Source organism: Aquarana catesbeiana, linkage group LG06, assembly GCF_042186555.1.
Source record: "Aquarana catesbeiana isolate 2022-GZ linkage group LG06, ASM4218655v1, whole genome shotgun sequence".
NCBI lineage: Eukaryota > Metazoa > Chordata > Amphibia > Anura > Ranidae > Aquarana > Aquarana catesbeiana.
In genome coordinates this window covers 75,537,017-75,609,105 of record NC_133329.1, presented here as the reverse complement: position 1 = coordinate 75,609,105, position 72,089 = coordinate 75,537,017, and the positions used below count along the sequence as shown (strand labels likewise).

The window sequence follows — 72,089 nt, the reverse complement described above, 5'->3', positions numbered from 1 at the left end:
GCTTGCCCCCTTCTCGGTGTATCGTTACTGCGAAGGAGTGTGTGGTGTAGCAAGATGGCGGCGATGGAACGTCACTTCCGTTACCAATTCTGAGGGTTCGCCATATCTGACGGAACACCGGCATACCGGGAATGTAACTGTTTTTTTTGCAGCTGTTAAATCGATGGGTTTAGTTCCGCTTTAATAAAGCTTTCCCTAAGAATAAGTTATTATTTGTTACAAAGAAAAATTAAAGACAGACAGCCTGTTATAGAACTCTGGAAGTTGTGTCTAACAAAGGCAGACAGAGGGTAAAGCACTGTAGAGGCAGGGCCCTGCCTTAAAAATAGTATTTTTAAACTAATTTAAAAATAATTATTAAAGCGATTGTAAGGCTTCATTTTTTTTTTATTTTAAAATAACAAACATATCATACTTACCTCCACTGTGCAGCTTGTTCTGCACAGAGTGGCCCCGAACCTCATCTTCTGGGGTCCCCCTTTCGGCTCCTCCCCACATCTGATAATCCCCTTAAAGAAGCTCTTCCCCGAGGGGGTTACCTTGCGGGCACGCTCCCGAGTCCAGCATTCGCCGTCCATAGCCGCCGAATGTATGACTCGGCCCCGCATCATTGGATTTGATTGACAGCAGCGGGAGCCAATGGTTGTGCTGCTATCAATCTATCCAATCAAGAGCCGAGATCCCCCGGGCAGAGAGACAGCGCGTCCTCGGCGGGTCGAGTTCTAGGGCTCAGGTAAGTAGAACGGGGGGCTGGGGGGGCGGTCACTGCCAGGCGTTTTTTCACCTTAATGCATAGGCATTAAGGTGAAAAAATATGAAGGTTTACAACCCCTTTAACTTCTAAAAGCTTTTCTTTTATGTTTTTGTTTCTACTAATTTCTCCTGTATGAAATGCCTGCTATACTCTGAACAAGACAAAAGTCCCCAAATTTACTTATTTTGGAGGGAAACAAATAAGCATCAAGGGGCGGTAAAAACAGACAGTTGAGCCATGGTTAACCCACCCCTCCTGACTGGCCATAACATACAGCCAGAGGGGTTGCTACATATGCCAAGGCCATAAAGCTTTGCTTCACAGACAGAGAAAATGTAATTTAGCTTGTTAGGTTTCATAGGCATCACCTCCTGTCAAATTTACTCTATGGTTACACGCTGCATATTTTCTTCCTTATGTGAGTACCCATCGGTTTCTTTTTAAGTAATAAACTTTGTTGGACTGAATTGTGATATGAGTCTGCCCTCTTCCATGGATAATCCCTGATTATACTAGGGAGATGTGAGGTGGTGGTTCTTCTGGTGGCTGTCCTTTTTTCGGCTGATTTTGGTTTTGGTGTATGAGCACTGGAGTGACCTTGTGTGAAATTATAAAACCATATAACCCATGACCACCGAGGAGGGCCCCAGCAGTGGCTGGCCAAGGGTTAGGGCCCAGTCCACATTCAAATCTCAATAAACTGAGGAGCACAAGAAATGGACTGGGTGATTCATACGGAGCCATGATCTCAACAAAACGGACCGCTGAAAATATTGGCGTGCTCCCACCAGCAGGATGAACCATGCTGCCCAAAATGGTAAAATTGTATTTCTGTATTTTCTCCCATTTTATTTCATGGGGTATTGCTGAAACTTTCTATGAATTTTGTCTTTGTTTTTTCGTGGTTTTGTAAATTTCATTTTTGTACTTATTTTTACACACTTTGAGATTTTAAATTTTTTAACATAAATAAGCAAAGACACTCATTGGGGTTGATTTACTAAAGGCAAATCCACTTTGCACTCCAAGTGCACTTGGAAGTGTACTTGTTGTAGATCTGAAGGGGACATGCGAGGAAAATAAAAAACAGCAAAAAACAGCAACTCACCATAATGCAGAATCAGTGGGAGCCCTGAGCGTGTCACCTGCCACCAGATGCCATCAGGTATCCCCAGCGGAGTTCATCCTTACATCAGGTGTCCCCAGCGGAGTCCGTCCTTACATTAGGTGCCCCCAGAGGAGACCGTCCTTACATCAGGTGCCCCCAGCGGAGTCCGTCCTTACATCAGGTGCCCCCAGCGGAGTCCATCCTTACATCAGGTGCCCCCAGTGGAGTCTGTCCTTACATCAGGTGCCCCCCAGCGGAATCCGTCCTTACATCAGGTGCCCCCAGCGGAGTCCCTCCTTACATCAGGTACCCCCAGCGGAGTCCGTCCTTACATCAGGTGCCCCCAGTGGAGTCCGTCCTTACATCAGGTGCCCTCATCGGAATCCGTCCTTACATTAGTTACCCCCAGCTTAATCTGTCCTTACATCAGGTGCCCCCAGCGGAGTCCCTCCTTACATCAGGTGCCCCCAGCAGAGTCCCTCCTTACATCAGGTGCCCCCAGCAGAGTCCCTCCTTACATCAGGTGCCCCAGCAGAGTCCCTCCTTACATCAGTGTCCCCAGCAGAGTCATTCCTTGCATCTGTGTCCCCATCAGTGGAGTCCCTCCTTACATCAGTGTCTCTAGCGGAGTCCCTCCTTATATCAGTGTCCCTAGCGGAGTCCCTCCTTATATCAGTGTCCCTAGCGGAGTCCCTCCTTACATCTGTGTCCCCAGCCGAGTCCCTCCTTACATCAGTGTCCCCATCAGCGGAGCCCCTCCTTACATCTGTGTCCCCAGTGGAGTCCCTTTTTACATCAGTGTCCCGAACGGAGCCCCTCCTTACATCAGTGTCCCCATCAGCGGAGTCCCTCCTTACATCTGTGTCCCCAGCGGAGCCCCTCCTTACATCTGTATCCCCAGCGGAGCCCCTCCTTACATCTGAATCCCCAGAGGAGCCCTTCCTTACATCTGCGTCCCCAGCGGAGCCCCACCTTACATCAGTGTCCCTAGCGGAGCCCCTCCATACATCTGTGTCCCCATCAGTCCTCCTTACATGTGGTGTCCTCATCAGTCCTCCTTACATGTGTGTCCCCAGCAGCACAGCCCTCCTTCATATCGCATCTGTCTCTCTCTCCCCTTCAGCTACTTCCTGTCTTTCTCGGTGTGTTTAGTGGAGAGAGGAGGGGCCTCCACTGAACATTAGGGGATTAGGCGGCGGCCATCTTTTTGCCACCTTTTTTTACATCAATGCCCCCATCAGCAAAGTCCCTCCTTACATCTGTGTCCCCAGCCGAGTCCCTCCTTACATCAGTGTCCCCATCAGCGGAGCCCCTCCTTACATCTGTGTCCCCAGCGGAGCCCCTCCATACATCTGTGTCCGCAGTGGAGCCCCTCCTTACATCTGTGTCCCCAGCCGAGTCCCTCCTTACATCAGTGTCCCCATCAGCGGAGCCCCTCCTTACATCTGTGTCCCCAATGGAGTCCCTCCTTACATCAGTGTCCCGAGTGGAGCCCCTCCTTACATCTGTGTCCCCAGCGGAGCCCCTCCTCACATCTGTGTCCGCAGTGGAGCCCCTCCTTACATCTGTGTCCCCAGCGGAGTCCCTCCTTACATCAGTGTCCCCAGCGGAGCCCCTCCTTACATCTGTGTCCCCAGCGGAGCCCCTCCTTACATTTGTGTCCCCAGCGGAGCCCCTCCTTACATCTGTGTCCCCAGCGGAGTCCCTCCTTACATCTGTGTCCCCATCAGTACTCCTTGCATGTGGTGTCCCCATCAGTCCTCCTTACATGTGTGTCCCCAGCAGCACAGCCCTCCTTCATATCGCGTCTGTCTCTCTCTCCCCTTCAGCTACTTCCTGTCACGTATCTGGTTGGAGACTGAAATGACGAGGTCGGCCTCTCTTGTATCTCCAGTCCAGGTTCCGCTGGAAGTGGAACAGCGGGAGCCGAGGACCAGGAGGGACACGAGTGCCTGCAGCTGCGGACCCAGAGACTGGTGGCGGAGGATGCGATCTTGGATGAGCAGAGACACCGTCAGATCAGGATAAGTGGTTCTGTGCCAAGGATCAGCTGGGCTTAAGGAGACACTCCGCAGGAACTGTAGTGCTGGAACGTCAGGTGATGTAAAGTCCCTGGAATACTTGCAGCAGGAAGTCGCCACAGGTTGCAGGACTGTGATTGCAGGCACTTGCAGGATAACAAGGAAAAACACCAGAGGCAGGAGCAGAGTCTCAAGGGTAGCCAGGTTCGGTAACAAGCGGGCAGCAAGGTACAAGGCAGCAGGCAGAAGCGAAGTCACATGGATAGCCGGGTCTGGTAACAGGCGAGCAGCGCAGTGCAAGGCAGCAGGCATAAACAGAGTCCAATGGGAAGCCAGGATCAGAAACCGGTAGTCAAGGTAGAAACAGGATCCAGAAGCAGGGTCAAGGCAAGCCAGGTTCATTAACAGGTAATCAAGCAAGTGATAGCAGGGTTCAGGTATCAGGGTACAGCTGAAGACCAGTCAGCACCGGTCTGAGGGCAGAGCTCTTCCTTAAATAGGCCGGCTGGTGCCAACTGGCGTTAGGGGCGCGCTCCTGCGCGTGCACGCCGTCCGTCGCGCACGCACATTGGCATCTGCATCCGATCGTGTGCACGTGCATGCGCGCGAGTGCGCACCGAACGGAAACTAATAGTTCTCTTACACTTCCTATCTTTCTCGGTGTGTTTAGTGGAGAGAGGAGGAGCCTCCACTGAACATTAGGGGAACAAAGCACCCTGCTGGGCGCTGGGCGGATGCTGCTTGGCACAAGGGATCGTGTCACAAAGCAGCTCCAAACCCCGCCAATGAAGCACCGCATCTGCAATCTCGTGATTGCATTGATGTGGCGCTTTCCATAGTGCACTGTGGCCGGCGCCCGAACACAGTGCACTTAAGGACTTTTTTTTTCTTAAAGGGCCATGTTTTAAAAAAATTATTATTTTTTATTTTAATTTTTTTTTTTTTTGTGACTGTCCCTTAGTGACGACAGCTTCCCCACAAGCTCGGACCACAACTGATTCCCTGTCCGGCTGAACCTTCTCAACTTGGTTGGACTCCAGTCCTGCAGTCCCAACCCTACGCTGCTTCTCCTGTTCCTGGATAGGCCTCAGGCAGCCTAGCAGCCAGGTGTCCCTGGATAGGCCTCGGGCTCTAGCCTAATAGCCCGGGGCGACATAACACACGTCCACCTACATAGCCGTCCAGGTGACACAGAACCCCGATCACCTGACTCCACCCAAATAAATAGGCTCTCCCACCGGTCTAAGGGACTAAAGAAACCCCTGGCAATGGGCTGAGATACCCATCCATTCGTGATCTGACCTTGCTAAGACCTTACATAGTTGTCATTCTAATGTCACCAGCCATAGTGCCACCTAGTGACAGAAGAGAAGAGGTGCAGCAATTCCAGAGTTAGAGAGGAATCAATTGATCTTCTAACAATTAACCAGGAAAATGACCTCCTGGCAAACTAAATTTATTAGCAACCCTGCCTAAACACCAGGGTGCTACATCTGCATTAAAGGGGGGTCTCCAAAAAAGGACAGTTTACTGTACTTCAGAATTTAGAAGAGGCGGATTGTGGCCAGTGGGAGTAGAAAATGCCCCAGTATCATTGGGAGTAAACAATAACCTCAAGCTTGGTGGTGAGTGGGATTTAAAAAAATGTTAATTGTACCTCATTGTTGGTGTCAGTGGAAGGAATGGTGTGTACTCCTTGGTATCAGTATTAGTGGAAGGATTAGTCTGCCATCATTGGTGTCAGTAAGGGTAATAGTGTCCCATAGTTGGTATCAGTGGGAGGAATAATGTTCTACTGTTTATACAGTATCAGTGGGAGGAATAGTGCCCCATCGTTGGTGTCACTGGGAGGAATAGTGCCCCATCATTGGTATCAGTGGGAGGAATAGTGCCCCATCGTTGGTGTCACTAGGAGGAATAGTGCCCCATCATTGGTATCAGTGGGAGGAATAGTGCCCCATCGTTGGTGTCACTGGGAGGAATAGTGCCCCATCATTGGTGTCAGTAGGAGGAATCGCACCTCATCATTGGTGTCAGTGGAAAAAATATTGCCCCATCATTGGTGTCAAAGACAGGAATCATGCTCCATCATTGGTATTAGTGGGAGCAATATTGTTCTATTGTTTATATCAGTGGGAGGAATAATGCCCCATTGTTAGTGTCTTTGAGAGGAATAGTGCCCCATCACTGGTGTCAGTGGGAGAAATTGTGTCCCATCATTGGTTTCATTGAGAGGAATTTTTCCCACTCGGTGTCATTGGTAGGAATAGTGCCCCATCATTGGTGTTAGTGGGAGAAATATTGCCCTATAACCAGTGACAAATGGAGTAATCATGCTCCATCATTAGTATCAGTGGGAGGAATAATGTTCTGTTGTTTATATCAGTGGGAAAAATAGTGGCACTTCATTAGTGTCAGTGGAAGGAATGGTACCCTATCATTGGTCTCATTTGGAGGACTAGTGCCCCATTCATTGGTGTCATTGAGAGAAATAGTGTCCCATCATTGGTGTCAGAGGGAGGCATCGCGCCCCATCAGTGTGTGCCAGTGGGAGAAATTATGCCCCACTGTTAATGTCAAAGGAAGCAATGGTGTCTCATTGTTGTTGTCATTAGGAGGAATAGTGGCTCATATCAGTGGGATTAATAGTGTCTCATGATTGGTGTCACTGGGAGGAATAATGCCCCATCATAGGTGTCAGAGGGAGGAATCATGCCCCATCGTTGGTCATGCTTCATATGACCAGGTTGTAGATTGGAGACCTAAGCTGTCGAGTACACAGCTCCATTCACTGGAAACACCTGAACTCATTTGAAATAAAGCTCCACCTACTTTTTTCATATCAGCATCTCTGATGGTTAGGTGTTCACAAACCTTTGGCCATATAATGTATGCTTTTTTTGTTGTTATGACCATGATTAAAAAATAAAATGTAAAAAAATTTGGGGTTTTTTTTTGTCAGGTAAACGTGAAACAATACATATGAATATTTCCTATTTGCACTACCAGCCAGAAAATGGCTGTCATGTGCTTGGTCTGGAGTCTGCAATGACAAGGACTGCCTCTCTTGTACCTCCAACCTAGAGGCCATTAGTTGTGATGAGAGATGGCAGAAAGGCATGGAGCGGCACAAGTACCTGTGGCATGACCCTGACTTGCTGGAGCTTAACCCCTTCCCACCCACTCCTGGTGGTCCTTTAACTGGGTCCTAAGGTCGGAAGGCAGAACCGACTTCCTAAATATGTGATCACTGTGATTGGCTGTCACAGTGATCACATGATCGGGAGCCCAGCATTGACCCTGGAGTTGGACTTTAACAAGCATTGAAGTCTTGCAGTGTCGGGGGGGGGGGGGGGGGGACCCACTGCCATGGGTACATTTTACCTATTAACCTGAGTTTAGCGTTAAGACAGCAGTTAATGTTTTTCGGAGTCCCCCCATAACATAGTTATATTATCTGTTGAACTGACCAGTAGATCCATTATTTTTCCACTTCTTTTAAATTCAGCATAACACTGACAGGGGTCCTCACAATGGAAAGCTTTTTTTTCATATGGCTTAAACATTTTTCTTCCAAAAGAACAAAAACTTTTGCTGTGACTTTTATAAAATGGTTAGCTGGGGTTGGACTTTGATTATTTTGGCTCTTATCTAAAGTCCACTTAAAACATGTCCATCTAAGATTACTCTGTCCACAGGGTGACAACCCTTCTGTGCAACTGCACTGCAGAATGAACAGCATTGTCCCTTCTTATAGGAAGTGTATAAATAATGGATCTCCTGGCAGGATCAATAGGTAATACAACTATGTTATGAGGGGACTCGTATCATAAACGCTAGTTTTAAAGTTGTTCTAATTTCCAGCCTATCCATGGTGGGTCGGCTGGAAATTGGAGCGTGTGAGGTAGCTGTAGTATTTCTATAGAAAAATCGGGTTGGTTACACATCTAAACGTACATGGCTAAAATTTACTTTATTCCAGAAGGCCTCGGCAGAGACGGAATATTGGCTGTAGGCTTTGGTACTGTGAATCCATTTCTCAGACACTGGTAGGTGGTTGTGGCAGCTGAGAATACCTTTTTCATTTGTCACCATTCTCATCTTTCTCTGCTACAACTCAATTTAAATTTACCTCTGCAGTATATTCATCTACTTGCATGCTTCTGCACTGTATTTAAACCCATTAGGTGGAGACGGAGATGACGAAGAGGCCTCTCTTGCACCTCCTGCCCAATACTTTGAAAATAACAACAGGGAATGTGAGGTCATGGAGTGGCACAAGTATCAGTGTTACAGCCAGATGTGTTGAGGCTGGCAGGTGCATGGACCAGGTGACTGTGGACTCCTGGACAGAAACCAGATGCAGGAACACCAAGGTTCAAGAGCAGGTGACAACAACGTGGACAGGATACAAGCTGATTTTGGTAAGCATTTAGGAGACGGAGTTGGGGATTGAAGCCGAGGTCAATAAGAGTAGGGAAGTGAAGGTACCAATTCAATAAGACAGAATCAGAGTTAAGGTCTAAAGTCAAGGTTGGTACCAGCTGGGAGTCAAGGACTGAAGTCAAGGTTGGTACCAGCCTGGAGTCGAGGACTGAAGTCAAGGTTGGTACCAGCTGGGAGTCGAGGACTGAAGTCAAGGTTGGTACCAGCTGGGAGTCGAGGACTGAAGTCAAGGTTGGTACCAGCTGGGAGTCGAGGACTGAAGTCAAGGTTGGTAACTGCTGGGAGTTGAGGACTGAAGTCAAGGTTGGTAACTGCTGGGAGTCGAGGACTGAAGTCAAGGTTGGTAACAGTTGGGCACTGAAGGTACCAATTCAGAAGACAGGATTGGAGTTAAGTGGTTCTAAAGGCAGAAGTTTTTTTTTTTATTACAATGCATTCTATGGATTGAGATAAAAAACTTTCTGTGTGCAGTAGCCCCCCTAATACCTGAGCCCCATTTTGATCCAGTGATGTTGCACGAGAGACACAGCAGTGAGCGCCATTGGCGCCCACTGCTGTCAATCAAAGTCAGAAAGCCAATGAGGAGCGAGAGGGGCGGGGCCGAGCCACGGCTCCGTGTCTGAATAGACACACAGAGCAGCAACTCGAAGACCGTATCTGAGCCAATAATTGAAGCAGAGGTTGGTAAAAATTTGGCAGTGTAATTACCTATATGGAAGTTTGGATCGGAGTTGAGGATTGAAGCAGAGATTGGTAAGAATTGGATAGTGATGGTAGCAATTCAGGAGACAGGATTGGAGTCAGGGAACCTGAGGTTGGTAACAGTAGGACAGTGAAGGGGTAAAACTAGGAGATGATACTGATCCCATCTGTCATAACCACATTGCCATCTTTGGTGCACTTCTAAGCTTGGAACCTTTTCTGTGGCCCTTGCCTTAAATGCATACTATAGCTGCATTGACAAAGGGTCTGCCATAGCAGGTCGCAGTTGGGATTTGTAGACCCACACACATACTAGGGCCACCTTTGAAATTAGCTAGTTAACCTTCAGCATGGCTTTGGAGTGTGGTAGGAAAAGGAGTTCCCAGAGGCACAGGGAGAACATGCAAATTCCATGGTGTCCTGGCTGAGATTTGAACCAAGGGCGGCAGTGCTGCGAGGAATGAGTGCTAACCACTAAGCCACTGTACAGCCCCGGGTGCTATCTTGAGTTTTCTTTATTCATGTGGCGAGGTGTGCCCAGCCCTGGGATCGGTCTTATCAGGACTCGCTCCCCACAGACAGCTGCTGGAAATCAGAACTAAACAAAGCGGTGAGATATGAAATGTGATGTAGTGGGAGGAGTTTTCAGATTTCTGTGTTGTTGTCACCCTTGTGAGTCTTCTATAATGGAGATATTTATCTTCTCATTTCCATCTCCACACAGGGCTTTGTAAGCATGTTTTCTATTTCAGAAAGTTATTTGGCTAGCATGAGATGTGTCAGACACACGAGCTGAGCCAACATGTGGTGTAACTACATATAGTGTGGAGTCTAAGCCATAGTTGCCAACATTGCAAAAAAAAAATTCGGGACACTTTTTGCATGTAGGCAGAGCCTTGCTATAATTAGGGGGCGTGGCATTCTTTTGTAGGCGGGGCATATCGTAACAGAAAAGTACATCGCCCAAGGCGCAACAAAAAATAGGCGTGGTTTGAGCGGGATAGTGGGCGTGTCTTAAATGGGTGTGGCTCGGAAGGGGTGTGGTATGAGATGAATGAGGGATGGAGGGAGAAATAAAGAGGGAGAGAAAGAAAAAGAAAGAGAGAAAGAAAAATAAAGAGAGAAAGAAAAAGAGAGAAAGAAAGAGGGATGGAGGGACAGCAGGCCCAGATCCTACACAACAGTAGAAATCTGTGTATTCCAGAAAGTTTAACAAATCAGCAGATAAAGATACTCCAAACACCTGGTGTTGGTGCTTCAATCATCCCGGCACCATGGGTGTTATGGTGTCAGGATGATTGAAGTGCATTATTTCTATTATTACATTGTAATATAGAATGAAATTATTTAACTCACCATAATGCAGAATCAGTGGAAGCCCTGAGTGTGTCACCTGCCACATCGCCTGCCACCAGATGCCATCAGGTGTCCCCAGCGGAGTCCCCCCTTACATCAGGCATTGCCAGCAGAGTCCCCCCTTACATCAGGCATTGCCAGCGGAGTCCCCCCTTACATCAGACATTGCCAGCGGAGTCCCCCCTTACATCAGGCATTGCCAGCGGAGTCCCCACTTACATCAGGCATTGCCAGAAGAGTCCCCCCTTACATCAGGCATTGCCAGCAGAGTCCCCCCTTACATCAGGCATTGACAGCGGAGTCCCCCCTTACATCAGGCATTGCCAGCGGCGTCCCCCCTTACATCAGGCATTGCCGCGGAGTCCTCCCTTACATCAGACATTGCCATCAGAGTCCCCCCTTACATCAGGCATTGCAGCGGAGTCCCCCTTACATCAGACATTGCCAGTGGAGTCCCCCCTTACATCAGACATTGCCAGCGGAGTCCTCGCTTACATCAGGCATTGCCAGCGGAGTCCCCCCTTACATCAGACATTGCCAGCGGAGTCCCCCTTACATCAGACATTGCAGGAGAGTCCCCCCTTACATCAGACATTGCAGCAGAGTCCCCCCTTACATCAGGCGTTGCCAGCAGAGTCCTCCCTTACATCAGACATTGTCAGCAGAGTTCCCCCTTACATCAGGCATTGCAGCGGAGTCCCCCTTACATCAGACATTGCCAGTGGAGTCCCCCCTTACATCAGACATTGCCAGCGGAGTCCCCCCTTACATCAGACATTGCCAGCGGAGTCCTCCCTTACATCAGGCATTGCCAGCAGAGTCCCCCCTTACATCAGGCATTGCCAGCAGAGTCCCCCCTTACATCAGACATTGCCAGCGGAGTCCCCCTTACATCAAACATTGCCAGCGGAGTCCCCCTTACATCAGACATTGCCAGTGGAGTCCTCCCTTACATCAGGCATTGCCAGTGGAGTCCCCCCTTACATCAGACATTGCCAGCAGAGTCCCCCCTTACATTAGGCATTGCCAGCAGAGTCCCCCCTTATATCAGACATTGCCAGCGGAGTCCCCCCTTACATCAGACATTGCCAGCGGAGTCCCCCCTTACATTAGGCATTGCCAGCAGAGTCCCCCCTTATATCAGACATTGCCAGCGGAGTCCCCCTTACATCAGACATTGCCAGCGGAGTCCCCCCTTACATCAGACATTGCCAGCGGAGTCCTCCCTTACATCAGGCATTGCCAGCAGAGTCCCCCCTTACATCAGGCATTGCCAGCAGAGTCCCCCCTTACATCAGACATTGCCAGCGGAGTCCCCCTTACATCAAACATTGCCAGCGGAGTCCCCCTTACATCAGACATTGCCAGTGGAGTCCTCCCTTACATCAGGCATTGCCAGTGGAGTCCCCCCTTACATCAGACATTGCCAGCAGAGTCCCCCCTTACATTAGGCATTGCCAGTAGAGTCCCCCCTTATATCAGACATTGCCAGCGGAGTCCCCCTTACATCAGGCATTGCCAGCGGAGTCCCCCCTTACATCAGGTGCTGGTTCAGCCACCTAAAAAAAATGATTTATTACAGTTAGTACAGAGCTTGTTCCTGCTGGCTATTTCAATAAAGGAAGAATACCATTTTGCATTTGTGTGCTGTGTTCTGAAATGATAAAATGACATTCAAAGTGACTTAGCCCCGGTTCACATTTCACACCGCATGTGATTAGCACCACAGTCCTGTGCAAATCATATGCGATTCTATGCGGTGCAGTTTGAGTCATTTATTTTGATCGCACCACATCCCCATGAAAAAGGCAGCTTTTCTTTCTTTTTTCCGGACTGGAATCAGATCCTATGAGTGATCACCCCTGTGATCGGATTCAGCATTTTTCAACCTGCTTTTGGGGTGTCCTCAACTTTTAATTACCACCTGCAGCAGATTGCATAAGAACAGTGTGATTGCTATGCGGTGTGGGAAATGCACAGGAATCGCTGCTTTTCCCACAATGCATCAGTGTGAACCAAAGATGAGGACAGACAGCAAACTTATATTTTTATTTTATTTTGGCCAGCAAGAGTGACCCCTCCATTATTTCTTATGTATAGAAGTTAGTGAGGATGTGATGGTGACACAGAATTCTATAACTTGTCACCGGCTCCAGTGTGACCGGCAAAATCCGACCTTTCAATCTGTTATCATGACAGCGCTGAAGGAGAAAAATTATCTTTTCTCACCATTCTTCTGCTGGTTTGTTTTTCTTTTTACTTCTGCCCATGTGTAATGAAGCAGCATGAGCTCCGCAAATTGCAAAGTTGCAAAAACACTTCTTATAGGAGTCAAGTATAGAAAAAATGATCTCCCCCCACATCTATATATAGAAATCTGACAAGTTTAAGCCCATCAACAAAAACTATATGTATATAAATATATTCACTGGTCACTTTATTAAGAAGTCTCTACACGGAGGGCTCTGTGCTCTCTTCCTCAGATGTGGGTCATCATTCTGCACCATTAGCAACACCAACCCCTCCCCCCTCCTTTATTATATTCCCAGATTTCTCTATTTTAACTCAGAGGCATGCACAGTTCGGCCTCTAATACGCTTACGTCGGATTCCCGTCAGACGCATGCGCAGAGCGGCCCGGGGATATCCGGCATCTACTGCGCATGCGTTGTATTCCCGGCCGACGCATGCGCACTGCGGCCCGGGGAAATTCGGCATCTACTACGCATGCGTCGGATTCCCGTCCGACGCATGCGCACTGTGGCCTGGGGAAATCCGGCATCTAATACGCATGCGTCGAATCTCCGCCCGACGCATGCGCAGTGCGGCCAGGGAGGATCCGGCATCTACTACGCATGCGTCGGATTCCCGCCCGACGCATGCGCACTGTAGCCCGGGGAAATTCGGCATCTACTACGCATGCGTCGGATTCCCGTCCGACGCATGCGCACTGCGGCCCGGGGAAGTCCGGCATCTACTACGCATGCGTCGGATCTCCGCCCGACGCATGCGCACTGCGGCCCGGGAAAATCCGGCATCTACTACACATGCGTCAGATTCCCGTCCGACGCATGCGCACTGCGGCCCGGGGAAATTCGGCATCTACTACGCATGCGTCGGATCTCCGCCCGACGCATGCGCAGTGCGGCCAGGGAGGATCCGGCATCTACTACGCATGCGTCAGATTCCCGTCCGACGCATGCGCACTGCGGCCCGGGGCGATCCGGCATCTACTACGCATGCGTCGAATTCCCGTCCGACGCATGCGCACTGCGGCCCGGGGAAGTCCGGCATTTACTACGCATGCGTCGGATTCCCGCCCGACGCATGCGCACTGTGGCCCGGGGAAATCCGGCATCTACTACGCATGCGTCGGATCTCCGCCTTACGCATGCGCACTGCGGCCCGGAAAAATCCGGCATCTACTACGCATGCGTCGGATTCCCGTCCGACGCATGCGCACTGCGGCCCGGGGCGATCCGGCATCTACTACGCATGCGTCGGATTCCCGCCCGACGCATGCGCACTGTGGCCCGGGGAAATCCGGCATCTACTACGCATGCGTCGGATCTCCGACCGACGCATGCGCACTGCGGCCCGGGAAAATCCTGCATCTACTGCGCATGCGTCGGATCTCCGCCGGACGCATGCGCACTGCGGCCCGGGGAAATCGGCATCTACTACGCATGCGTCGGATCTCCGCCTGACGCATGCGCACTGCGGCCCGGGAAAATCCGGTATCTACTGCGCATGCGTCGGATCTCCGCTCGACGCATGCGCACTGCGGCCCGGGGAACTCCAGCTTCTTCTGCGCATGCGTCGGATCTCCGCCCGACGCATGCGCACTGCGGCCCCGGAAAATCTGGCATCTACTACGCATGCGTCGGGTCTCCGCCCGACGCATGCGCACTGCGGCCCGGGGAAATCCAGCATCTACTACGCATGCGTCGGCTCTCCGCCTGACGCATGCGCACTGCGGCATCTACTGCGCTTGCGTCGGATTCCCTGCGAGGAGTGAGTGCTTTCCACTAATCCACCTAATCCCGGTGCTATCTTGACTTTTATTTATTCATATTGTGAAGTGTGTCCAGCCCTGGGATCGGCCTTATCAGGACTCGCCCCTCCCCCTCCCCCATATATTACTACTATATGTCTCCTTTCTCCCGGCCAGTCTGGCTGCTGGAAATCAGAACTAAACAAAGCGGTGAGATATGAAATGTGATGAAGTGGGAGGAGTTTTCAGATTTCTGTGTTGTTGTCACCCTTGTGAGTCTTCAGTAATGGAGATATTTATCTTCTCATTTCCATCTCCACACAGGGCTTTGTATGTTTTACATTTGTCTCTCTTCTCTTCTCCAGCACTAGAGATAGAACTATGGGGTTTGTGGTGTATTAGACTTCATATACAGAGGACGTTGTTCAATCTCTCCTGAAAAATGTAACTTGACAGCTGGAAACCGGGGGGGGGGGGGGCGTCCAAAAGTCACGTTTTTGCATCTAGAAGCGTTTGAAAAAACATTTTTTTTTCAAAATAGCCAAAAATGAAAAACACCTGTAAACGAAACATGGCTAAACGCGAGATGCCGCATTTAGTCGTGTTTGAAATGCCTCTAAACACAGCTTCTGAACGCATTTTTTTTTTTTTTGGGGGGTTCCAAAAAAAGCCTCTAAGGCCCCTTTCACACTGGGGCGGTGGGTGCGTCGGCGGTAAAGCCGCTATTCGGCCGCTAAATTGGCGCTTTTACCCCCCCGCTAGCGGCCGAGAAAGGCTTAGAACCACTGCAAAGCGCTGCTGCAGCAGCGCGATGCCGGTGGTATAGCCGCACTGCCCCATGGATTTCAATGGCACACACCGCTCCAAAGATGCTGCTAGCAGGACTTTTTTTAGCGTCCTGCCAGCGCACCGCTCCAGTGTGAAAGTCCTCGGGGCCCTCAGGACTTTCACATTGGAGAGACAGCAGCGGCTCTTTCAGGGCGCTTTGCAGGCGCTATTTTTAGCGATGTATCGCCTGCAAAGCGCCCCAGTGTGACAGGGGTCTAAACACAACTGCCTAGAAAGGACTATAAACACCCTCTGTACATGTACTGATCAGATAACAGAGGAGAGTTCAGGGGCAGCTGAAAAAAATGCCCAACTGATCCTAAACGTCCGTCTACCAGCAGAAGTGTCCATGAGGCCTAATCTCACCTGGAGTGACATGTGCAGCATCCCCAGGCTGTTCCCGCCCGACGCATGCGCAGTGCGGCCCCCATATATTCCTACTATACACCCCCCCATATATTCCTACTATACACCCCCCATATATTCCCACTATACACCCCCCATATATTCCCACTATACACCCCCCATATATTCCCACTATACACCCCCCATATATTCCTACTATACACCCCGCTATATATTCCCACTATACACCCCCCATATATTCCCACTATACACCCCCCCATATATTCCCACTATACACCCCCCATATATTCCCACTATACACCCCCCATATATTCCCACTATACACCCCCCCATATATTCCCACTATACACCCCGCTATATATTCCTACTATACACCCCCCCATATATTCCCACTATACACCCCCCATATATTCCCACTATACACCCCCCATATATTCCCACTATACACCCCCCCATATATTCCCACTATACACCCCCCCATATATTCCCACTATACACCCCGCTATATATTCCTACTATACACCCCCCCATATATTCCTACTATACACCCCCCATATATTCCCACTATACACCCCCCATATATTCCTACTATACACCCCCCCATATATTCCTACTATACACCCCCCCATATATTCCCACTATACACCCCCCATATATTCCCACTATACACCCCCCCCATATATTCCTACTATACACCCCCCCCATATATTCCCACTATACACCCCCCATATATTCCCACTATACACCCCGCTATATATTCCCACTATACACCCCCCATATATTCCTACTATACACCCCGCTATATATTCCTACTATACACCCCCCATATATTCCCACTATACACCCCCCCATATATTTCCACTATACACCCCCCCATATACTCCCACTATACACCTCCCATATATTCCTACTATACACCCCCCCATATATTCCCACTATACACCCCCCATATATTCCCACTATACACCCCCCATATATTCCTACTATACACCCCCCCATATATTCCCACTATACACCCCCCCATATATTCCTACTATACACCCCCCCATATATTCCTACTATACACCCCCCTATATATTCCCACTATACACCCCCCATATATTCCTACTATACACCCCGCCATATATTCCTACTATACACCCCCCCATATATTCCTACTATACACCCCCTATATATTCCTACTATACACCCCCCATATATTCCTACTATACACCCCCCCCCCCCATATATTCCCACTATACACCCCCATATATTCCCACTATACACCCCCATGTATTCCCACTATACACCCCCCCATATATTCCTACTATACACCCCCCCCATATATTCCCACTATACACCCCCCCATATATTCCTACTATACACCCCCCCCCATATATTCCCACTATACACCCCCATGTATTCCCACTATACACCCCCCCATATATTCCTACTATACACCCCCCCATATATTCCCACTATACACCCCCCCATATATTCCTACTATACACCCCCCCATATATTCCTACTATACACCCCCCCCATATATTCCTACTATACACCCCCCATATATTCCTACTATACACCCCCCCCATATATTCCTTCTATACACCCCCCAGCCCCCACTGTTTCTTCTCTCCCGGCCCCGTTATTTCCTTTCTACTGGCCCCACCGTTTCCTCTCTCCAAACTCCACTTTAATCTGTCCCGGCCTCCCTGTTTCCTCTCTCCCGGCCCCCCTGTTTCCTCTCTCCCGGCCCCCCTGTTTCCTCTCTCCCGGCTCCACTGTTTCTTCTCTTCCTGCTCCGCTGTTTCCTCTCTCTATACCCCACTTTGATCCCTCCCGGCCCCCCTTATTCCCCCAGCAGCTCTCTTGGCTTTCTTCCTCTCCTCTCCGGCTGCTGCTGGGAATCTGTCAGGATGTAGAGTGGCGAAGAGGCTGGCAAATATGTAATTTACTGGCCCCTTCCTTGTCTGAAATGACAGTCAGTGTTCAGTATTTATTTATTTTTTTTTTCATAACTGAGGTATAGCAAACTGTTTACTATGCTTCCGTTTATGAATGAACGGAAAGCTCTGTACAGAGTTATTCCTATTACCTTCCTGTTCCAACATGACTGTGCACCAGTGCACAAAGCAAGGTCCATAAAGACATGGATGAGCGAGTTTGCGGTGGAGGAAACTGACTGGTGTGCGCAGTCCTGACCTTAACCTGATAGAACACCTTTGGGATAAATTAGAGCAGAGACTGCGACCCAGGCCTTCTCATCCAACATCCATGCCTGACTTCACAAATGCGCTTCTGGAAGAATGGTCAAACATTCCCATAGACACACTCCTAAACCTTATGGACAGCCTTCCCAGAAGAGTTGGAGCTGTCATAGCTGCAAAGGGTGGGCCAACTCAATATTGAACCCTACGGACTAAGACTGGGATGTCATAAAAGTTCATGTGTGTGTGAAGGCAGGCGTCCCAATACTTTTGGTAATATAGTGTATTTTGATGAGCTCCAAAAACAACTAAGGCCCCATTCACACCTGAGCATAGAGTTTTCAGGCAGAAACTTGCCGATTTTGCCGCGATTTTCACAGCGTTTTTTTATGGCGTTTTGCCGTGATTTTGTCCAGGTCCAAAGGTCACCAATGTAAAAAGCAGAAAAAACACGCAAATCTGCCTAAAAAAAAAAAAAAAAAAAAAAGTTCCAGAGCTTGTTGGAGCTTCAGGCATTTTGGAGTGTAGATGTGACCCATCTCTATAGAGAATAATTGATTTTTTTTCCCCTCCGGCGTTTTGTAGCTTCAGGCTTCAATCTACAAAACGCTCAGGTGTGAATAAAGCCTTAGGGAACAGAATTTTAGCTCAAGGGATATCAGTCTAGATATAAATGCTCCATAAACCTCCACATACCGTATATACTCGAGTATAAGTCAAAATTTTCAGCCCTTTTTTTGGGCTGAAAGTGCCCCCCTCGACTTATACTCGAGTCACCGCCATCTGTCTGCATGATCAGCGTGTCACGCAGACAGACGCCGGCTGGCGTGTGATAGGTAATTAGTTCGTAGGCTATTCCAGCTTTCAAAAGCCGCGTCTCCTGCTCGTCTGTGATAGGCTGAACAGCTGTCAGTGTACAGCCTATCATGGACATTCTCTCATCCTTGCCCATGGCCTATCACAGACGAGGAGGAGGCGCGGCTTTTGAACAGTGGACACAGGGACACAGGACACATACACATGTACAAGACACAGGGACACAGGACACATGTACAGAACACAGGACACATGCACACAGGACACATACACATGTACAGGGCACATGTACAGGACACAGGGACACATACACATGTACAGGACACATGTACAAGACACAGGGACACAGGGCACATGTACAGAACACAGGACACATACACATGTACAGGACACAGGGACACATACACATGTACAGGACACATGTACAGGACACAGGGACACATACACATGTACAGGACACATACACATGTACAGGACACATACACAGGATACAGGTAGGCTGCACAGGACACAGGGACACATACACATGTACAGGACACAGGGACACATACACATGTACAGGACACATACACAGGGACACATACACATGTACAGGACATATGCACAGGATACAGGTAGGCTGCACAGGACACAGGGACACATACACATGTACAGGACACAGGGACACATACACATGTACAGGACACATGTACAGGACACAGGGACACATACACATGTACAGGACACAGGGACACATACACATGTACAGGACACATGTACAGGACACAGGGACACATACACATGTACAGGACACATGTAGAGGACACAGGGACACATACACATGTACAGGACACATGTAGAGGACACAGGGACACATACACATGTACAGGACACATGTACAGGACACAGGGACACATACACATGTACAGGACACAGGGACACATACACATGTACAGGACACATGTAGAGGACACAGGGACACATACACATGTACAGGACACATGTAGAGGACACAGGGACACATACACATGTACAGGACACAAGTACAGGACACAGGGACACATGTACAGGACACATGTACAGGACACATACACATGTACAGGACACATACACATGTACAGGACACATGTACAGGACACATACACATGTACAGGACACATACACATGTACAGGACACATACACATGTACAGGACACATGCACAGGACACAGGGAGGCATGCAGCTGCAGATGGGCATTGTTGACCCTCTTTTTCCACTTACAGTAGCTGTGCATTTCTCACCCTCGTCTTATACTCGGGTCAATACGTTTTTCCCAGTTGTTTGTGATAAATTAGGGCCTCGACTTATACTCGAGTATATACAGTACTGTACACACATATATGACCTGGCAGGGAAAATTCAGACACACTCAAGTGATAGTTAAAACACAATAAAAGAAAATGATTTGTTACATCCACAGATTCTAAATATGGAAATCTGCAAATGATTAATACTGAAGAACGATTTTATGCATATGTAGTATAAGACATTGAACAAATCAATAGCTTAAAGAGAAAGTATCACTTTTTTATTCAGATTCCAATGGGATAAACAACGTGTAGTACTTTGTCCCATCTTTCTAAGCACCCTGTGATGGTAGCTGTGATGTTGGACATGGAGGTCCACCTTACCGCAAGGCTGCCCAGAACAGCAGTTGACAAACCTTCCTTCCCTCTGCATTCCTTGTGCCGGCGCTTATCTCAGCTGGGAGTCAGAGACAGACGCTCGCTATCAAAGCAGATGTCTCCAAACAAAACTGACGTCCTTTTTTCCCCACAAATAGAGCTTTCTTTTGGTGGTATTTGCTCACCTCTGCGGTTTTTATTTTTTGCGCTATAAACAAAAAAAGAGCGACAATTTTGAAAAAAACGCATTGTTTTCTACTTTTTGCTATAATAAATATCCCCCAAAAATATATAAAAAAACATTTTTTTTCCTCAGTTTAGGCCGATATGTATTCTTCTACATATTTTTGGTAAAAAAAACCCGCAATAAGCGTATATTGATTGGTTTGCGCAAAAGTTATAGCGTCTACAAAATAGGGGATAGATTTATGGCATTTTTATTATTATCTTTTTTTTTTTTTTACTAGTAATGGCGGCGATCTGCGATTTTTATCAGGACTGCGACATTATGGCGGACACATCGGACACTTTTGACACATTTTTGGGACCATTGGCATTTATACAGCGATCGGTGCTATAAAAATGCACTGATTACTGTAAAAATGTCACTGGCAGGGAAGGGGTTACCACTAGGGGGAGATCAAGGGGTTAATTGTGTTCCCTGTGTGTGTTTCTAACTGAAGGGGGGAGGGGACTGTGTAGGGGAGATGACAGATCGCTGATCATACTCTGTATGAACAGACGATCTGTCTGTTCTCCCCTCAGAGAACTGGAAACTGTGTGTTTACACCCACAGATCCCGGTTCTCGGTGTGTCAGCAGCGATCGCGGGAGCCCGGCGGTGATCGTGACTGCCAGGCACTCGCATCGGCTCCAGGGGAAAGCAGCGGGCACGCGCCCCTAGTGGCCACAGGGCGAAGTGACGTAACATAACATCGTTTCGCCCAGCCGTGCCATTCTGCCGCAGTAAAACTGCGGCGGCTGGTCGGCAAGTGGTTAATAAGTGCATGGATGTGCAGAGATAGCTACCTGATTGATCATGAAAGCCCCCCTAGTAGCTCCTGGCACTCATCATCCCACCATCCGGTGTCAGGACTGAAATATGTCCAGCCTCCTTCATTTAGCTTTAGGGATGGTAAATAACCACAATGTATTGGTATGGGTTAGAAGAATGAATGGTGGTCTGGGCATAAATGAACACACAGAATGTAGGTTCCTCTAGACCAGTGATGGAGAACCTTGGCACCCCAGATGTTTTGGAACTACATTTCCCATGATGCTCATGCACTCAGCAGTGTAGTGGAGCATCATGGGAAATGTAGTTCCAAAACATCTGGGGTGCCAAGGTTCGCCATCACTGCTCTAGACAGTATAATCGCTATGCTAAGGTAACTAAGAATAGAGTTCTGTCCCACTAGACTGGGATTAGCTCATGAATCGGCAATAAACAGTGCATATAAAGTAATTATTAACTGCAATGTGAATAATAATACTATACCATAACTAGTCTAGAGTGCTTTCTAGAAGAATGGCTTGAATATAGAGCAATGTCCCCTGAAAGGTGCCTCTTATCATAAGCAATAGGTAAATGTCTCTGTGTAGCAGCTGCATAGGGACAGTCTTTAGTCCTACCTCTTCAGCCAGCTAGCGTCGGGGCCCAGTTGTACGGTTGGTGTACGTGAGAATAGCCCCAATCAAGCCTGCAAGCAGAAATAAGACTACTAGGTGGCTGTATTGTCAGTTCCTAAAGGGCTTAGTCTCTCTAGCAGCATATAGTAACTCCCCACCGCAGCAGCTAACCATCTGGCCACTGATGTAGTAATGATTACAGGGCTGTAATACATTGTATTTTTATATCTTCCTAGACTTAGATTTGGGATAAATAAATTCGCAAGTCCCAAGATATAGATAGATACACTATATTGTCAAAAGTGTTGGGACGCCTGCACTATACAATATAACTATAGTACACTATATTACCAAAAGTATTGTGACGCCTGCCTTTACACTCACATGAACTTTATTGGCATCCCAGTCTTAGTCCGTAGGGTTCAATATTGAGTTGGCCCACTCTTTGCAGCTATAACAGCTTCAACTCTTCTGGGAAGGCTGTCCACAAGGTTTAGGAGTGTGTCTATGGGAATGTTTGACCATTATTCCAGAATCGCATTTGTGAGGTCAGCCACTGATGTGGATGAGAAGGCTTGGCTCACAGTCTCTGCTCTAATTCACCCCAAAGGTGTTCTATCAGGTTGAGCTCAGGACTTTGTGCAGACCAGTCAAGCTCCTCCACCCCAAACTTGCTCATCCATGTCTTTATGGACCTTGCTTTGTGCACTGGTGCGTAGTTATCTTGGAACAGAAAGGGGCCATCCCCAAACTGTTCCCACAAAGTTGGGAGCATGAAATTGTCCAAAATGCTGACGCCTTAAGAGTTCCCTTCACTGGAACTAAGGGGCCAATCCCAACCCCTGAAAAACAACCCCACACCATAATCCCCCCTCCACCAAATGATTTGGACCACTGCACCCCAAACTCGCATGGATGAGCGAGTTTGGTGTGGAGGAACTTGACTAGACTGCACAGAGTCCTGACCTCAACCCGATAGAACCCATAGACACACTCCTAAACCTTGTGGACAGCCTTCCCAGAAGAGTTGAAGCTGTTATAGCTGCAAAGGGTGGGCCAACTCAATATTGAACCCTACGGACTAAGACTGGGATGCCTTTAAAGTTCATGTGCATGTAAAGGCAGGCGTCCCAATACTTTTGGTAACATAAGATAGATACTAATTATAATTGAATTAAAATGAAATATACTGTATATCATTTGATCATGAAGATTTAATACAAACTCCACCTTGCCACAGGTCTGTCCCCTCTTGTGCTTAACTATTCCAAAATTTTCGGTTGTTTTTTTGTTTATAGTGCAAAAAAATTAAAACCGTAGTGATTATATACCAACAAAAGAAGGCACTATTTGTGTGAAAAAAAATCGTATAAATGTAATTTGTGTACAGTGTTGCATGACCGTGCAATCGTCAGTTAAAGTAACTCAGCACCATATAGCGGGTACATTTTCCAGAGGTTTAAGTGGTTACACATGTAAGTCAACAGGCTGTCTTTATGTACATTTTAAGGTCACTATAAAGAATTCTGAGATGTCCCACAATTGGATTCACCTTTTTCTGTTCTCTGGAACTTGTAATAATGTTAAAGTAGAAAATCTATGTGGTTTCTTTAGGACATCTCATATATGACATGATATTGATTAGGTGTACATTTTAGGGTATGATTCTGATACAGCCAACTTTTGGCAAATTAAAAGCAGCATACAATGGTTCAGTGAAAGTGGCCTTGAATGTGTGGTGGTGTATAATGGGACCACACATCTGGTAGAAGGACAAACGTCCTGCATAGTAATCCAGATAAATCTCCACAGTTTTCACAAGAGAATCCAAAGAAATGGTTACATGTACATCATTATGACTAGCTATGAGCTCCCAGGCAAACTGTAAAGCCCATGACATGTCATTGAAACCAATGACCCGTGAATTGTCATTTGAATTCATAGCTTGTACAAAGCCACGTGAAACCACTTGAGTCCTCTAGGCGTTCCTCTCTCTATGTTATAGGCAGCTACCCCTATTCACTATTCCTTTGCTCCCCTCACATCCACCTCCCAGTAATGTTTTACTTCAGTAGCCTGTTAGGGGACATCCTATTCCAGTGATGGCGAACCTTGGCACCCCAGATGTTTTGGAACTACATTTCCCATGATGCTCACCTACACTGCAGAGTGCATGAGCATCATGAGAAATGTAGTTCAATAACATCTGGGGTGCCAAGGTTCGCCATCACTGTCCTATTCCCTTGAGCCTTGGTGTCATCAAGATTGGTGAGCAGACAGAAGCACACCCTGTGTACACCCTACAAAAGACACTGCATGTAGACACCTTTACCCCATCTCTTTACGTGAAAGCTTCTCACAGGAAACACTTTGCATATGCTCTTCACTATTGCTGGTCACCATTGTACAGCAATTTCTCTGGGCCCTTGTTGAGCTAGCTGAAGATTCTGAACATCTCCATCACAAGCACTTCTCTACGCTGCTCCCAGGCACAGTACTGGATCGAGATCAGGCTCAGGTAAGAATTTAAGGGAGCTGAACATGGAAAGTTTTTTTACCTTAATGCAGAGAATGCATTAAGGTAAGAAAAAAAAAACCTTCTGCCTTTACAACCACTTTAAAGTTGAAAATTAAAGGTGGTCACCTCATATTTGACATGATTAGTTATAAATTTTAGGGTATGATCCTGACACAGCCACTTTTGGGCAAAGTAAAAGCAGCGTATAGGGGTTCAGTGAAGGTGGCGGTGAAGGTGTGGAGATGTCTGATGGGGTCGCACAGCTGGTAGAAGGACAGGCGTCCCTCATCGTAATCCAGATAGATCCCCATAGTTTGCACAAGAGAATCCAAAACAATGGTTTTATGTACATCATTATGACTCGCTATAAGCTCGCTGAAAAACTGTAAAGACCATGACTTGTCATTGAAACCAATAGGCCAGCACTTTTCATTGATATCAAAAGGCATTTTAGGTCCCATGGCCTTCCTCTCTATGTTATAGGAAGCTATCCCTATTAGCCATTCCTCTGCTCCGCTCACATCCACCTCCCAGTAATGTTTTCCTGCCAAGAAGCTGCGTGTACTCAACACCTGAACACCACAAAGTATCTCTGGGCCAATGAGTTTCTTCTGGCAAGTCCCCATATAAGTAGCTGATCTTAAATCCTGTGATACAGTAATGAAACGATTGGCTGTATTTTGATCCAGGAGGACATCTGAATTTTTGGTCACTAAGAACTTCTGGTTTTTCTTCAGGTGCTTTACATTTTCTGTAAATAGGTGAAGTCCTCTGTTTAACACCAGTGAGATCATCACCTCATCCAGGCATCCAGCATCATTCACGTCACTGTTGATGTCACCACTAATACTTATGCCATCACTATTTAAATTTGTCTTCAAGAAAGTCATCTGATCTGTAATATCAAGGCACTCTTCGATGTCATAAACAGTCTTGCACAGCTTGTTCCTTTGTACCTCTATATCTTTGATCAAATTTGAGGTGGACAGTGAGATCTTCTCCTTTTGTCTGGAAACCTCAGTCAGGACTCTCTTCTCTTCAATGTGCAGATGTCTCCTGATGTCTCTAAACAGCTCAGAGACTCTCCCGGTGATTTCAGCTGCTTTTTTCTCTTCTTTTATGTAATGGTTTTCCAGATTTTTGATTCTCATCTCAATCTCCTGTCTGCAATGGGTCAGTTTCACGCTATCTTCTTTCAGTTTTTCTTTCCTATTCTTGTAGGCTTCGTTGAAAAGTACCATCTTGTGCCCCACATGGTCTCCAGCCACCCAGCAGGACATACAGATACAAACGTTATCCTGGGTACAGTAATATTTCAGGATCTCCTTGTGTATGGGGCATTTAATGGCTGCAAAGGACAATGTGGGTTCAATTAGAACATGATTCACCGACTTATTATGAGCCACCAGATGTTTCTCACACAAGGAGGTCTCACAGTGTAGGCATGTCTTGGATGCCAGTAGTGGGGAGTCCAGGCAAAAGGTACAGAAGATCTTGGTCTTTTCTGTTTTTGGTTGAGTAGATCTGAAATACACCACAATGTTATACAGTTTCTTGTTCTTCTCCAGAATAGGCCACTCCGTGTACTGCTCTCTGCATTCTGGACAGAAATAAACTCCAGGTCCCCTCTGTGTATCCAGAACAGTCACAATACAATCCCGGCAGAAGCTGTGTCCGCATCTCAGTGACACCGGCTCCGTATAAAGGTTCCTGCAGAGGGAACAGCTCAGCTCGTCTCCTAGAGCAGCAGACGCCATTCTGCAGATGAAGGTATGGAGCAAGTCTCTTCTTGTCTCTTGGTTTCTAGAATAAGAAATTGAACAAATGTTTCTCATCTCTTATTTAAGAAAACAAGAAATGGACTCTGCCTTCTACGCAAACAGGCAGGAGGTGAGCTGCAACGCCCAGTATGTCATGGCCACCTATTATTAATTATGGCATTGAATGCTGAGCATGAGTTGCGTGTGTGGAAATCATACTGTATGAGCAACAAAAATATTTCTTCTTAATCTGACTTCATGTATAAAATAGTAATTTCAAGATTTTCTGGAGTAGAACTATTCACTTCTAAAAGCTTTTCTTTTTTTTGTTCCAATTCTTCTGCATGAAGTGCTGCTGTACTCTGATAACCCAGATGATAGTCCCCAAATGTTCTTATTTTGGAGGTAAACATGTAAGGGACCTGGATTGTTTCTTCAAAGCTGGCCCAAGTTCCACCCCACTTCTTCTCCAGATAGGAAACACACATATCTGTCTTCAGACCCACACTGGGACAAAATTAAGCTTCGGCATTTTAGACTGAGCAGTCATTTTGTTTTTAACCAAATTACAAATATTGACAACTATGGTGTTCTACGGCGGGGGGGGGGCCTGGCGTGTGCGGTAGGCGACAGGATATTTAGTAGGTCCTCCGCACTGTAATGTAATGGGGGCCCGGCGATAATGATTACATTGCCCCTTTACTGGAAGTCCCCTTTATATCACAGTGCCCCTTTTACATTACAGTGCGGAGGACCGACTAAATATCCTGTCACCTACCACGCCCGTGCACGCCAGACGCCCACCCCCCATAGAAACCCCAGCGGTCGGAACCACTGTACTAATGATCCTATGTTAGTACAGCGATCTCCCCTGCTGAGCGGTTGTGTTTTGACAGGGGGACTCCCCGCTAGAACATTCTGATCAGCGCTCTCAACCATTGGGGCTGATCAGGAGCTGGTCGGCTGCTGGTTTTCCAGCATGCTCGTCCTACACAAGCCAGCCAAATGGCCGGCTTCTTTCAGACCGGCTGCCATACACATGGGCCAAATGTCAGACGTTTTTTATTGAACTGGTCTATGTCACCCGGCAATCCTAATTGCTGGGCTTTATTTCAATACAAAATCCAGCTTCGGCATGCAGAGTTGCCCACTGAACACCTGGATGTTGTTGTTCCTCAGGGGCCCATCGAAACAAGGCCTTAAAGTGAATGCATGGTGTTTGGTATGTAGCCCAGCACAGCCAGCAGGACCTGTGTCTTGGCAGCCTCAGCTGTGACAGGGCTACCCAGAGTGAGAGCAGCTGCTGTCATGGGACCGAGTGGCAGGCTGGGGGTGAGAGAGGCTGTGACCCGGAGCCATGGTTGGGGCTATGTCTACCATCACCACAGTGCCTGGAGAATGGGGGCACTGCCATTAGCTGTAGACTGAGGAAGAATGGTCACACTCCCCCCACCCCAATCCCTGCTGCCTGAGGATGGTGTGAACTGCAGAGACTGGAATACAATGTAGTCCCCAAAGAGGAAGTGCTGGACAGAGAAGACTATGTGGGACTACGAGTCTGGGGAGCTGAGCAGATGTAGGAGAAAGAAAAGAACTGGAAGCTTGGGTTCTTGAACGGTTTTCCATGTGGAGAGCCAAGGAAAGCTGCTGAGTCTGGAGATGCTTCTGAAAGCCAGTGCTCCCTCTGTTAGTATATCAGGACTGATCTGTTGTACCCACCAGAGACCTCCAAGCCAGAGGGACCACTGAGCGTGTGCAGGGGACTGTGGCCTGCACCGGACTCAGTGAGAAGACATCTGCACCCAGAACACCTGCAGCTTTTCAAGAGATCACTGTAACATTAGTGACAGGACAAGGTCATCCAGGGCAGAGAAGTGCCCCCCCTCCCCCTTCATTATGTGTGAACTTAGGGGATGTTACCCCCAGCAGTGATCCGCTTGCCAGAATGAGCTCAATGGCACCCCTATCCATACAGTAAACCGCTGCACCCAGGGCAGCAATCCCTCCTGCCCACACCTTGTGCCGGTTCTCACAACCATATTTTGAGCTTCTGCCATTCCCCTTGGAAACCACAGGAGGCAGCTTAGTTGCGAGTCCAGTGTTCTGGACATTCTCAAGGGGGAGGAGACTCCACAATGAATGGCAGAGTGGTAAGAGGCTGGCGAACACCATCCTTGTTATACTCTTACCACCCCAATTTAGGACACTTAGAGTTTTTGTAATTCCAACGGAAAGGGGAGTAATCCTCAAACCAATCCCTAAGAGCACTGCAATGTGGTCCTCATACCAATCAGAGGAACTATGCCTTTTAATACCCGAGTGCATATATCCTTTTTAGGGATCTCCGAAAAAAAAAGTCAGGGCGCAGGAGGTGCAGAATTTTACCCCTTGAGCCAGGTGTTAGGTACCTTGTGAAATCAGATTTGATAAGATCTCATTTGTAAATTATTAGTGCAACTATTAACTACCTTTGTTTGCCATTGTCTATGGATATTGTTGCCGTTATTTGCATTGCTGGGCATGCCACCCAAATAAACATATTTTCTTCCAACTTAGGTGAGTCAGTGGGAGTGGTATTGCTATCACTAGGAACCAGGAAACCCATACACCAGCATCTGCTCCAGCGGTAAATAAATGCTACAGGTACATTTTCTTATGTTTAGGACTTAAAAATTTTTTAAAAAAATAAATAAATTAAAAAAGGAAAAAAAAATGAAAGAAGGGGGGGGGGGGGGGGGGGGAATATGAAGAAACTTGAAACATTACATATGTGTATTTCCTGTTTTGAGTGATGTCCTCCCAAGCCTCTGGAGCAAGTGGAATGGACAAATCGATTGCTACTATTTGATATGCTTTGCTAATCAGGACATCTGTGAGTAGATTTATTTACGCTTTATTGGTTTGAATAAATGATTTTAAAGATAATGCACCCTCTCTCTTTGTATCTTTTGGAACACCTAAAGCCTCAAAGTTTTTTACTTTTATGCAGCTTGATCTAATCCAGCAACGTGCTCAAGAGCAGCGGCTCTCGCAGGTGTCCCCCACCTCCCTGGGCAGATTGATAGCAGCAGCAGCCATTGGCTCCCGTTGGTGTAAATCAATTGCCGTGATGAGGAAGTGGGGGGGGGCAGGGCCTAGTTGCACAGTCTGTGTCAATAGGCACTTTCCCTGGTGGCACTCGCCGAAGAGGGGGGGCCTGGAGCATCGGCTGGGGACCCCTGAAAAGGAGGATTGGGGCTGCTCTGTACAAAACCATTGCACAGAGCAGGTAAGTATAACATTTTTCTTGTGTTATTTTAACCGCTTAAGGACCACCCCACGTACATATACTGTGACAGGGCGGTCCTTAAGCGCAAAATCACGTAGCTGTACGTGATTGCTCTGGGGTGCACGCACGCGCCGCCGAAGTCCCGCTCTCAGATCAGCCATCAGAAATATTTGGTTGCCTTACACAGCATTAGGCCTGGGCCCCCCTCAGCCTGACCACCAACATTCCCCAGGGCCTGCCCTTGGGCCATCTCACCGAATCAGTACTCAGCCCCCCTCACACCTGTATGCACTCCGTACCCCCAACACCTATTCTGCTCCCCCCACACCTGTACGCACTTGGCGGCACCCCCCCCCTCACACCTGTACGGTCTCAGCACCCCCCCTTACTCATGTATATATGTCAGCCCCCTATATACACAAATCAGTAAACACACATAGCTCTGGCCCCTCCCTGTACACAAAAAGCCGACCTCCCTTTTCTTCACAGCCCCTACTTGTAAAGGAGATCTTCCTCCCTCTCTCTCTCTCTATCTATCGGCTTGCCTGCTGCCGCTGTATTTGGACATAGCAGGAGCCAGTCAGTGGGTCCAGTGGCCACCGGGACCCACCGATCAGTTACATAGGCAAATCACTGTTCTGCCTCTCCTGTGAACAAGGCAGACCGTCCTTCTGTGAGGGAGGAAAATGGAGATCATGTGTTTCTGCTAAGCAGAAGCACGGATCTCTGTTTTTCTCCAGTCACAGAACCCCCCCCCAGTTAGAAAGCACCCCCTAGGACAGTGATGGTGAACCTTGGCACCCCAGATCTTTTGGAACTACATTTCCCATGATGCTCAGCTACACTGCAGAGTAGATGAGCATCATGGGAAATGTAGTTTCAAAACATCTGTGGTGCCAAGGTTCCCCATCACTGCCCTAGGAGCACACTTAACCCTTTGATCGCCCCCAATGTTAACCCCTTCCCTGCCAGTGTCATTTATACAGTGCTTTTTTTTTTTTTTTTTTACAACTTTGCAAGACAGAAGAGAAGGCTGGAGTTCCGCTGAACTCTAGACAGATATAAAATACACACATTAATGCAGCTCCAGAACTATTAATGCATTATTAAATATATCTTTATGAATATAAGCAGTGCAAGTACCTGAAAGTAACCTGGTATTAGCCTCTTCCAATCCCTGCACAGCAGAGCTCAGACTTAAAAGTGGGAGAAGCAGCACAAGTAACCAATTAGTTTTGCTGCAGTGCTCACATCACAATAACACGCATGCTAATAGACGATGAGGAGAGCGACAAAGGTGAGCTCTCCTCAGTCTGCTGCTTTTCCTTCTACTGTCGAATCACAGACTGCAGCAAAGAAAATCACGTCTACTCCCCTGGCAGACAGGGCCATGCTGGGTGGCAGAAGTGTGTAAATCTCAGGGCCCGGATGGACAGATACACAGATTCTTTGGCGGGTCAATCATTTTCGATATATATGTAGCTAATCTGTGTAGTTAGAGCTGCTTCCATGGAATTCAGCTTTAACAAAATTGCACTAATGCCGCGTACACACAGGCGGCCTTTTCGACCGGACTGGTCCGACAAACTTTCCAGTGGACTTTTGACAGACTTTCTAACGAACAGACTTGCCTACACACGATCACACCAAAGTCTGACAGATTCGTACGTGATGATGTACACCGGACTAAAATAAGGAAGTTGATAGCCAGTAGCCAATAGCTGCCCTAGCGTCGGTTTTTGTCCGTCGGACTAGCATACAGATGAGCGGATTTCTGGGTCCGGCGGAGTTACGACGTAAAGATTTGAAGCATGTTCCAAATCTAAAGTCCGTCAGATTTGCAACTGGAAAAGTCTGCTGAAGGTCCGGTGAAGCCCACACACGATCGGATTGTCCGCCGGATTTGGTCCGTCGGCGTCCGTCAGACCAGTCCAGTCCAAAAGTCCGACCATGTGTACTCCCCATAACAGTTTTTACCATTGCACTTTCCTATGTTAATCTTACAATGTGGCTCCATAAGGCTGCTTTCACACCTTGGCAGATTTCAGGCATTTTAGCGCTAGAAATACCCTCTAAAAAGCGCCTGAAAACTGCCTCCCATTCAGTGCAATGTGTGCTTTCACATCCGGGTGATGCGCTTGCGGGACGTTAGAAAAAGTCCTGCAAGCAGCATCTTTGGGGTGGCTTGGGAGCGCTGTAAATAACACTCCCAAAACGTTCCTGCCCATTGAAATGAATGAGCAGCGCTTTGAAAGCGCCACAAAAACGGGTTCATTTTTATTTATTTTTAAAGGTCACATGACCTAAAAAACGGCCCGCTAGTGCCTCAAAAACGACCGGTGCTTTAGCGGCGCTGCAGTGTGAAAGGGGTCTAAATGATGTGTCCAACAACGCACAACTACAACCAGGACAATCCAACAAAACAGAGTACAAAAGTTCAGTTCAGCAGAGGTAGGCAACCTTAAAGTGGTGATGATCTACCTGAACACTGGAGAAGTCAAAGATCACCGGGCACATTGTGGCCTCCTCACACCTGATTTAAACCTCTAATTGCAGTACTACCGTGTCGCAAACGTGTGCATTGCACGGCAATCATGGGTTTAAATCAGGTGGTGAGAGGAGGCAACATATCACCTAATCACCACCTGTCAAACACTTGGATCGCTTTTCAGCGGAGCAGCACTTGAATGGGCCCTTCCTTGCATTCAGCAGAAGGCACCTTAGAGCTCGTTCATACATAAAGTTGGGGGTGGTAAAACAGCAGGATATAATAGAAGTCTATGGCTAAACGCAGCAAATCCACAGGAAGGCTGCAGGTACACTACACTGGACCCACGGTGTGGGTAAGCCAGAGCACATCAGTGTGAAAGCAGCCTTATAATATTATGCCCGGTGTATTGCTTCACTCTGACCTGAAGATCTTTCCCTTTCCTCCTGCTGGGACCACTAGCTGGGATAAGAGGTGGGGTGGAGTTGGTGTCACTCCACATGGGACAGGATCCAGCACTACAGAGGAGGCATCGGCTTATGCAGCTCCTGGTCCCTACTACAGCTCCAATTTTACAAGTAGTCCCCTCTGCATTACACTCTGTTTCATGCTTTGGAATGGCATGTCAGCAAACCCAGACCAAGATCTACCGGTCACCTGTCCAAGATCTACTGGTAGATCGCGATCTACAGGTTGCTGACCCACGGCCTATAGCATATGAAAGACGGTCAATATATCCTTATTTATGCTAAAACGCAAAGCATATATATAAAAAAAAAAAAATAATAATAAAAAAAATAAAAATGTAAAAAAACACAAATTAAAGTGGTTGTAAACCGCAGACATGAAATATGAACAAAGTCTATCCCTCTATAGTGTGTACTTGTCTCAATCCATATTAAAATTTCATAGAAGTCTTGAAATCACAGCACCTCCCCCTATATTTTCTTGGCAACCTGCCAGCACTCTTATAGGAACACACAGTGGGCGCTGCCCTCTGATTTAAGCACACAGTGGGCACTGTGTGGTCAACAAAAAGGAATTTCTATCCAACTGAACAGAAGAAACCGAGAATGATGTACAGTGGAACCTTGGATTATGAGCATGATCCATTCCAGGAGAATGCTTGTAATCCAAAGCACTCACATATCAAAGCGAGTGTCCCCGTAGAAGTCAATGGAAACTAAAATAATTTGTTCCGCATTGACTTCTATTGCATGCAATACCGCATGTGACCAGAGGCGGGGGAGCGCTGGAGAGCCTCGGGAATGGAGTATTTCCGAACAGCTCCAAAAGGTTCCGAGTGTCATTGGCGCCCCCGCACCTCTGGCCAAATGCAGTACTGCACACCTAATTAGCTAGGACTCTGCTCATTTTGAGAGACACTCACAAACCAAGTCAGAATTAAAAAAAAAAAAAATTAAAAAGTTGCTCGTCTTTCAAAAAACCGCTAGTTAACCGCGTTACTCATTAACCAAGGTTCCACTGTACTGGTTAACGGAGACCAAAGCAATCCTAGACTAGAAAAGGCTCCAAACCCAATTCACCAGATCCCATAAGATACATGAGAGGAAAAAAAAAAAAAAAAAATACACACGACAACCAGGGCAGACATCCACCTTGCCAAAGCATTGACTATGCAAGAAGAATCATGAGGATTAAGGAAGGAAAAAAATAAATAAATAATGCACCCCTACGGCAAACCTTTTGAGGGGCGTTCCCTCTTCTTCATGGCTCTGTAGAAGAGGGTACACCCCTTGCAAGGTATCACCATGTGTCTATTTTATGGTTTGTTGCTCAGGTCTCTTATAGGACATCCAGGCCTTTGATTTATTTAGCGGCTGAGGTCCTAATGATTTTTTTTTTTTAATTTTAATATACAAGCTTTACAGCTTTCGTAAGTATATTTAAAATAAATTAGTACCTAAACATGATGCACAAGGCTGGAGCGTCTTTTTTGCTGTTTGGATCAGAGATACGAGTTTGTACATGGCCCTCATTTTTTCGGAGAGCTCCCTATGAGTTATTCCTCCTAAATATTGGACCTAGTATTCAACCAAGCTATCTACCTGAATCAAGTGATCCAGCCTCCCGCCTGTCACATTCCTTTTTTTTAGTACGCTCCAAATTTATGCTATACAGCAGGGATATGCAATTAGTGGACCGCCAGCTGTTGCAAAACTACAAGTCCCATCATGTCTCTGGGTGTCATCCTTGTGGCTGTCAGAGTCTTGCTATGCCTCATGGGATTTGTAGTTCTGCAACAGCTGGAGGTCCGCTAATTGCATATCTCTGCTATACAGGGTCACAGAATAGATAGGTCTTACAGGCACAATAGCGCTGCTCTCCAAAGATCAAGTATAGACAATTAAGGTCTTGGCAGAGATATCACAGATTCTGTAAATGAATGAAAGAAAAAGAAAAAAAAAACCCACGCACACACCAAAAGATTTTTTTTTTTTCACTTTTATTATTCAGATTATGCATAAAATGGACAAAAATCATTTAAAAATGTTCAGATTTCCTCAAATTTCAGTATAATTCTTTGTACAGTCAGTAGATGTGTTACCGCCAATGCTGCAGGGTAAAGACAACCGTCTACTTTAGTGTTATTCAATTAAATGGGCCTTTTCAATAACAGTGCAAAGATCAGCAACCCAGATGACCCCGGTCCGTCATGTCAGTGAGAGGGAAATTCCCACTGGTTTGCTTTGGGTTACCACATACCGCAGTTTTTCTTAAAAAGGTACTATGGGCAAAATTATAAAAAAAAAAAAAGAAGGATATGATAAAATATGTCACCAACATTAACACAGCTGTTTTTATTTCAATCTACCTGCAGATTGGTTTATTACTTTTCGATAATGCCAACAGACGTGTTGTTTTAATTTCCACTTACCATCATGTGTGGCATATCGAATGAACTGGTTGTCAGCTATAGATTATTACTATACTGTAAGAGATCAATCAGAAAAGAAAAATCGATCATTTATCAAAGTGTGTTTGTATGGCCACCATTAGAAGGACTTTAACCAGTTCAGCTCTCGCACCTGATAACACTATACAATTGTTACATTTCTGCTATGGGCGCCTTTACTTAATAACTTTTACTTCTTATAACAAAGTAATAGATAAATAATTTTATTTTTTTTTCGGGACAACCCAGGCTCTCTTTTGGCAACAGTGTTTTGCATTATTTTATTTTCTATGCAAATCTAGAGACTACAAAAAAAAAAAAAATTTTTTTTTTTACTTTAATCTGCGTTTAAGTTTCATCATCGTTTAAAAAGAAAAATTTGTATCACAAAGTATACATTTTATTCTGTATTTTGCCTGTTTATAAAGGACATTAAACAAAGTAATAGATACCAGAAAAAAAATCCAGCTTTTTTGTGATACCGTCATGCAAAAAATATTTTCTATGCAATCTATAAAACAAACAAAAAAATTGCTTTTTTTTTTTTTAAACTCTGAATGGTGTTACTGTAGATATAAAATATAAAATTTGTTTCTATAATGTTTCCCATTTATAATGACACTACGATTATATTTCTGGCACAAATTATTACAACGTTATTTATAAATGAAAAAATAAGGTTTGGCATTTTTGTAACCGCAGAAAAAAAAAAAAAAAAAAAAAAAAAAAAACACACTTTGTGATGTGACATGGATCGACTTGGGTGCAACCAACCTGTCAGATTTTTTTTTTACATGCAATTACTGCCGGCGACTACAGCCTCCAGCAATGATCATTGTATTGATCAATGTATTCTTCCAATGGGGAAGACTCCCCGCCGGCAAAACACAATATCATTGCGGACGACATTCCCCCATAAAAAACACAGTCAGTGTTGATGGGGGAATTGAATAAATTTTCTTTTCTTCATCTATAGCTTGCCTTAGGCAGCTACTGCAACATTTTGGGGAAAAAAAATGTTGCAGTAGCTGCCTAAGGCAAGCCATAGATGAAGCGATTTTCTTTTTCTTTTCGTTTTCCCAAAAAGGACTTATTTTGTTTAGGTGTGGGTGTTATAAAGGTTTGTATTAACCCCTGAAACTACAATTTTTTTCCTGTTATAGGTAATGAAAAAAAAAAAAAAAAAAACAGATCTACTGGTAATAAAATTAGATTACGAAAAAAAAAAAAAAAAAATAGATTACGGGGGACTCAGAAAAACAACAACTTGTGTTAATGCTACTGACAGACCACATCATATGTCATTTGTTATTTTGCCCGTAGTTCCACCTTAATAAGCTCATCCATATAACGGTCACGATGGAAGGCAGCCATTATCGCGGTAGAAGCACCTTTGCCAAAAAATAGTAACAAAAGGAAACTTGTCATGACAGAAATATGGTGACAGAACTTATGAAAAATACCAGTTGCCTGGCTATTATGCTGAACCCCTGGCTTTAAAAAAAAAACTCTGAATTCCAGACCTGGGACAAGTATGCAGATCAGCAAAGTCAGACGTTCTTCTGAGTCAGCGACTCAAAGCAGCCAAAGTCAGCATGAAAGTCAGGGGGACCTTGTCTGATCAGGAGAGGAGTGTCAGCCTCCAGATCTCTTCTCTTGGCAGGTTTTCTTTAATAGAGGCCTCTCCTAAGAACTTAAAGCGGAAGTAAACCCAAAGATTTAACAGTTTAAAAAAAAAAACAGGTTGTGCTCTCAACCAAACGGTCAAGCCATCCCCGTGGCTGGTGTCATAACTGATCACATGTGCAGCACCATTTGTAGTTGAAAATTAAACAGGAGGCCAAGATGGCAGCTTCCATGTCTGAAAACGAGAGGAGGAATTATTTTCACTTTAAAAAAGGTGCATAGGGACCAATTCTCAAAAATGGTTGCTGGCATGCTTCTATATGTAAAATGGAACTTCAAAATCATGAACCTATTCAGTTTTGGATAGAGGGAAGGATTGGAATCGTCATCTTACCATATGGGAAGCCATTGATCTCCGTACAGTTCCTGTCCTGGTAATAGTTGATCGCCAGGACAGGAAGTGAAGGTAAACCTCTCAAAATGGGGACACAGACTGCAACAAAACCCAGTCTTCTTATATGGAAACTTTAAATAAAGCTCACCTTTTGACACACGTTACACCTATATTCAGGGTGTAACATGCAACATGCACTGGCCTCCGCCCACCCCTGGACACATCATCCATTCACAGTGTTCTGTGAATTGGAAAAACTACAGCCTTTGGGGCAGTTGGCTTGCAGTTCTCAAAGAACTACCACGGCGACGCTGAGCGTTGTGGTTGTTCATCCTCTCTTCCTGCCAGAGTGTATCTGTCTGCCCGTATGAGGTACGTATGCTGGTACAAGGAGTCTCAAACTGGCGGCCCTCCAGCTGTTCCGAAACTACAAGTCCCATCATGCCTTTGCCCAGGGGAGTTGTGCTTGTAAATATCAGTCTTGCAATGCTGCATGGGACTTGTAGTTTCGTAACAGCTGGAGGACCGCCAGTTTGAGACCCCTGAAGCAGGCTCCAAGTAAAAAAAAATAATAATAATAATATTATAATACACATTTTTTTTTTTACCTGCAAAAAGATGTGCATTTATATATTTTTAAAGAAAAAAGGTGAACTTATCCTTTAACTAAAGCTCCAGTTTAAAAAAGGGCAAGCCCATTCATCTCCAGCTGATGGGAATTGGTGGGGATGGAATAGAACGGAGACTACTCTTACCTCCAGGTCAAATCCACTTATCACCAGCTAATGAGGATTGGCGAGAGTGGGGTAGAATGAATTCTACCATCACCTCCATGTCATCATTTTCCATACCTTCTGCCTGAAAGACCCACACGACTTCTGGGACCACATCCTGATACCTCCTCTTCCCCGATATTGAGAGCTCCCTTCTATGGTGCCAGCCTCTTATTGGGGGGGGGGGGGGGGGATGGAGGGAGGAGCAGGTAGGTGGGACCCAGAGTTCTAGGACTGAGACTTTAAACCTGAAAATTAGATTTAAATAAGTGTCATTTACATACTCCCCTCCCCCATGCTCCTCCACCACCCCTGGCTAGTGGAGTGGAATGGACCAGCCCTTTAAATGTCCGGGCCAATGTCTGCTATGTACCGTACAATATACACTGGGCTGTGTGCAGAATATATAAGTGGGCGTCATAATGATGCAGTGAACTTGTAAAATGTGGCGTTTCACTCTGAAAAGTCCCCACAAAAGGAGTCAGCTGTCACTCTGTCCCCATCCAAAGGACAGAGATCTGAGCCTCCGACTAACATATATACACACAGCAATGCGGACATGCAGGCCGGCACACAGCTGTACACATAAGGCTGGCACAACACACACTGCTGCTGCATGGCACATCAAGCTGGCACTAAACTGACATATATACACACACACACGCGGCCTGGCACGGCGTAGTGTAGCATCGCTAAAAAAAGGCGACCACAAGTTGGGGACAGGACGCACGGGTCTCTCTGCCGACCTCCCCTGGAATGTAAATGATTGAAGAGGAGAACTTCTTTTTCTTCCCCTCACTGGAATACCCAAATGTGATCAACGGGAGGGATGGACAGGAAAATTTGTTCGCTGGTCTCATTTGTGAAAAGGACCTGAAAAAGAAGAACAAAAACAGAAAATTAAAGGGATTAAAGTGAACCTGTCACTAATTCAACACGTTTAATATTTTAGATTCAAAACGGTTTACAAAGTTACTGTTGACGAGACTCAACACTGTCCTATTCCAAAGGGTGTCTGGGGGGCCGACTATCTGTCTGAGAATAAAGACTGACCTTCTTTACAGATTCTCTCCCCCCAACCCTTCCTTACTTGTGACACTAAAGCCGGCCATAGATGATTGAATCTCTGCTGGTTCAGCGAGGACCGGCCTGAATTTTGATCCATCTATGGGCAGACTGGTTGCACTGAAGTTGATCAATTGGTCTACTTCAGTACAAACCAGCCTGTCGGATTTTTTTGCTGCCAGTGATCATTGTGCTCTGTTGGTAGGGAAGGCTCCCCACTGGCAGAACAGAATAGGGCCGTGAGAGGGATTCAGTGGTGTTGATGGGGGGGGGAAAAAAATCAAGCAATTTTCTTTCCTTCCACCTGTGCTGAAAAGAAAAAAAAAAAAAAAAAAAGTATAATCTATGACTTGCTTTACTTGATGGCCACTTTATTAGGCTTTTTTTACTTTTTGTAGAACGATTGATATCAAATCTTTTGCAGGTCCTCATGATGATTAATTTGATTTTGTTAATAATACAGATGTAAAAAGTCACAAAACAACTATTATCTATAATACATTTTTCTTTATTATTTCTGTTTTTTTTTTAGCCTTTGATTGCACCATGTGGGGAAGCTGCATTTAGCTTACAACTACATATATATATCTTTTTATTTATTCATTTATTTGAATTTATTGTATTCATTAGCTCTTTGCTTCTCCCCTCCAGGTGAAATTCATTTTGGGCATTAACAAGGTCTGATTTTATGGGGAGGTTTCTTCCAAAATTGCTTTGCATTTGATTGGTTGTCTATTTTTTATTAGCTCCATATATACATAAGATCAGACTTTGTTTATTCAGCTATGACTAAGCATCTGTTTGTGAAGTGAAGCTGTTTTTTCCTGTCTTCTATGCCCAAGATATGACCGTTTTTGGATTTTAATCTTTCAATAAAGATGCCTTCAGCGGTGTGCGGCCGTCCAGGATTTTTACTTCCTTCCACTTTATTAGGTACACCTAGCAAATGTCATATTGCAGCTTACTAAATAAAATCATGAAAACATGGGTAATATGGACCCTTGATATATTTCTGGACCACCAGACAGTTTCTTCATGTTAAGTACATGCAGACTACATAAATGTGTAAGGGTAAAGCTTCTATGTATTTACTGCGTCTCACCCTCTATCTTGCTTACTAGATAGCATGCTGATAGGAGGAGAGAGCAGAGTGCTAAAAAGATGACCTCATTCTGCTGCCTCTCCTTTCACTGTTCAAGTTCGAGGCTAGGAGAGGGGCAAGACCGGCGCATTACCTAACTGCGGCAGACAAAAATTAGGTCTCCAGCCCTGCTAGACAGTGCTGTGTGGCAGAGTTGTGAAAATCTCACAGCTGCAGTGATAGAAACAAAAGTCCTTTGGCAGATAAAACATCTCCTATAGACCAGGTTCACACTGATGTGGGTTGGAAATCATGCAAGTTCAGCTTAACTCGCACGATTTCAACCCGGCAATGCAGTCCGACTTTGGGGGCGATTTGACAGACATCTGTGCGGCTTCATGTAGACGTCTATTCAAAATCACCCCCTGAAGTTGCCAAAAGTACTACAGGAACTACTTTTGCAAATCGGTGCGGCGCCGCAAATTTGGCGTTGCACTGATTCGGACGGTGCCATTCCCGGCAATAGCCGCTGATTTGGCATGCGATTGGACATGTCAAATTGGCCCAATGTGAACGTGGGCTTAGATGGATTTCATCTATTCATTTAATCATTTGCCTGGAGTTCAGCATTAAAGGGTTTGTAAACTGAAACTAAAAAATGAACAAAGCATATCCTTCTATAGTGTGTACTTGCCGCTATCCAAAGCACAGAGTGTGATTTCTGTCTCCTCTCTCATTCTCCTACAATCTGCATGACTCACTTCCAACAGTCTATGACAGTGATGGCGAACCTTTACACCCCAGATGTTTTGGAACTACGTTTCCCCATGATGCTCATGCACTCTGCAGTGTAAATGTAATCCCAAAACATCTGGGGTGCGAAGGTTCGCCATCAGTGGTCTATGGCATGCAGACCCCAGACAATCCCAGAAGGCGGCAGGACCCCAACAGCAGGTGATTGACAGCCTCAGTTATGTAGGTTTCTATCTATCTATCTATTTTATGTGTGTGTGGGGGGTGTCTATTCCCTACACTCAGATCTCAGATTACACCCAGCTCTGTGCTCTATTCTGTGTGACATCAGATCCCACACTCCCCGAAACTCAGAAATTCTGGACTTTGAACAGTTGTGGAGGAGAGAGAGCTGCAAATAAACAGGTACAACTTATGTAGGAGGATTTGCTTCATCTCTAGGTATCATCTAAGGGTAGTATCTTCCCTGGGTATATGTGAGGGTTTACAACCACTTTAAATAGCTTATTTTGAAGACTGTAAATATCCTTTAACTCCAAGAACAGGTAGCTGACACCACACCACACACACATCCTCAGAAAATAGTGAAGCTCAGAAACTCTCACCCATCATTCATCAATGCCAATGGAGCAGGAGTCTGGTCCCAGCGCTGTAGGAAGGGAAGAACGAAAGCAAAAGGTTAGACGCTTGTGCAGTTCAGCAATCACATTGGAGAACACAGACGGAATTAGCTGCAGTATGACCCTCATCTAATATGCAAATATTATTACATTTTGCAAATAAAGACGTTTACCAGCTTGCCTCTCCCATAACTTTCCATTAGTAAATAAAACCAAATCATCAAGTGGAAGGACCAACAGGCATTAATAGGAATGAGAAATTCAGAGCTCGACTTATCAGCTAAGATCAAATTTTTTTTAAAAAATAAACAATCATGTTATACTTACCTACTCTGTGCAGATGGTTTTGCACAGAGCAGCCTGGGATCCTCCTCTTCTTGGGTCCCTCACGGGTGCCTCTAGCCCCTCCCTCCTGTCGAGTGCCCCCACAGCAAGCAGCTTGCTAGGGGGCACCCGAGCCGCAGCTCTGTGTGTCCAATTAGACACAGAGCTGCGGTTTGGCCCCGCCCTCTCTCTCTCCTCATTGGCTAACTGACTGACAGCAGCATAAGCCAATGAAGCCGCTGCTGTGTCTCAGCCAAACCAGGAGGGAGAGTCCTGGATGGCCAAGGCACTCGTTAACATCGCTGGATCAAGATGGAGCTCTGGTAAGTAATTAGGGGGGGGCTGAGGACAGCTGCTGCACACAGAAGGTTTTTTTATTTTAATGCAGAGAATGCATCAAGATAAAAAAAAACCTTCTGCCTTTATAACCACTTTAAACAAGCTGCTAATGCTGGCAAACCCTCAAATGTGGCCGAGTTATTATTAAGTGATGTGAAAGACTCATTGCCAGTTATCGCAAATGCTTCATTGTAGTTGTTGCAACCAAGAGTGGCACAACCAGTTTTTGGGTTTAGGGGGCAATTACTTTTTTTTTCTTTTACATAGGGCCAGGAAGGTTTGGACAGCTTTTTTTCTCCTAATAAATGAAATCATTTAAAAAACTGCATTTTCTCAGATTATCTTTGTGTAATATTAAAATTTGTTTGATGATCTGAATTATTTAAGTGTGACAAATATGCAAAAAAATAAATAAAATCAGGAAGGGGCAAATACTTTTTCACAGCAGGCTTCCAGAACAGAGGCCAGGCTCTCATGAAGAGCCCTCTTGTACAAAAAAAAAAAAAAAAAAAAAAGAAGAAAAATCAGGCCTTCCCAAGGGCCAAAATAAAGAAAAAAGTATTTACTGAAGAAATAAAATTACATCAAAAATATAAGATATACATGGTGACGTTTGGGGCTAACATAGATAGCGCCCTTCTTCAAAACCACATTGATGAAGGGCGTTATCTATGTTATTTTATTTCTTCAATAAATACTTTTTTGTGCAGCAATCCCATCTCTTTTTTCTACCTATCTATCCATCTACTCTGGATCTGGGACTCCCGGGTCCCGGCACCTAAACGTTAGCCTTTGATTGGCTATCACAGTGATCAGTCACTGTGCAGCCCACCCATGGGGTTTTCTCATTCTCCTCTGAATGGAGAGAAAGATACAAACAACAAAGTGTGTAAAGAAAATAAAAAGACAAAAATGGCTAGATCAAGGTTTGATCTAGGTAAAAAGAAATAAAAATGATGCACTATTTAGTTTGTGGGTAGGAAATGAATCAAACCTCACCAACAGGGTCACATACATTTGCACAGGTTTACAATTATATAGCAAAGTGGGGAAGGGCTAGGCATGGCTGCAGGTTTTTTTTTTTTTTTTTTGTAATCTTGTTGGAGAGACATCCTCACTTCCTGTGTAGTCACTGGAACAGGAAATTAAATCTCCTCAACAGGGATACAGACAGCAATAAATACCCTAACTCCCCCCCCCCCCACAAGTTTTGACTGGAGTTGAGCTTTGAAGGCAGCAGTCTAATGACAACCAGAAGAATTAAGCACAAAGAAAGAACCTGTCACATCCTGGGCATCGTCGTCCTTGAGCTCCTGGGATTCAGGACTTTCAATCTGTTCACTGAGCTGAGACTGAGATCGGGACCCTGAGAAATAAGGCAAGAGGAGGATTATAATTTTCAGGGACATTCACAGAGATAATGAGAACTGCAATGTGGACTACAGCTTCTCACCTTGATGTGCGGAGACAATCTCTGGAGTGTCAGCGGATGAGATTGTCTACAAGACAATGAAATAGTCAAACAACAGTCCTAAAAGACCTCCTAAGAGGACACAAGACTAACACCCACCTCTGTGTGTGAGGGGTCTCGGCTGAGCGATCCAAGCAGGGCTGGCCTCTCGCCATCACACCCTCCAGACATGTCCTCGTCCTCTTCATGGATAGGAGATGATGGTGATCGCAGACCACTGCATGACATAACAGGCAGAACATAAAGACCAACTCAAGCCAAAGCCTTTTCTTTAGATAACACTCAGGTGTCTACCTCTCTGGTATAAAAAGAAAGGAGGACCCAACAGATGGATAAAGTCCAAAGATGTTTATTACTCAAAAAAGACCATAAAGGGCCCTTTCACACTGGGGCGGTTTGCAGGCACTATTGCGCTAATAATAGCGCCTGCAAACCGACCCGAAAGTGCCGCTGCTTTGATTCCAGTGTGAAAGCCCCCGAGGGCAGATGACAGGTCTGTGTCTGTCCCGCTTATGCCGAGAGGACACCGACACAGTCCGCTCCCCTCTATGGGTGCATCCGATTCCATTCTCAAAGTCTGGTGAAGTGGGTATGGGGATATAATCAATTGAAAGTCAGATTGTAAAAAAAAAAAAAAAAAAAAGGAGTATCCATCCTCAAAAAAAACCTCCCTGTTGAAAATGCTTAAATGGAACTTTAGTCAGAAAATTCCTGCTAAATCACTTCATGCTGCCCCCTTTTGCAGGCATAGCCATGTACACTAAAAAAAAATGCCTAAAGTGTTTAAAATCCAGTAATACGCTGTCTCACCTTGCTCTGCACATGCTCAAATGCGCTCCATTTTTTGGCACTATGAAGAAAATCAGAGCCACTAGAGGCCGAACCGCAGACAGCCTAAAAATTTACTGCTGCTCTGGGCTTCAGCAAAAGGGCAGCAATTTACAGAAGGCACTAATGTTGGTAGCATAATTAGTAGTAAGGAATGTAGGTCCCTTGCCAAGGAACATTATTTTTTTTATCTAGTTGTTATGGGTAAAGTTTCACTTTAACTATAAAAAAGTGCTTGTCATTAATTAAAAAAAAAATAAATAAAAAAAAAAAAAGGGAAGAAGAAAGAAGGAAAAAAGAGGAAGAAAGAAGATGTACAGAGAACACACCTGTTGATTCGGCTACCAGTTACTTTTAATCACTTCCTTATAGTGGCAATGATCTGCTGGCTGATATAATAAACTCTGCAGCATTGCCATCAAAGTGCACATGCTCCAGTTTTGCTCGAAAGCATTTTTTCTCCTTCCCTGGAATATACAACGGACAGCATCTCCTCCGAGGAGCCTCGCTATCATAATACTACAGAGTTTTTTTTTTTTTTCCTTGAAGTGATGTGATCCCTTTTATTACATTCTGCTCAGGGGAAGAACAGGGAATAAGCCACAGTGATGTCACCAGAACATGTGACAAGCCACAGCTTAGACCCACCCACCAACCTGGGCCATGTAGATCATAGAAGGTAAGCGGACACATGATCTGAAAAAAAAAATAAAATCTGGGCAATCAATGCTTCAGGGTTTTGATAAATAGAATGATTGTGGGTTTGGAGCCATTCCCAATATCTGCGGAGAGCATTTGGGTTTACATCCACTTCAATAAAGTGAAATGGACTCAATGGCTGCTACCTCTTTCTTGAACTAATAACCAAGTTGCAGCTGTTGCTTTTCTCATGTATTTCCCCAGAACGAGCAGCAATAAAAGAGCCGGGCCAACCGTACCTGTCAGACGTCTTTATGTGCTTGTTCTTGTTGTGGGAATTGTCGGTGGGCCCCCGAGCTGGCAGGCTTTCACTGTACGGTATTTCTTCATAGAGCGGGGCGCTGGCGGGAGGGGCCTGCAGACCGTTCAGAGCCTCCAACAGAGAGATGGGTTCAAACCCTGGAGGGATGTTATCTGCTCCCTAAAAGCCAAAATCAAGACAGGAAAAAGGTTTTAAAAATTACAAAAGAAACTGCTAAACCCCAACCTGCTGACAGGAAGGGCCACACCCCCCATCCCCCCCCCCCCACACAAACACACACGGGAACAATATTTAAATCCCTGTACACATGCTCGTCAGAGGACATTTTGAAAATAGTTTTTTGCTCATTTTGGATATCAAAACACGATGGTTCCTATACTTGTCCCATGTATATGTTGTGGAGGAATGCTTCTGTATCCACCAGCACCAGTTTTTGTATGACCACAGCTGATCACAGTTTAAAGTCAAATGGCCTTGTGTGGTATTGAGAAGGTGATTAGCTACCTCTGATTGAGTTTGCAAGTCATTTTTAAGGGTGGTGATTCTTTTTCCAACCAGCATGCACCTCTCATTCTCGCGCATTGCGCGATTCACCGGCGGCCGTACAGTACTGCCCACAGACTCCTGGGAAATGATGTGTCATCATTTCCCAGGAGCACAGGCGAGGGGGCTTTTAGGGCAAGTATAAAAAATATTTTTCCTCCAAATGTTTGTTTATAGGAAAAAAATGTTTTTTAGGGTGGACGTGGCTTTAAGGACTGCCCCACGTACATATACTGCGGGAGGGCGGCCCTTAAGCGCATGATCACATGTAGCTGTACGTGATCCTCATGTACTGGTGTCACTGGTTCCCAAAAAGTGTCACCAAGTCCAATTTCGCAGTCCCACAAAAAAAAAAAAAAAAAAAAAAAAAGGGAATATCATCGCTGATCGCCACCATTACTAGTAAAAACATTTAAAGAATAAAAAGTCCATTAATCTATCCCATAATTTGTAGACGCTATAACTTTTGTGCAAACCAATCAATATACGCTTATTGGGAATCCTTCTACAAAAAATATGTAGCAGAATACATATTGGCCTAAATTGATGAAGAAATTTGTTTTTTTTTTTACAATTTTTATTCTATAGCAGAAAATAAAAAAAAAAAAAAAAATGTATATTTTTTCAAAATGGTAAGTCTTTTTTTTTTTTGTTTATAGTGCAAAAAATAAAAACCGTAGGAGGTGATCAAATACCACCAAAAGAAAGCTCTATTTGTGGGAAAAAAAGGACATCAATTTTGTGTACAGCGTCGCACGACTGCACAATTTTCAGTTATAGCAACGCAGTGACATGTGGGCAAAAAAGTGGCCTGGTAAGGAGGGGGGGGGGTAAAACCTTCCGGGGATGACGTGGTTAAAGGCCATGGGGTTAATTTACTAAAACTGGAGGGTGCAAAATCTGGGGCAGCTGTGGATGGCAGCCAATCAGCTTCTAACTTCCACTTGTTCAATTAAGCTTTAACAAAAAACCTGGAAGCTGATTGGTTGCTATACAGAGCTGCACCAGATTTTGCACTCTCCAGTTTTAGTAAATCAACTCCAAATGTGTGTATAAAAAAGCGCCCCAACCCCAATACTTGTCTTGCTAGCATTTTCCTGCAGTTCCTACTGCTTGAGCCGCTGAATATACCCCAGTGGTCCTGGGTATGCGGATGCATGCGACTTCCTACTATGTGCCAGTGCTTGGGTCTAGCAGCCAATTGTTAGACTCGATCATATTTACCCAGCAAAGAAAGTAATGTCACCGATTTAGCTTAAAGCCCAATTGGAGTCAAATCTTTTGCTGCCTCTGACTGCTAGTCTCATGAGATTTGATAATGTCACCACTGCACTGTTCACCGTTCTCCTTGCTGGAGAAGAAGCTGTACCCAAGGACCTGCAGTGCAAGAATCTCCCTGCTTAATTCATTCTGTGCATCTGTGCTTGCTCTACCTTTGTTCACGAGGGTACTGCAAGAAGCAGCAATAATCAGGTCACCAGTCATCAGGGGGCAGCTCTGGAATAAGGAAGCAAAACCCCAGCCCTACCAAGATGGCCACCTCCACACAGATACACAGTGCAGAGCAAGGCATGGCAAATCAGTAGTGGGAAAAGATCGTCCGCAGGGAGACAACAGGCAATGCTGGTGGCTAGTCATTTGTCCTTCACTTGTCTTTTTTTGGGCACAGCTGCCACTATCCAGGTTCTCTAAGCAGGCCGTATTCATAGGTATTTATACACACAGTATTTTTAAAGTGAATTTTTTTATAAACGGTTCCCTTTAATCTAAATCAGACAAGGTCTTGTGTGTCTCCTTTTTTACTACTCACAGAGTTGTCATCATGGTCCAGGCTCTGGGCCAGCACAGGGCTGAATGAGATGGGTGGGAGAGGGCCAGGCTTCCGCCGCACAGCTCGGATCTGTAGAAGAGCGCGGAAAGCTGTGCAGTGCAAAAAAAGATTAAAATATTAGTACAACAAGGATCTGCTAAAATACAAGGAGGTACAGCAAAAACCATACCTGCTCAAAAGCAGATGGGATACTCACGCAGTCTGCAGATAGGGCAGTTGTTGGCTTGGTAGCGCAGAGTGTCAGCACACGAGTTACATAGACACAGGTGACGGCATGGTAGGATCAGGGTGTCCCTCAGGTCAGAGAGACACACTACACATTCATTACTATTGTCACTGTTCTCATCTTCAGAGGGCTGTAGGAGCAGAGGAAGAAAAGGGAGACACAGTTTACTGTAAGAGGGTTTTTTTTTATTTTAATTCAGCAATCCACTTTTTATTTTGTCTATAAATATGCAATAGATTGCAACACACTCCTGGGAAGTACTTCTACAATACCCTTTCCTGTTGTATACAACTATGTATGTACCTTTGTTTCTTGTACTTCCTCTAATCTTTAATTATCTACAACAAAATGAAAATATTGTAACAGAAACAATGCAATACATTAGACTGTGTAGATTTACCTTGGTCTCTTGGTTGTTCTTGTTCTCAATGCCATAGATTTCCTGCAACAGATAACTGACTCGATCCACCTGTAGGAAACCATGTAAATTGTAAACAGGGCTAAACGTCACTGGGATTGCTCACTAAGGGCTCTCTCACACAGGTGGACTCTGCCTGCTCAGCGGGGAATCTGTCTGCCGATCCACGCTAAGCAGACGGGTGACAGGTCCGTGTCTGCTCCACTTATGCAGAGCGGACACAGACACAGAGCCTGCTTGCCTCTATGGGCAGTCAGATGTAAGACAGACTAACCGTTTACATCCGACTGACATCTGATCCAATTTGCCAGACGGATGGGAAACAGATCCCACATCCATCGTTTTCTTACAGGATCTGTAAATGGATGTCGGTGGGTGTAAATAGACACATCTGTTTACAATCGACAGCTCCGTTGAGGGCAATTGATGGTCCAATCGGGTTTGCCCTAAAAACAAAAAAAAAAATAAATAAAAAACGGACAGGCAGACCCAATTGGCCATGTGAAAGAGCTCAAAAAAAAAAAAAGAGGACACAGGACTTTGTAAAAGCAATCACCCCCATGGTTTATTTCCTGTTTTGTTGCATTACCTCTGCCTGTCTCCATGCTGGTCCTTAAAGCAAACCTATAGCTTGTTTTATCTCCCCACCCCCAGTAGTCTTTTCTCTGTTCCTCCACCCGATCATTCAGTGTTGGGAGCTAAAGAAAAAACCCGGAACCTCCAGAAAAAAAAAGCACATACACACACATATATATATATATACATACACACACACACACACACACACACACATATATATATATACACACACACACGCACATTGTAATAATGTTGCTTTCTATATTTTTAGATAACGCTCCAATAGTTTGGATTTTGCCTTTATACTATATATTGCGTTTGTGAATTTAGGGGCTTTGATTACTGATTGGCCCCAGCTGTAATGTGTAATTGGGTAGAATGTAAATTAAATAGCTGTGAACCTATCAGTGGTATGTTATGACCAAGCACCCATGGCGTGAAACATGTTAACATTTGCTTCTTATCTATGGACGTTTTAAACATTAGCAATAAAGAAGCTGGAACTTTTTGTCATCAGTGCGAGGTCATCCATCTATTCTTTCCTGGTCAATCCATGTGACAGTGTTGGCCCAATCAGCATTGTCACACAAGCAAAGCCAGAGATTTAGAGGTTATAACTCCTGCAAATCATGGCTTACATGCGACTATACTTTGCTTCCGATGGCTGGCAAGGGAGCATAAAAAGCCAAGTAGAAGCTGCAGGGAAGCATTTGCAAAACAAAAAGGTTTCCCATAGACCAACTTTAGCAACATGTTACACCTGTATTCAGGGTGTGACGTGTAAAATGTTGCTAAGCACCACCACACCCCCAGTGACAGGGTGTGTGAATTCTTCATCCCCAGCAGCCATGCCATGCGGGGCTCTGTCTGCACAGCAGGGTTATTCATTCACAGAGATCTACAAATGAATGAACTACAAGTCCCATCTGCCACCTCAGCAGACGGATCAGTAGTTCCCAATGGAATAGTACGGTGATCAGCACACTTCTAATCAATTGACACTTCATCCAGCTTTCCAACTGAAAGCCTTGGGGGCTCCTGTGAAAAAATTAAAATAAATGCACCTTTTTTCCCTGCAAAATATGTATATTTATCTTATTTTTTTTCCTTTTTTTTTTAATGTGAACAGCCTTTAAATATGATAAACATCCTCAATGACCAATAGGAAAGGTCAGGAGGTGGGAACGGGGCACACCAAAATGAGATCTGGATACAGTAACGTCTGCTACTTACTCTGGATCTATGGAGAGTTTTGAGAGACTGCCTCCCCTGATCCCCATCATACCATCAGATTTAATGGCTAGGTTAGGGACACATTGTCTGTAATGCACTCAGATTTTACATGTTCCATAATCTGTGGGGGCAGGCACTGATCATTTCGTTTTTTTGGTTCAGACCAAATCTTCGGTTAAGATTACACACTGAGGTTGATTTACTCAAACTGGGGAGTGCAAAATCTGGTGCAGCTCTGCAAAGAAACCAATCAGCTTCCAGGTTTTTTTGTCAAAGCTTAAATTGAACAAACTGAAGTTAGAACCCGATTGGCTTCCATGCAGAGCTGCACCACATTTTGTGCTCTCCAGTTTTAGTAAACCAACCCCAGCATCTCCCGGTGGTCCAGTGATGAAACAAGGCCCATCACTCTCTTTGGAGACACCTGTCATCCTATGTTCAGACAAACCAGTTCGATGGCTGCAAGGCATGCTGGGAGCTGTAGTCCCCATCTAACCCCATTAGACTTCTAAATGTGCTTATTTTTGGATTACAGTGACAAACTAAACAGAACAAGACGCAAGAGAGGATCTACTCACAATCTGCTTCTGCTTCAGAGGCTTCACAGAGTAGCTGCCATCCACATGCTGCAAAGACAAGAATATAGACACTTAAGAACCGAGCCTCTTTCTGAGATTTGTAGTTTTAAGTTAAAAACTGTTTTTTTTTGCTAGAAAGTTTCTTAGAAAAAAAAATTGATAATGTTTGTAGGTTCTAACACCCTAGAGAATAAAATGGTGGTCGTTGCAATACTTTGTCACACCGTATTTGTGCAGAAGTCTTACTAGCTCACTTTTTTTGGAAAAAAATACACTTGTTTGAATTAAAAAAATAAGACAACAGTAAAGTTAGCCCAATTTTTTTTCTATTGTGAAAGATAATGTTACGCCGAGTAAATTGATACCCAACATGTCACGCTTCAAAACTGCACCCGCTCGTGGAATGGCGACAAACTTTTACCCTTCAAAATCTCCATAGGTGACCTTTAAAAAAATTCTACAGGTTGCATGTTTTGAGTTAAAGAGGAGGTCTAGGGCTAGAATTATTGCTCTCGCTCTACCGATTACGACGATACCTCACGTGTGGTTTGAACACCGTTTTTATATGCGGACGCTACTCATGTATGTGTTCGCTTCTGCACGCAAGCTTGTCAGGACGGGGAGCGTTTAAATTTTTTTTTCTTTTTTCTTTTATATCTTTTATTTTAGATTTTTACACGGTTTAAAAAAAAAAAAAAAAAAGGTCACTTTTATTCCTATTACAAGGAACGTAAACATCCCTTGTAATAGATAAAAGCATGACAGGACCTCTTAAACATGAGATCTGGGGTCAAAAAGACCTCAGATCTCATATTTACATTAAAAAAAAAGTCCCTTTAAGAGCTGTGGGCGGAAGCGACGTTTTGACGTCGCTTCCGCCCAGCAATTGTATGGAGACGGGTGGGGGCCATCTTCCTCTCATTCGTCTCCATACCCAGCTAGTGAGCGGACCCGATCGCCTCCGCCGCTGCCAGTAAGCGGAGGAGGGCACCGGGGCGCGGCGGGAGGGGGCCCTCTCCCGCCGCCGATAAAAGTGAAGTGATCTCGTGGTGAATGCGCCACAGAGACAACTTTTATCTTGTAGTGGACCGCTCGCTGAAGAAGGGGATACCAGGGTTATGGCAGCTATCTGCTGCCATAACAACGATATCCTCCTTCAAACAGCCGACGTGAAACTGCGATGGGCGGTCAGTAAGTGGATAGTGTCATTGCAGGTACAATGCTTTGCAGGATCGTATGCAAAAAATAAATGCATTTTTTTTCTTGCAAATATATGTGCATTATTTTTCTGTAAAAGGGGACTTGGCCTTCAAGGGTAGATTGAAGTCTCTTACCTTTTCAAAAGCAGCTAAAAGCACGTGAGCGTGTCCGGACCCTTCTGCAGAGAATACACAGCGTGAGACATCCTTGGCACTTACAAAGGCTTGCTTTAATACTAAGAATAATTCACACACACACACACACACACACACACACACACACACACACACACACACACACACACACCACAAATATAAACGAACAGCATTGTTGACATACCTCCTCCCTCCGCAACCACGGCCTGAACGACAAGTGGAATAACCCCTTTATCCAGATCAAAGTTCAACTGAGGAGAACAGAAAATAAACACAGTAATCAGGATGCCAGCTACAACTACTGGATGCCAGGCATACAGCCAACGTCATAGAAAATATTAATAGAGGACAACAGTTCAAAAATAGTCTGAGAAGGAAGCGATACGTAAAGGGGACGTAAAGTTGTTTTTTTTTTTTTTTTTTGTTTCTTTTTTTAAAACTGCTGACAAATAGGGTTTTATGACAGAAATTACTTTGTATGCCTCTTCTGGCATAATCCCTTCTCCCTCCCTGTCTGTGTTGAGCCCTGTGTATGCAGCTTAGTGTACAATTGCGGTATGGGTTTGTGCAAAGATGAAGCAACCCCTGTGCACATGCATGGAAGTTAGGGGTTTATTTACTAAAAGCTGTAGAGTGCAGAAACAGGCTCCCTTTTGCATAGAAAACAATCAGCTTTCAGATTTTGTTTGCCAAAGCTTATTTTTTTTAAAGAGCTGAGGTTAGAAGCTGATTGGTTTCTATGCAGAAGTGAGCCTGATTTTGCACTGTCCAGCTTTTAGTAAATAATCCCCTTCATGTCATCCTGGCCAATCTAGAGGCTGAAGACTCTGAAGCTAGAAGAATAATAGGGCGTACACACGGTCGGACTTTGTTCGGACATTCCGACAACAAAATCCATGGATTTTTTCCGACGGATGTTGGCTCAAACTTGTCTTGCATACACACGGTCACACAAAGTTGTCGGAAAATCCGATCGTTCTGAACGCGGTGACGTAAAACACGTACGTCGGCACTATAAACGGGGCAGTGGCCAATAGCTTTCATCTCTTTATTTATTCTGAGCATGCGTGGCACTTTGTCTGTCGGATTTGTGTACACACGATCGGAATTTCCGACAACGGATTTTGTTGTCGGAAAATTTTATCTCCTGTTCTCCAACTTTGTGTGTCGGAAAATCCGATGGAAAATGTCCGATGGAGCCCACACACGGTCGGAATTTCCGACAACACGCTCCGATCGGACATTTTCCATCGGAAAATCCGACCGTGTGTACGGGGCATAAGACTGGAAGATGATGATGAAGCGTCAGTTACAAGGGGGGGGGGGGGGGGATCTGATATTGCAGCGCTGGAAGCTAATCGCATGGAAGGCAAGTCTGACATTGTGCACTAAAGTGCATAACTAGCACGTTATGGCAAACTGCTCCCCTAAAATGTATCTTTTGTGGTGGTGGTTTACTTCTGCTTTAAATTAGTTTTAAACCATGACTGTATAAAATATCTTCCCCTTTAGCCCCATGGTACTATTAACAATTGGCAGGTTCTTCAGCAGTATTTTATACCAAAGATTTACAGTCGCCCGCTCAAAATTTGTGTAGCCTGTTCTATCCTTGCGGCACTTTCCTGAACCTCTGGATCTGGGAGTCCGCACTGTTCACAGATGACCTGTGCTGGAACTACACGTCCCACAATTCCTTCCTCTCAGCCTTGCTCTCAGAGCTTCAGCTGGTCCCTTTTCCCCAAACCCATCCCAGTCCTAGCCGGGGGCATGTAGGTCAAAGTGGCTACAAGACGACCCTGAATAGTAGCATAACAAACTATAGGTGGAAGTAACAGAGACGTATAATATTGTTGCAAGATTGTGCTGCAAAACACAAACTGCAAAGACAAAAAGGTCACAGAAACAAAACAGAATACATGAGGTATGGTCCTGGATATACAAATAGATCAAAGAAGGTTCAAAGTGTTATTAAACTCCCAACTCCAAAAAAACACAGCTTAGAGTTGGTAAAGGTAATAGCAGAAAACATATACAAAAACACTATACATACACTTTAAAAAAAGAAGGACAAAAAACAAAATCTGCTGTACATACTTCTTCATCTTTCCAATCGTTGAAGTCGATTTTAAACACTGGCAGAGAGAATTGCTGGGTCAGTCCTCGCTTATAATAAACCGTCTGGGACTGCATGGCTGTAGTGCGGGGAGTATACCTGTAGGGGGAGCAAGAGTCTTCATGTTATGCATCACCACAACCTGAAATACTGTCAAATATAATAATATAATCTAATATATTTTTTTATTATTTATTTTAATGATATATATTAAAAAAAACACAACACATACATATATATATATATATATATATATATATATATATATATATATATATATATATATATATATATATATATATATATATTTTTTAAACTTCATTATAAAGGAGAGGGGATGACAAAATTCTGAACATTGAGCCCCGATTCACACAGGGGCGGCACGACTTGCAGGTCGCCTCACCGAGACGACTTCCACGGCGACTTGCAAAACGACTTCTGTATAGAAGTCTATGCAAGTCACCCCCAAAGTAGTACAGGAACCTTTTTCTAAGTCGGAGCGACTTGCGTCACTCCTATTAGAACGGTTCAATTGTACAGAACGGGAGGCGACTTGTCAGGCGGCTAGGTCGCCTGACAAGTCGCCCCTGTGTGAACCGGCACTAAAAGAGGCCGTCTTCCTGTTCTGCAGCTCAGGACACAACTGGATAACAACTGGATATACCTTACTGTATTACACTACCCGAAATTCCCATCAGTGGGTGTGTTGTGAAACAAGAGACTTACACAGCCATCCCTCCAGCAAACTCTTCACTGGCTTGACAGTAAACCGTAATCGCAACCCGTGCGTCAGCATCAAAGGTGAACTCCAAACCGTACAAGACTTTTGGCTTCCCGCCATCCTCCAGGGGGCTGTCCGTACCTTCTTTGTACCTGAAAGTACACAAGGATTGACATGAAAAAAACAGAACTAGTGTATGAGAAGGCAGTAGAGTACAGAGGATAAGAAGTCTGTTCTAATCTTTACCGGATGAGACGCAGAGAATCCTTGCGGATGTTCACCAAACTGCGCAAAGTCTTCACTGGTTCATGAGGGGCCGGGGTCAGGTATGGGAACTACAAAGAGAAGGTGATACCAAATACGGTGTGAAGGAAACAAGTCACATCATTGGAGGATAAGACCTATGTACTGCAGATCCTGTACATCACCAAAACCCAAGTACTGTACAGGCAGAAATCAGGAAGACAATGAATAGCTTGTTTTATTCTGGTGAAACACTTCAAAAGCAGACCTAAGCTCATGTTAACACAAAGATACATTAAAAGTCACGCAAAGATAAGGAAAGAACAGAATAGCTGAAACATTTAACTTTCTAGGAGAAAATGGATCCTCCCCGTGGTGGTCACATGGTCAAAAGCATCCCTGTTTGGGTCCTGTGATTTGTGTTCAGAGAGGAGCCGAGTTCATTTGACTCATTCTCCCCTTAAGTGAAGCTTGTGACCAAAGATCCATGGTATTATTGTTTATCTAGAGCAGCCTTTCTCAACCTTTTCCACCATTGAGATAAACTTTCCAGTCTCAGGGAAAAAAAGACTAGATCTACAACTCAGGATACATTAGTGTGATGGTCAGTGAGAAGAATGCTCCTTACATCTATGGTCATTGGGAAGAATTACCCCAAAAGATCATTGGTGTCAGTGGGACCTTATCTGAGAGGTAAAAATTGCTCAAGCAGCCCCTAGTAACCTCTGGAGGAACCCTGGTCTAGAGTCAAAACTTTTTTTTTCTCTACTTTTGTATATAACCTCTGCCAGGTTGTATTGCTGAACCACAACACTAAAGAGGGCGCCACACAAAAGGTCTAAGAGTTCAAAGTATTTTAAATATTAGTAATGGTTCACTACAAAACATAGAACATCCAACACATTTCAGGGCTTACATATTCCCCCCTTCCTGTGGAAGAAACGTAAGGGGGGAGGTATGACCGGGGAGGGTTTGGAAAAGTTGTAGGGAAAACATGGAGATATTAATTAAAAATTTTAATATTAGATCTGATTTAACCAAAGTCCTGAACCTTAAATCTACTGAGGGTGGTAGAGGCTGAGCAACAGAGTCTATACATCTTTCTTGGCACCAGCAAATGCTATTCCAGGGGAAGGGGGTCCAAAGGTGTTCCCAGGCATCTAAGTGAGGACCGTCCTGCTAGTGTATTCTATGTACATCTACCCTTGTGGCTTATTCCAAGATGGACAAGAAGCACCCCACACGACACTGAAAGATATCCAAGCCCACCCCAATCGACTCTCCTTTGGGCCTCCATTCTCACAATACTGTTATTGTAGGTGTCCTATTTAACATTCTCTCACAGACTTACCTGGACAGGCCGGTTCCCTAAAAAGTTGAGGTCGGTGTTTTCCCCAAACAGGTACCCCTCAGGGTGTGGGGTCTCAAACTTCTCTCCACCCATGAAGAAGTGACTGGCAAAGTAATTTCCTAAAAAAAAAAAAATAATAATAATAATAATAATAATAATAATAATAATAACTTAGCATGCACACCATACTATAAAAAAACTACAGTCAGTCTCTAGCTTGGGGCAAGTAAGTGGGACAAATGGCACCAACCCTTGTAATCTTCATCAACCAACTGGTACCCGATGACAACAACCCCTATAACTGACTGGTACCCGATTCCTTTACGTTTATGTTTGCCGAGTGGCCATGGAAGTCTCTGCCAGTTAAACCCATTAGGTGTTCACTGGACATCAGTAGGTTTCCTACCTAATAGACCTCATGGTCTCCATCCTTATCTGGACCTCATTTGCCTGGCTGAAGGGCTCATGGTCATCAGTAACCATCCATTACCCACTACCCCCACCAGGGTTTAACCACTTCAAGCCCGTGCTATAGCCGAAAGATGGCTATAGCACGGCTCTCTTGTTCTGGGAGGGCATCCATGGACATCCTCCCAGAACCACACCCCCTGCTGCGCACATCTGGCATGCTCTGTGATCGCTGTGCCCTTCTGACACAGCTAATCACAGATCGTGGTAAAGGGCCAATCACATCGACCCTTTAACAAGCGATCAGCCATGTCCAATCACAGCTGATCACATGTAAACAAACTTGCGGGTTATTGGCATTCCTTTCCTCACGTGCCGTCACAGCGAGAGGAGAGCCGGTAACCGGAAAATGTGACAGGGAACATTTACAATGATAATCAGGGCACTGCCCATCAGTGAAGGAGAAAAATTACCTGTTTGCAAAATGTTATAACAGAAACTAAGAAAAACCTTTTCAAAAAATGTTTGTTTTCACTTGTTTAGCAAAAAATTAAAAACCCAGTGCGATTAAATACCACCAAAAGAAAGCCCTCATCAGTCAAAAAAAAAAAAAAAAAAAAAAAAAAAAAAAAAAAAGATAAAAATGTCATATGGGTACAGTGTTGCATGACCGTGCAATGGTCAAAGAGTGACAGCGCTGAAAATTGGCCTCAGCCAGAAGGGAGTGAAAGTGTCCAGTATTGAAGTTAAAATTTCCATTGATTGTTTTATCTTCTTCTGCATCTATCTATCCATCTATATACAGTGCCTTGAAAAAAATATTCATACCCCTTGACATTTTCCAAATTTTGTCATGTTACCACCAAAAATGTAAATGTATTTTATTGGGATTTTATCTGATAGACCAACACAAAGTGGCACATAATTGTGAAGCGGAAGGAAAAATGATAGTTTTCAATATTTGTAACAAATATGTGAAAAGTGTGGGGTACATTTTTATGGCGCCCCCCTGAGTCAATACTTTGTAGAACCACCTTTCTCTGCAATTACAGCTACAAGTCTTTTTGGGGATGTCTCTACCAGCTTTGCACATCTAGAGAGTGACATTTTTGCCCATTCTTCTTTGCAAAATATCACAAGCTCTGTCAGATTGGATGGAGAGTGTCTGTGAACAGCAATTTTCAAGTCTTGCCACAGATTCTCAATTGGATTTAGGTCTGGACTTTGACTGGGCCATTCTAACACATGAATATGCTTTGATCTAAACCATTCCATTAGAGGTCGACCGATATGGGTTTTTCTCTGGCCGATGCCGATGCCGATATTTAGAAATTGCGGTGGCTGATGGCCGATATGTGATGCCGATTTTTTTGGGCCGATATATTTGGCCGATTTTTTTTTTTTTTTTCTTTTTTCCCTTCATCTCATAAAATCTAACAGTTATACCCCTTTCACACTGGGGCGTTTTTCAGGCGCTTTTGGGCTAAAAATAGCGCCTGTAAAACGGCTCCCCTGCAGTCTCAGTGTAATATCCCGAGTGCTTTCACACTGAGTCGATGCGCTGGCAGGATGTTAAAAAAAAGTCCTGCAAATGGCATCTTTGGAGCGGTGTATACCGCTCCTCCACCACTCCTGCCCATTAAAATGAATGCGCACCGCTGCCGAAGCGCCTGCAAAGCGTTTTGGCAGTGGCGCTTCAGGGGCGCATTTAACCCCTTCCTCGGCCGCTAGCTGGGTTATAAGCGCCCCGTTAGCAGCCGAATAGCGCCTCTAAAATGACGGTAAAGCGCCGCTAAAACTAGCAGCGTTTTACGATCAACGCATGCCTGCTCCAGTGTGAAAGCAGCCTTAAGTAATACAGAATTTTTTTTTCATTTAAACATTAAACAAAACAAACCTCCAATCAGTTCACTTGTATGTATAATTTAGAAAAAAAAAAAAAAACTATCTTAAATATTAAATACACAAAAACAGGTAATCAAAACTTTTGGACGAAAAAAAATGGGCTAACTTTACTGCTTAGGTTTTTTTTTTTAATTCATTACTGTATTTTTTTTTTTTTTTGTAAAAATTGCGTTTGAAAGACCGCTGCGCAAATACCGTGTGACATAAAATATTGCAACAATCACCATTTTATTCCCTAGGGTCTCTGCTAAAAAAATATATATAATGTTTGGGGGTTCTAAGTGATTTTCTAGCAGAAAATACAGGATTTTTACATGTAAGCAACAAGTGTCAGAAAAGATTTAGTCTTTAAATGGTTAAACTGAGAAATTCTACACACGGAGTTCAGTCTATTGATAAAAAGAACCTGAAAGATACAAATGTATCTTCTTATCAGACTTGGCAGGCTGCCCAGAGGAGGAGAGAAGAAAACTTCACAGATAACTTAAGGCAACTTGCATTAACTTCTATTACAGAAGTCATTTGCAAGTCACGGCTGAAGTTACAATCGGCCTTTTTTATCAGCACAATCGGCCGATGCCGATTAAGTAAAAAACGCCAAATATCGGCCGATATATCGGCCGGCCGATATATCGGTCGACCTCTACATTCCATTGTAGCTCTGGCTGTATGTTTAGGGTCATTGTCCTGCTGGAAGGTGAACCTCCACCCCAGTCTCAAGTCTTTTGCAGACTCCAAACAGGTTTTCTTCTAAGCTTATATTTGGCTCAATCCATCTTACCATCAACTCTGACCAGCTTCCCTGTCCCTGCTGAAGGAAAACATCCCCACAACATGATGCTGCCACCACCATGTTTCACGGTGGGGATGGTGTGTTCAGGGCGATATGCAGTGTTGGTTTTCCGCCACACATAATGTTTTGCTTTTAGGCCAAAAATTTCAATTTTGGTCTCATCTGACCAAAGCACCTTCTTCCACATGTTTGCTGTATCCCCCACATGGCTTCTCACAAACTGCAAATGGGACTTCTTATGGTTTTGCTTTCAACAATGGCTTTCTTCTTGTCACTCTTCCATAAAGGTCAGATTTGCACGACTAATAGTTGTCCTGTGGACAGATTCTCCCACCTGAGCTGTGGATCTCTGCAGCTCCTCCAGAGTTACCATGGGCCTCTTGGCTGCTTCTCTGATTAATGCTCTCCTTGCCCGGCCTGTCAGTTTAGGTGGACAGCCATGTCTTGGTAGGTTTGCAGTTGTGCCATACTCTTTCCATTTTCGGATGATGGATTGAACAGTGCTCAGTGAGATGTTCAAAGCTTGGGATATTTTTTTATAACCTAACTCTGCTTTAAACTTCTCCACAACTTTATCCCTGATCTGTCTGGTGTGTTCCTTGGCCTTCATGATGCGGTTTGTTCACTAAGGTTCTCTAACAAACTTCTGAGGGCTTCACAGAACAGCTGAATTTATACTGAGATTAAAATTACACACAGGTGGACTCTACTTACTAATTAGGTGATTTCTGAAGGCGATTGGTTCCACTAGATTTTAGTTAGGGGTATCAGAGTAAAGGGGGCTGAATACAAATGCACGCCACACTTTTCAGATATTTATTTGTAAAAATTTTGAAAACCATTCATCACTTTCCTTCCACTTCACAATTATCTGCCACTTTGTGTTGGTCTATCACATTTACGTTTTTGGTTGTAACACGACAAATTTCAAGGGGGGGTATGAATACTTTTTCAAGGCACTGTATCTATCAGAGATGGGTGCTCTTTTCTACCAATGCAAATTCATATTGGCTCTGTACTATTATAACATGTACAATAAAACTTTCTAAATACACAAACAAATAAAAAGTTATGATAGAAAGCGGGAAGAAGAAGGATTTAGGCCCAGTTCACACCTATGCAGGTGCATTTTGCATCTTTCAATACAAGCTTTTGATCTATTGGTCTATGGAACGAAAAACAAGAAAAAAGTCCCTGGACCTTTCCATAAAATGCACAGATGTGAACTACATTATTGGAAACCATGTTAAATGGACTGTAGTGTGTTTTTGCAAAACTGAAAACGCACTAAAAAAAATTCACAGGTGTGAACCAGGTTTTAGGGATGATTCAGGTTAATACGGGATCGAGGAGCACATTTTTTGTTTTTTTTAAATACTTGTAAGATTGCTTTAACCGACTGGAAGCTCATCCCTTTGACCTGCAGATCAATATAAGAGTAGATTGATACAAACTAACAGTGTTACTTTCTATCTGCTGTCCTTTACAGCTGCTGGATTAAAACGCAAAACTAAAAATGTAATATATATTATATATACATCGCAGCTTACCAACCATTAGATGTAGAATCTGTATCGTTTTTCATTTTTTTAAGCTTTTTGCCCCTCTGTTTTCACCTGGTGATCTGGGCAGTAACACACCTGCATTAGAGCGCCTCCACTCTGGATGATGGAGCACAGGGGGCACCTTTGGACAACAGCATTGTCAGTCTGGGGTGGGGGGTATTAGATGTATTAGCAGAATAAATACACTAACAAATTGAAGGAAAACTTCCGCTAACACTTAATAATCAGTTACAGAAAACAGTTTTGTTCCTTTTGGGATAAAGGTTTTACAAAATAAAAGCTGACCATTGTTTAAATGGTTTGTCTCTCCTCTGTAACTGATAGTCTGCTGGAGAGCTTGTTCTGTTGAAAAAAAACAGACTCACTGGCCGGATCAACAGGTGAAAATAAAAGGAAAGAAAGCCCAAAAATGAAAATGAATGCAGCCATCACATCGAAGATTTGGTAAGCTGCTTTGGGGTTTAATACCACTTTAAAGAAAAGCAACTCCGAGGATATGCCAAGTGCAAGGCAGTGGGGGAAGCAGAAGCAGTGGGGGGGGTAACTAAGCTTTCCCTATATACTTCATTACGTTTTTTTTGGGCATGTGTAGTACATCCAGTGTCCACAACTGGTTAAAGTGTACTACCATGTTTCCCCAAAAATAAGACCGGGTCTTATATTAATTTTGGCAACAAAAGACACAGTAGGGCTTAATTTCGGGGTAGGGCTTATTTTCGGGGTAGGGCTTATTATATAATGTGTATTTGTCAGTTCCTGTGCCCCCCCGGTCTTCTCTCCCCCTCTCCCTCCCTGCCTGTCAGCTCAGAAGTCATTAGCATTGTGGGTTAAAATGCTTGTGAAATCCTATAATCCACTCTATTAAAGTATTATATAATGTACAATGTGTGTGTTCCTGTAATATAATTGTACCAAATACCTTTGTTGCAGCGCCGCTCGGTGCTTCCATGACCCGCCGGAACTCTCTTCCCCGCTCCAAGCACTGCAGAGGCCACCCCCCCCCCCCTCCCAAGATCCCCCGCTGACAGCCGGGAGAAGAGGAGGAGAGCAGCGGGAGGTCAGCTGAGCGCCGCTGTAACAGGTGTTTGGCACAATTATATTACAGAAACACTCACATTGTACATTATACAATACTGTAAAATAGAGTGGATTATAGGATTTTACAACCACTCTACACTAGGGCTTATTTTCAGGGTAGGGCTTATATTGCAGCGCTCTTGGAGGAAAAAAAAAAAAAAAATAATAATAATAATATCACACTAGGTCCTATTTTCAGGGGAAACCCGGTAATTATGAACAATGGGGAAAAAAAAAAAAAAAAGGGAAGGATGACGGCGGAGTCCTCACCAGATTTGGGCGGATAGCGGTAAGCAGAGTTGGCCTGGATATCGATGTCTTCCACACCGGCAATTCTTCGGCCCCACACCGCCCCCATTGTCTGAGGAAGGAAACAACAAGCAATAAGTGATACATCCAACTGTGTACACAGGCACAAATCTGTCATATGACGGCTACTTAAAGCTCAACTCCAGACAATCTTTTTTTTTTGTGTGTCTTGCATTGAGCAGGATGGTTGCTCAACCTGTGGCCCTTCCAGCTGATGTGGAACTACAAGTCCCATGAGGCATTGCAAGACACTGACAGTTACAAGCACGACTCCCAAAGGCAGAGGCATGATGGGACTTGTAGTTCCGCAACAGCTAAAGGGCCACAGGTTGAGCAACCATGTCAGGTTTTTATTGCCATTTGTGAAATGAGATTTCCTCAATTCTTCTCTGGACAGAAGTGTTGAAAGATCTCCCTACTGAGGGCCAAAAAAAAAAAAAAAAAAAAAAAAAAACTATTAGTACAGTGATGGAGGGTTAAAAAGGGTTAGAGCCACCTGTGCCTTTCTGCCCTGATGACAACCATTCCTCCCATTTCTTGTACAGTTGTCACAGGGACAGGAAGTCATGGAAAATCTTCCTAACGGGGGTCACAGGCAGAAATAAATAAATACATAACACTTTTTAATTCTTCACTAAGCTATTCAAAAATAAAAGTACATTTTTGGCTGGAGTAAGGCTTTAACAAAACATTTAATAATAATTATTATTCTAATATACAGAATTTGTATAGTGCCATCAGTTTGCACAGTGCTTTACAATATAAAAGGGAGAGAGAGCACAGGTACAATACAAGAGGGTAAGGAGAGCCCTGCTCATAAGAGCTTACAATCTCTTGAATTCTTCTAGAGGAATTATATGAATGAATTTAAATTTGATTAAAAAAAAAATGTTTGTTTGTTTAGTTGTTAGGTAAAGGCACAATTAAACAAACTTTTTTTTTTTTCCTTCATTAAAATTTAATTTCATTCTTATAGTTCCTCTAGAGGAATTCTAGAGATTGTAAGCTCTTATGAGCAGGGCTCTCCTCACCCTCTTGTATTGGATAGGCCTCTCTGAAGAAAGAAGAGTTTTCAGGGATCTCCTAAAGATGGAAAGAGTAGAAGATAGACAGATTGGGGTAGGGTGTTCCAGAGGATGGGAAAGACTCTGAAGAAGTCCTGGAGGGGAGGAGGTGACAAGGGAGCCAGAAATCAGGATGTCCTGGTCACATCACACAGGTCCTTTGACCTTTTAAATCAGTGTATGGCCGGCTTTAGGACCCCTGTCAGGTTGTGGTGGAGTTTTTTTCCCCCCTCATTTCCTGCCCCAGTGAACCCCACCGGTTACCAGAACAGGAAGTGAGCAGAATCTCCCCAAATGGAGACACAAGGCACAATTCATTTTCTTTGCGTCCATCTAGGGACACAGAAAGTCATCAACTGTCGGGTTATACTGCCACCCACAAGAAGAACTGACACTAGCAAAACAGCCGTTTATGACTTTTTGAGTCCCGAATGAGGAATAAATCCTCAACCCTTTTTCTTTCATGCAGCTTTTGTTAAGAGTGGAGGAGAGGAAAAAGAAACCCCATCAGGTATTTATTGCTGTCTTTGCCCCCCACCGGGGGACACCCTATTTGTCACTGGACTGGAAGTGAGGGAAGGTTTGTAAAATTTTAAGTTGTCACAAGAACAGGAATAGAGGAGAAATCTTCCAAAAGGGGACACTTGTTGTTATGACTTCTGTCTAAGGACTCATTTACACTGTAATCCCCGAGTTCAATGTGCAGTTCTAGATGTGCGTTTACATATATTTGAAATGCATTTGAGGTGCAGTTCTTTAAGCATTTTTTTTTTATGCTAAAATTTAGACTTGCTGCCCTCCTCTGAAAAGCAATCCGTGGGAGATCACTTTTTAGAGGGTGGTTGTCAGGTGGCTGGGAGGCGATGTAGCCTCCTCACCACTTGTTTTTACTCTGTAAAACACATGCCGTGCATTCACCTGAACGGGTCTGGTCTGGCACTGCCCACAGAACGTGACGGAGGGTATCATTTTTGCTTTGCGGCAGGAGCACAACCTTGTCCTGTCTGGCTGTTTTAAAGAGGGCAGTAAAAATTAGGCTCAGCCACCTACTTTTACCTCCCCGTCCCTGATCGCAAATGTAAACAAACTACTAATTAGTAGCATTTACATGTGTTTGTGCAAATAAAATTAAAAAAATAAAAAGAAGGTGTACACTGTACTTTTTTTTGAAAGCCCCACAATAGTGTACACTGGGCTTATTAAAATACATACATTTTTCTTGCCTATGTGTTTAAAACCGCGTTCAGCTGCATCCGGTGTAAAATGAGCACTTAAGCCGGCCAGAGAAGGATTAAAATCTGGCTGGTTCAGTGGGGGGGGGAACCAGGTGAATTTTGATCCATCAATGGCCGTTCCTGCTAGAGAGAGAGAGCGGTCTAACGATCGGCTTCTCTCCAATGAGAATGGTGGAAATGTTTCATGTGTTCAGCTGCAATTCCGATCAGTGTATTCTGACAGCGGGACAACATATGGGAGGGTCCCTCGCCCCCCCAAAATATGTGAATCTGTTTGTCTGCTTTGATCAGCTGTCTAGAGAAAGAAAGAAATAAGGAAAGAAAAGAACGAAAGAAAGAAAGAGTTCATTTTCAGGGTTTTTCTGCATTAAGGTGAAAAACCTTCTGTAGTGCGCAGCCATTGGCTCCTGCTGCTGTCAATCAAATCCAATGATGCGGCGCCGAGTCCTGCATTCTGTGTGAACGGACATGGGACTCGGGATCGCGCCTGCACGGGTGTCCACCAAGGGGAGCGCTTCTCCAACGTGGACACTCAATGTGGGGAGGAGCCACCAGAGCTGCTGAGGGACCCCAGAAGAGGAGGATCGGGGCCACTCTGTGCAAAACGAACTGCACAGTGGAGGTAAAAATAACATGTTTGTTATTAAAAAAACAAAAACAAAAAAAAACAAAACTAGGGATTACAACCCCTTTAAAAGCGGAACTTTACCCATAACTTGATTAATAATAATAATGTTCTTTAGCAAGGATCATACATTCGACATTAATAATAATGCTACCAATGCTGTAAATTGCCTCCGGCATTGTTCCTGTTTGTTCTCACTGGAAACAGCCATTTTGCTGAAGCCCAGAACAGCAGTAAATTATAAAATGAAACTAAACCCATTGATTTACTGGTTTAAAAAAACAGTTAGCAATCCCGGAATTCCAGGAATGTAACTGTCACATTTGCTTGTGACCAAACTGTCAAACCATCAAATAGCTGGTGTCATAACTGATAACATGTGCAGCACCCTGGCAGTTGCAGATCAAACAGAAGCAGCTTCCTTACATAGTTAGTAAGGTTGAATAAAGACACCAGTCCATCCAGTTCAACCTGAGTGAGTGTGGGTGTCTACAATTGTCCCTATCCCTGTACATTGTGTCTCATTAAGATGCTCATATATAATTATTATTTAAGGTACTCATATAGTGCCATCAATTTACACAGCGCTCCACACATACATCACACGCTCACATCGGTCACTACCCTCAAGGAGCCCACAATCCAAGGTCCCCAACTCACATTCATATACTAGGGCCAATTTTTTAGACAAAAGCCAATTAACCTTCCAGCATGTCTTTGTAGAGGCTCCCGCTGCTATCAAGCTATCCAATGAGGACGGAGACAGGAGGAGGGAGAGAGGAGGGAGAGAGGAGGGAGAGAGGAGGGAGAGAGGAGGGAGAGAGGAGGGAGAGAGGAGGGAGAGAGGAGGGAGAGAGGAGGGAGAGAGGAGGGAGAGAGGAGGGAGAGAGGAAAGAAGAAAAGAAGAAGGAGAAAAGAAGAAGGAGAAAAGAAAAAAGAGAAGAAGGAGAAAAGAAAAAAGAGAAGAAGGAGAAAAGAAGAAGAAAAGAAAAGAAGGAGAAAAGAAGGAGAAGAAAAGAAAAGAAGGAGAAGAAAAGAAAAGAAGGAGAAGAAAAGAAAAGAAGAAGGAGAAGAAAAGAAAAGAAGGAGAAGAAAAGAAAAGAAGGAGAAGAAAAGAAAAGAAGGAGAAGAAAAGAAAAGAAGGAGAAGAAAAGAAAAGAAGGAGAAGAAAAGAAAAGAAGGAGAAGAAAAGAAAAGAAGGAGAAGAAAAGAAAAAAGAGAAGAAGAAGGAGAAAAGAAGAAAAGAAAAGAAGGAGAAAAGAGAAAAGAAAAGAGAAGAAGAAAAGAAGAAAAAAGGAGGAGAGATATTTTTCACCTTAATGCATTAAAGGTGAAAAACCTTGGAGACTTTACAACTCCTTTAAGAAAGGGATTTCCTCTCCTCACTTCCTGTGTTGTCTCTGGGACAGGAAGTGAGGGGAAATCTCCCCAATGGGACACAGACAGCAAAACAATCCCTATTCTATACTTGAATCCATGTGTTGGGTTTACACTACAGATCATCAATAATACAAAAATACCACCAACTATACAGAGAATGGATCCTGATCACACATCTCAGCATTCCTTCAAGCGGGGGTTCACCCACACCGCCAAAAAAAAAAAAAAAATATTAAAAGCCAGCAGCTACAAATACTGCAGCTGCTGACTTTTAATACATGGCCACTTACCTGTCCCGGGGTCCAGCGATGTCGGCAGGGGACGCCGAGAACCCGCTCGGTTCTCGCCAGCTGCCGCCGCCATCCTAGGTGAGGGAATCAGGAAGTGAAGCATTGCGGCTTCACTTCCCGGTTCCCTACTGCGCATGCGCGAGTCGCGCTGTGCGTCCCTAGTGGTCCCCGCTCTCTCCTGGGAGCTGTGTGTTCCCAGCAGACAGTGCGGTGGGGACGGGAAGAGGCATAGACTCCCATGGGAGTCTATGCCGGAAGTGGGTGCAAATACCTGTCTTAGACAGGTATCTCCACCCCCCTCCCCCCTGAAAGGTGCCAAATGTGACACCGGAGGGGGGGAGGGTTCCGAAAAGTGGAAGTTCCATTTTTGTGTGGAACTCCGCTTTCACTACTGGAGAAGTCCGATGGATGGGAATTCTTCTATCACACAGAAGATTGGGGGAGGGAGGGAGATGGGATTATAAAGTCTGATCACCATTATTATAATCCGGGGACAAATCACCCCAATCTGGGACTGTCCCCGGAATCTGGGACCACCACCTGTGACATCACATCCAGCCACAGCAATCAACCCCCCATCTCAGGGTAACAAAGTAGAATTAGAGTGTAGATTGGAGTGTGTGGATGTAGATTGTTACATTGTATCACATAGCCCCCCCCTCCCCCTCCATGGGGGATACAGACACACCCCCCTATAGATGTACACAGGATGAGATGGACAGTCTCCAGGATTTCATGGATCAGGAAATAGATACATTGTATATCACATAGAATGAATGCCAGCTCCCCTCCCCCTCAGGAAGTACAGACATTATAGAGATATAAACACAGATAAAGATCGGCCTCACACTCACTGTATAAGGAAATAAATTGTTATATTATATCCCAGCCCCGCCCCCACACGGGGTACACAGCCCCCCACATACAGCTCTACCCCCCTCCGTACACAGTCCACATTCCGGGAGGAATCTACCTACAGCGTCTTGTTGTCTCCCTCCGGCCTCCTTCTTCCCGTCCGCTCCCGGGAATCCTCCACTCCGCCGCACAGCCTGCCGGGAACTGTAGTCCCCACCTCCCCCTCCCCCAGCAATCCCATACAGCGCCAGGACTACAATCCCAGCACCCCCCGCGCCGGGCTGCCAGCTGACTGGCCTCAGCATGGAAAACAATGGCGGGACTGTACCAACTGACTAGAGACAGGGGGGCGGATGTGGAAAGAAAGTGATCCGCCCTAGGGCTCCGCTTAACCGTTGCTATGCAAGGTAAAGAAATGTAACATTTTCCTAACTTCTGGTAATAGTAATAATAATATACAAGAACAGTAATAATAATAATAATAATATAATTTATTTGTATTATGATGACGATTATTATTATACATTATTATTGTTATTATTCTTATTATCATTATTATATATTTATTATTATTATTATTATTATTTTTATAATTATTATTTAGTATTATTATTATTGTTATTTAGTATTATTAATATTATTATTATTATTAATTATTATTATTTTGTATATTATTATTATTATTATTATACAGTTGTGCTCATAAGTTTACATACCTTGGCAGAATTTATGATTTCTTGGCCATTTTTCAGACAATATGAATGATAACACAAAATTATTTTTTTCACTCATGGTCAGTGTTTGGCTGAAGCCATTTATTATCAATCAACTGTGTTTACTCTTTTTAAATCATAATCACAACAGAAACTACCCAAATTACTCTAATCAAAAGTTTACATACCCCAGTTCTTAATACCGTGTATTGCCCCCTTTAACATCAATGACAGCTTGAAGTCTTTTGTGGTATTTGTAGATGAGGCTCTTTATCTTCTCAGATGGTAAAGCTGCCCATTCCTCTTGGCATAAAGCCTCCAGTTCCTGTAAATTCTTGGGTTGTCTTCCATGAACTGCACGTCTGAGATCTCCCCAGAGTGGCTCAATGATATTGAGGTCAGGAGACGGAGATGACCACTCCAGAACCTTCACTTTATTCTGCTGTAGCCAATGACAGGTGGACCTGGCCTTGTGATCATTGTCATGTTGGAATGTCCAAGTACGTCCCATGGGCAGCTTCCTGGCTGATGAATGCAAATATTCCTCCAGTATTTTTTGATAACATACTGCATTCATCTTCCCAACAATTTTGACCAAATTTCCTGTGCCTTTGCAGCTCACACATCCCAAAAACATCAGCGATACACCTCCGTGTTTCACAGTAGGAATGGTGTACCTTTCATCATAGGCCTTGTTGACTCCTCTCCAAATGTAGTATTTATGGTTGTGGCCAAAAAGCTACATTTTGGCCTCATCTTACCAAATGACTTGTCTCTGTGCTGTTTGGCGTATTGTAAGCAGGATACTTTGTGGCATTTGCGTAGTTATGGCTTTCTTCTGGCGACTCGACCATGCAGCCCATCTTTCTTCAAGTGCCTCCTTATTGTGCATCTTGACACAGCCACACCACATGTTTTCAGAGAGTCCTGTATTTCATCTGAAGTTATTTGTGGGTTTTCTTTGCATCACAAACAATTTTTCAGGCAGTTGTGGCTGAAATTGTAGTTGATCTACCTGACCGTGGTTTGGTTTAAACAGAACCTCATTTTCCACTTCTTGATTAGAGTTTGTTTATTGCTGATTGGCATTCTCAATTCCTTGGTTATCGTTTTATATCATTTTCCTGTTTTATACAGTTCAACTACCTTTTCCCGCAGATCCATTGACAATTCTTTTGCTTTCCCCATGACTCAGAATCCAGAAACGTCAGTGCAGCACTGGATGAAAGATGCAAGGGTCTGTCAAGAGTCCAGAAACTCATTGACCCTTTTATACACACACTAATTACAAGCAAACAGATCACAGGTGAGGATGGTTACCTTTAATAGCCATTCAAACCCCTTTGAATGATGATGGGCACTGATGGGTGGCAGTGATGGGCACTATTGACGGCCTCCCGGCAATGTAGGTCCGCGCTGTAGCCGTCATTCGGCTATAACGCAGACGGGAACAGGTTAAAAAGAGTAAACACAGTTAATAAATGGCTTCAGCCAAACACTGACCATGAGTGAAAGAAAACTTTTTGTGTTATCATTCATATTCTTTGAAAAATGGCCAAGAAATCATAAATTCTGCCAGGGTATGTAAACTTATGAGCACAACTGTATATTATTATTGTTATTATTATTACTATTATAATACTTTATTATATTATTGTTATTATAATACATTATTATTATTATTATTATTATTATTATTATTATTATTATTATTATAATACTACTGCTACTCTACCCCTAGTAAAAATGTTAGCAAAATAACAGGACTAATTAAAAAAATAATATGACTACTAACAATATAATACTAAAACAAGATGATTACCACCAGTACTACTAAAAAAGAATACACATAAAGGATAAAAACAAACATCTAATAAAAAAATAAAATAAAAATAATAAACCAATACTACTACAAAAATAATAATAATAATAATAATAATAATAAACCAATACTACTAATAATACAGTAATAGTACTGATAACAATACAACTACTACTAAACTACTTACAAGTTTAAAAATATATATAGTGGTATATAAACTGTTGGCACTTTATAAATCCTATTCAACCCCTAGTAAAAATGTTAATAAAATAACAAGACTAATAATAAAAATAAAACAATATGACTGCTAATAATATAATATTAAAACAAGATGATGATTACTACTACTAAAAATAATGCAAATAAAAAGTAAAATGAAACATCCTATAATAATAAAAATAAACCAATACTGCTACTACTAATAATAGTAATGAAAACAATACAACAACTACTAAACTACCTACTAGTAAAAAAATAAAATAACATAAAATAGTAGTAAATAATAATAAAATACAATATGACTACTAATTAATATATATATATATATATATATATATATATATATATATATATATATATATATATATATATATATATATATATATATATATATATATATATATATATATATATTATATTATATTATTAATGTAACTACTGCTACTGTCCTCCTGGTAAAAATGTTAATAAAATAATATAATAATGATAACTAATAATAAAAATAAAACAGCATGACTACTAACAATATAAAAATAAAACAGCATGACTACTAACAGTATAATACTAAAAGAGGATGATTACTACTACTGATAATAATAATAAAAATAATACAAATAAAAAATAAAAGCAAAACATCTAATAATAATAATAATAATAATAAAAACAATACTACTACTACTGCTACTAATAATAATAGTAATAAAAACAATACAACTACTACTAAACTACTCACTAGTAATAATAATAATAATAATACCATACAACTACTACTACTAATAATAATAACAATAATAATAATATTACATTACAACTACTGTTACACAACTACTAGTTAAAAAAATAATAATAAAAAAGACTAATAATAATAAAATAATATGACTACTAATAATAACTATAATACTTAACAAAATGACTACTAATAAATATAGTAATACAGGCATAAAAATAATAAGCAATAGGACTATGACTAATAATAAATACATTAAAAACCTTACATGTATATCTTACCAGGGTTGCTATGAATAGACATCCTCATCCCTAAGTTATTATGGGACTTTAAAGCCACAATATGTAAATAATTAAGTGCTTGTATCCTATAATTATAATGTATCCATTCATTATAAAATTAATAAAACTTTTGACGTATTCCGCCTCATATTGTTTTCATAACAAAAATAAATAGACTCTGAATGAACATATATATAGCCATGTATTACAAAAAAAAGATTTTGCACATGTTTCACAGCATATATTTGATAATCCCACCCTCCTTAGTATGATTCGGCTCGTTGATGTAAAATAGGCTCTGGTCGAGGGAAGTGCTACTAAATATCATAACGCGTTTCGTGGTTCTCCGATCCCACTTCCTCAGGTTCTGTGCAGCTATAGATAAATGTCAGTATTATTATAGAGAATATGATGGGTATATACAATACATACTGCTAATACTCTGCTCCTTTTAGTGAATAGCCATCCAAAATTGGGAACAGGAGCCTGCGGACCTCCGACCGCACCAAGCTTCCCGCTGGGAGGAAGAACCACTGTAAGGACAAAATAAAAGGGAGGTGTTTTCTTTACAGTTGTTCCAGAGGTATTATTAT

The 72,089-nt window shown here is 44.0% G+C and overlaps 2 protein-coding genes across 3 annotated transcripts; both read right to left on the bottom strand.

Annotated features, from left to right (window-relative positions):
* Positions 1 to 22,928: 22,928 nt before the first annotated feature.
* Positions 22,929 to 26,198, bottom strand: LOC141147622 (E3 ubiquitin-protein ligase TRIM39-like). Its single transcript, XM_073634853.1, has one exon. The coding sequence runs from the start codon at positions 26,124 to 26,126 to the stop codon at positions 24,525 to 24,527; it is 1,602 nt and encodes a 533-aa protein (XP_073490954.1). The 5' UTR covers positions 26,127 to 26,198; the 3' UTR covers positions 22,929 to 24,524.
* Positions 26,199 to 35,142: 8,944 nt separating this feature from the next.
* On the bottom strand, positions 35,143 to 67,980 carry MGRN1 (mahogunin ring finger 1). 2 transcript variants are annotated; one of them, XM_073636240.1, is made up of 18 exons: positions 67,857 to 67,980; positions 62,247 to 62,337; positions 56,229 to 56,347; positions 54,881 to 54,969; positions 54,640 to 54,786; positions 53,895 to 54,012; positions 51,985 to 52,051; positions 51,780 to 51,823; positions 50,446 to 50,493; positions 48,038 to 48,106; positions 47,608 to 47,767; positions 47,391 to 47,500; positions 45,015 to 45,196; positions 43,348 to 43,465; positions 43,231 to 43,276; positions 43,057 to 43,143; positions 41,100 to 41,143; positions 35,143 to 38,468 (listed from the first exon to the last, which is right to left on the bottom strand). In XM_073636240.1, exons 2-17 carry the CDS (start codon positions 62,332 to 62,334, stop codon positions 41,103 to 41,105), a joined length of 1,533 nt encoding a protein of 510 aa, XP_073492341.1. In that variant the 5' UTR covers positions 62,335 to 62,337; positions 67,857 to 67,980; the 3' UTR covers positions 35,143 to 38,468; positions 41,100 to 41,102. The 2 variants fall into 2 exon arrangements, with proteins under 2 accessions (XP_073492341.1, XP_073492342.1); XM_073636241.1 differs by having other exon boundaries at positions 67,853 to 67,921.
* Positions 67,981 to 72,089: the final 4,109 nt, after the last annotated feature.

Excerpts from the sequence above, each read along its gene's own strand:
- LOC141147622 (XM_073634853.1), bottom strand. The coding sequence starts at position 26,126 with ATGGCGTCTGCTGCTCTAGGAGACGAGCTGAGCTGTTCCCTCTGCAGG.
- MGRN1 (XM_073636240.1), bottom strand. The coding sequence starts at position 62,334 with ATGGGGGCGGTGTGGGGCCGAAGAATTGCCGGTGTGGAAGACATCGAT. Across the intron at positions 54,787-54,880 it reads GATTCTCTGCGTCTCATCCG|GTACAAAGAAGGTACGGACA; the intron begins GTAAAGATTAGA and ends GTGTACTTTCAG. Across the intron at positions 45,197-47,390 it reads TGGACCATGATGACAACTCT|GGAGCAGATAACATCCCTCC; the intron begins GTGAGTAGTAAA and ends TTTGGCTTTTAG.